The sequence below is a fragment of the Echeneis naucrates genome, chromosome 4, assembly GCF_900963305.1.
Source record: "Echeneis naucrates chromosome 4, fEcheNa1.1, whole genome shotgun sequence".
In the NCBI taxonomy this organism is placed as follows: domain Eukaryota; kingdom Metazoa; phylum Chordata; class Actinopteri; order Carangiformes; family Echeneidae; genus Echeneis; species Echeneis naucrates.
The window spans coordinates 1,946,192-2,005,785 of NC_042514.1; the positions used below are offsets into that span (position 1 = coordinate 1,946,192).

A 59,594-nucleotide genomic window follows, 5' to 3' on the forward strand; every position below is an offset into this window, starting at 1 on the left:
TACCAGTTTTTCATGATTATACGTTGGACAATATAAAGATTTCATGATGTTATTATCATCGTAGTGGTGCACCTCCACAGCCCTGGTCTTCTGTGCTCAACACAAACTCCCACAACGTGCATATCGTTCCATAAGTTTAAGCGCCATAGAACAATTATTCACGTCTAATTTCATTCATGTGCATAAAGCAACAGAGCAACACTGACTTTTCAATCCAGATAATACGATGACATGTTGAAACAGTTTTATAACTAATGAAATGATGATGTTATAACTTGTGTTATAAGTCTCATTAGATTTGATAGCCAAATTTTTATTTCATGCAGAAATGTAAAATATTGGCCAACCTGGATAATTAATTTTACCGGCTCCAGTGTGGAAAAGCTAAAAAATAAAGATACAAACATAAATATGCACATCTCTTCAGATGAGCAGGCATTTCTGTCTTTCAGTCTTTACAAAGGAAAATGTGTTTGTTCTGCTGAATTTGTGTAGAAGGTTGCATCAGTTAATTGCTGCATGAAAGTCAACCTTTGCCCATCAGTGCATTCATCTGATTGTTTGTGTGGATACAGTGTGAGAAAAGGAAATGTTGGATGATGATGTGAATGATAATTTATCACTGGTAAGTTTGTAAAACGATCCTAAATATATGAACACAATTATACCCAAGTCTTAATATAATCATATACTTATTAAGCTTCTGTTTAATTTATCCACTTAGAACATTATTTTTCGTATGGTAAACTAAAATGAGTCAGAGGGAGTGGGAGGAGTTGGAAAACAAAATATCCAACCTAAGATTAATTGTACAAAAACTTTTAAAAGCAAAAAGTACACAGTTCAGGTTTGACAACCACATTACTGATGATACTGCTAATACAAATCTCCCCAGTGTCAGTCATTATTTCAATGTGAACAGTAAACACATTTACTTTTAGGTGTGTAGTTAAATCACTGCTTGGCTTGATCATGTTTTCATGTGTCTGTGTTGTGTTCGACGGTTCAATCAAGGCGTGGATAAAAAAAACAAGAAGAATTCAAGAAAAAAATACATCACATTTTTGAAAATGGAAATAAAAGTGCTTCAATTATATTTTTTTTTTTATCTAATAAGGATCCATAATTACACAAACCATCAGTTCTTAATATGCAGCCTGGAAATGACGCTAAGAACAGCATTGGCTGCAATCATGCCAATCCCACAGTCTCGTAATTATACCAATTTATAAATATATCTAATTAGAGGGGGGTTGAATATCATTGTACGGCTCTGAGCAGTGGAAAAGAGACATATGGACATAGTTGTGCACATTAGGTGTTTCCTATTTAAACCATACTTTTCACCAGACGTGAAAAGACCCCGACGAGAAGAGAAGTCTCAGTTCCACTGATGTCCACTGCTGACATGTGGACGTCCCTTCTCTCCCCAAAAGTCCCGCCTTGGTTTTCACTCTTTTATTAATTCATCAGGTGATCTCTAAACCATGCCAACCATGCAAAGTTAATTAATATAAATACTCAAACGTGTTTCCCTTCATTTAACCGGCATTAGCCATTAGGTCAGGTCATGTATTAAATAATACGAATTGTAAACGCAGTCAGTGCATTAATGTCACTTATTTGCATACGTACTGAATACTATATGTTGTAAGCGCTGATTAAATACATGTATGAGAGTAGGAAATGAACATTAATATATTCCTAATAGTAAGGCAGAGTCAGGCTAGGAAATTTGGAGCCATCAGTTAGCTTGATGTGTGACCCATGAGTGTTATTTTAAAAGGTGAAAACGTCAGGCCTGAAATACAATTACGAAAGTTCCAAGGCCAGAATTCTATTTTGTCGAAAACGTTTGCCGTATTGTGTTTTCTTGCTAAAGCAATTTGCAGTTCAAGAAGGCAGATCAAGTGAGACGTGTTGTTTCTCAAGGTCAAACATCACATGGACAAATCATGTAAACGAAAAAGGCCAAAGCCGCAAACGAAGCGGGTGCCATTTTTCTCCTGCTGCTGTCGGCTTTGATGAATAACCTTTGTGATATGCAAATTCATAGCTGTGAAAAAAAAAGAACCCACAACATGAAAACATCTGCACTGATCCGTAGATTCAAAACTCTACCTATGAATCTTAATAGCTCTTCAAAATAGAGCTGAATGGTAACACACAGTAACCTTGAAGAAGCACTAAAGGATGCCGAGGTTTAAACATAAGGATGAGCCGCCTGTAAATTAGGTAACACTCCAACAGGTTTCTCCTTTGGTTAAGTCATTTCACAAATAGAAAAGGTCCTTTTAGATGATGATGAAAGGAAATTCTGACTCTGATGTTCAATCTTAGTTGATTACAAACTGCAGGTAGCCAACACACACTGGTCTGGAGCTAACCAGTACTGTAGTGATGAAAGCAAAAACACACATTTAGGTGCTAAACATCGCCCTGTCTTTGTCGCTCCACAGCAGCTCATCCACTAAAGTAATTTAGTCGTGGTTGGCTATTCCCAAATAACACCAATCAGCCTCACACTTGCTCATTTATTGAAACTAAGAAGGGCATTGGCTTTGCTTCTTTTACAGCTACGGATGATGTTCTGTTGGAATTAAGTCTGAAAATCAATAAAGACTCGAGTCGAGCGTTCACTCTGAAGAAGAATTAATACATCTGCTTAATCACCACACATGAGGGATGAGGGATGGAAGAGCTGTGGACTGAGGATGAAGACTTGAATGATAAAAGGTGACATACATTGTGAGGAAAGCTGACCTGTCCACGTCCTTCACAAGCAGGAAACAGGGCGTCAAAAGGAAAAGCAAAGGAATGAATATGAATGGCTGAAAGAGTTTCTGTGAACAAAAAGGTCCGCTTTGATCTTTTATCCTTGAAATCTCAGGTAAAAATGATGTTCACAATTTTTTAAATTTATGCTGCCGTAGTTACACTGATTACATTATGAGTGTTTCCCAACAAGGTCACATTTTCTGTTAGCATATCCATTTTTTCCTGAGTTTAGCCTCCCAAGTATTCAGGTGTGTTACTGTGACCTTCACTGCGGATTAGTGAGATAAAAGCTGCTCATGAAGATAATATCAGACATACAGCTTTGTGAGAGTAGCTGTAACTTTCTGTTGAACTACCAGCTTGTTCATTTTTGCCTTTCTCTACAGAAAAGACATTTCACATCGTAAAAATCGCTCTCCTTCAGAATTATAACTGAAAGTGTGACGTTTTGTTGAAAAGCCGGCGTGTCCACAGGAGGAGCAGCTGTGAGCCAACAAAACATCAAGACTTTACCGCTCTTCAACCCCACCAGACATTAACAACAGCTGATTAACTCTGTTCTGGCACAAAATACGATGAGGTTGACTGGAGGATTTGATGTTAGTCTGGCTTCAGAGTCGTGGGAATGCAGAGACACATTTTGTGCACTAAATCCTCTAAGTTTGGTTAATGTGCTGACTGCAGAGTAAAAATCCCAAATTCTGCAAATTGGCTCCATTTGAAGAATCCCATCTGCTGTTGGTTGACATCATGTGGTTTTGAAGACTTGACACGAGAGACTGAGACCATAAACTCATTTATTGACCAGTCCATGGTTCACAAATTATGTCTAGTTGTGCTGTGTTTACTGTGTTTGTAAGAAACATATAGACAAACAAAAGCAACACCTTTAAAATCTATCAAATAAAATAAAACCCTCCAAATAAAGCATCAAACCTCCACAAGCCACATGATTGAATTGATAATAGTCCCCAGATGTATGTGCAGTCTACAACTCCATAGCATCACAACAACAAATAACAACAGTTGAGTGTAATTGAGGGTTTGCAGAAGGTACCATAATCACAGAAAACATCAGCCTCTGTTGTTGTGCATGCACATGGAAGAACTAAACGTGCATTGCAAAGAGCCTTTGTGCAACCGACCGCATCAACACAATCAGAGAGAAGTCAGGCGCAACTTTAATGAGAAACTTTTGCTGCAGCGTTTTTACTGAAGGGCTGTTGATTTAAAAGAAAGCATTTTTATACACAATCACGTCTGAGCATGTTGTTGTGTTGCTCTGTTTATATATTGCAGCTTCCTGGTTGGGTGGAGCTGGCCAACCTTCTCTACATTCATCCCGGCCGTCCAGAGGCTCGTCCTTCTCAGCACTGCTCTGTCTTCTCTTTTCATTTTCTGCTCGAACAGCCTTTGTGTGGCAGCAGGGTGCTACAGATAACAGATACTCCACTTCATGCCAGACTACTCAGTGTTTCAATCCCAATAGCTATAAACTCCTTTTCTATTTGTCCTAATTCGTCCTTCACCTGACTTGAACATCTTCCGGTTTTTCAGTCAGATATTTGCTGTTGTGAGTGTTGTCGACTTCAAGAGGGCAGCTTGTGGTCAAAACTTTTCTACACAAAACAGACATCAGATGGAAAAGAATGGAAGTGAATGAAATGTCAAAACGGCAGAAGTTTAGGATCTATAACGCAGATAGCACGGAAACAGATCATAAACTGGTATATTAAAAAGAGCTCCTGGGGAGGTGAGACTCAAATAAAGCGTTGCTTCTGGAGAGCTGCTGTACTCCATCAGATGCAGGTACCAGAAATAGTGCAGGAAACACAACTTTGGCAATTAAGGTAATTATAATTGTCATTTCAGTAATTAAGCTAAGTCTGCTCGTTTCTGTCTCATTAGTCTTTATATGCACACATATGTATGTAGGTTTATCCTGCACAGCATGTAGTTTTTCCGCAGGAGGCTGGTTTGCTGGAAATGGCTCAAAGATTTATGAAAACATAAGCAACCTGAAAATGACACCTGGCTTTCACCAACAAGATAAGAGAGAGAAGTTTCCAGCCCGTTCAAATAAAGACTGTGGTGAAAAGGAAATACTTGTTCTGTGGGAAACAGTCAGCCTTTGAGGAAACAAAACTGAGACAGTTTTTAATGGAGGCCAACAAATCATGTCGTCAAAAGAAGAACAGCGGCCTATAAATGGAACACGGATCCTTAAAAGTCTCCTGATTGCTCTGCAAAGAAATTGTCAGTGTAAAGAAATGATTAAGAATATTGTTCTAACTGACTTATTGTGCATCACAGATTCGCTAAATTTAAAACTTTTATGTAAATGTAGACCTCCTAATAATAGACTAATAGAATAAATTGGCACTGTTCATGTTAAAAAAGTGAAAGTAAGAATATAATGGCCATTGTTCTGATGAAAGCTTGAGAGCCAAAAGGTCGCTGAATTAATTTTCATTCCCATGAGGAAGTAGCTTCACAGACACTGAGAGCTCCAGAGTTGGTGCCTGTCTGGGTCATGTGTTTCTCTTATAAGTATTTTTAGACTGACCAAATTGTTCCACACTCTGAAAGCATTATAGAGTCAAAACATTTTGTGCAGTAATGTCTCCTATCAAGGTGCAGTTGTTGGTTTTGAATGAATCATCTTTTGTCTGATTAGCAGTTTGTTGGAAACTTTGGCTCATACTTGCTTTTATGAAAGCAGTGACAGACTTATTTAAGCCAGTCCTGACTGTGACGAAATACAACAATGTGTCAGTGGAGCCAGAGGTTGTGTTTCTGTCAGCGAATCACTCTTCAAACCAAAAATCGCACGTGGCCAACAGGAAAAACACAAAGAGGTAGAGAAAGAAGAGAAGAAGACAAAAGCAGTTGATCATGAGATGCAGCGATGCAGCTGACACCCAAACAGTCTCCGAGAGACAGACATCACTAATTGGACATTGGGAAAAACCATAAAATATGTCATTTGTTTTTCTTGAAAAAACAAACCAAGCCAAGCTTCAGAAAGTGGAAACTGTAGACATCAGTCCTGATCACTCTGTCAAAGAGTCCAGATATGATTTTAGATCTTTCTCACCATATTCTCACAACATTTTTGCTCTTGGGATTCACCTGCGTTTCACAAATGTGTAAAGAAGAAGAAGGGAAAAGGGGTATTGTACTTTTTACTGTATAAACCCATTGGACCTTTATTAACATTATAAGAACGAATTAAATCAGCATTTTAAGAAAAAAGTTATTACCTTTTCAAACTGTTGATATAAAAGACATATACTGTTGATATAAAAAAACATCAATAAAGATATCTTCAATTGGAATTTAATACTTCAGAGAAAGGAAAAAGAACATATTTTATTCTAATAAATTAAAGACATTAAAGATATTTGTCAATCTGTAGTCCAGAGCACTTTGGCTGCTGAAACATTGTGACCATAGTCATTTAATTTAGCAGCTTTATATTTTCATATTTTACTAGCATTGCCAAAAAGCAGAAATGTATGTTCAATGAACAAATGACTTGCTTGCAATTTTGCCACAGTTTTTCAAAATTATCGAATTACAAAGGAAACTATCAAGCTCTTTTCATTATATCATAAAAATAATGTTATTACTTAGCTGTTTTGGGAGAGCAGTGCCTCCTTCCATTAACCCTAAAACGCAATTGTGTTCAATTTCCTGGAAATATCCAACAATTAACTGTATAATGCAGCATCAAATTTGAACTGGTGAACACAATGAGAAGAAATAGAGATGGCTGACTTCAGTCAGAAAAAACTGAGAGGCAGCAGTGTACAAAGAGTGGAGCAGAATGAAGTTAATGATCATAGAGGTGTTGATGCACTTTTCCTGTTCAATCACAGCCAATGGGAGTGGCCGACAATCAGAAACATTTACCAAGTGAAACACAAAGTGCGTCACACAAAAACACATCGTGCAGTCTGCACCCTAACTCGGACCCCACAGGTGGTGCTGTTCTCTTTAGAGCTCAGGAACTTAGCAGGTTGCCTAAATATACAACAACATTTTGTCGAAGTATAAGTAAAGATACATTTTTAACATGCTGACTCTTCAAAGTCTTTCAAAAATGATTGAAGAAACTAAGAAAAGTTTACATTTTCACTGATGAATTCTCAGGTATGGTATATTTCCATGAATATACTGAGAAGCTCCTCTCAACCTGACATTAAACTTGTCAGCATCAGCACCTTCAGGAACTGGGGAGTCGAGGTTGAGTTAATATTCAGGAACTACAAGTGATTCCTTTGTAATTCCCGGCACAGATGACTTTCACCTTTAAACTGGGAGGTGTTTTGGGTTATCTTGTGAAGATGCAGCATCTATCTGCACAGCTAGTTCAGGCTGACGCACCGCCAACATGAAATGCTGACAGTCTTGATTGAATATTCATCTCATATCTTTTCATCTAGAAGACTTCTGGTCATTAGTAGTAATAGCTTCCAAAAACTGCCACCACGCAGAACAAGCTGTCCTGCAGAGGTAAAACACACAAATTGAAGAAAAAGTTGTCTTTAAGTAGTGTGTCCTGAGCCCCCCTGCACCCTTTTCCAATAGAATGATCTGAACAAAAGGTACCTACATTCATGTAAATGTCCTCTGCGTAATTGTCTGTGTCAGCATCCCACAAACACCTGCATGACATCCTGAAAAAAATTGTAATAAATAAAAACACAAGACAGAGGCTGTGAGACAATAAAACAATACCAGACATGACAACCCAAAAACCTTTGTGACACATGACTACGAATTTTTTACATTAAAATGAACCTTATACTGAAACCAAACATGTTTTTTAAATTTCACTGATTATTTACAAACAATCTATGTAAATGTGAAGAAGTAGAACTGAGCTAATTAAATTACACTGATTGCTAATTATTATCTGATGCAGGGCTATAAGATGCTTCAGCTAGTGCTACTGAAACATTGCTTGAATAATTTTATTTTAAAAACCGTAATTACAGCAATTGATGATTATTACTTCAATAACCCTGTCTGCTCAGTGCCAGTGATATTTTTAACACTGTACATTTAAATACAATGGAGGAAGGATTTATCACATGCCTTTCCCAGAAGGTATAGTGTGACAAGAAATGACATTAGTAATACCAAATAGAGTACCAAATGATCACCCACTTGACTCCCTGTCCCCGTTGTTCCCCAATAGCAACCTGCACAACCAGCTTATATCTGTCAAAGCCCGCTTCTGTAGAGGAAAACAGAGGAAAGGTTGACACAAAGCTAAACCCTACTACACAACATTCAGTGCACAACATCCACTTAAGTTATCATGGATTGCACGAGGCATCAGGATGGAGGAACCGAGCATAGATATAGATCAGGAGGGCCAGAACAGTCCAGGCCTTACAGGCGGGGGAACAGAAGAACAGAACAGAACGCCATGATCATGCAGGGGACAGATGGGCAGTACGTAATCACCCTGTTCAGGGTCTGAGGAACAGGTGAGCAGGTAGGTGTTTGTGTGTGTGTATGTGTAAGGAGGGGGTTCAGCCAAAGCAAAAAGGAAAATCTGAGGACATCTAGTGGGCGAATGGAAACGTAGCATGAGGCAAGCAGGAACAGCAAAATCTAAAGTGTGACAAAAAGCAATATTTTATGAGGAGGACATGGTTTGGGGGGGTATATTTTATCTGTAAACTACATTATTATTCAGCAGGATTCATTTTCTGTACTCCCAGGCACATCAAATATAATGATCATTAAAAGGAATGCTTACTGGAGTATTTGGTTGAGTTGGTTGAAAACATCACTTACTCTTCACTTTGTCCTTAACACAGTCAGCCAAAGAGCGGCAGAGCTCCGGCACCTCCTCACAGTTATACTGCACCCCGGACAGTCTCTCCCTCACTAGCTCACGGATGAACTCCTTCACAACGGCTGGTTTGAACCTGGAAGGTTGAAGAGTGAGCAGAAAGACATGAGATCAACTTCATCCAGCTTTCACTCGATGCAGTAAACACAAACGATCGGAATCAGACCCAGGGGAAGGAAGCAGAAACATGGACATGTATTTGTGCGGATAAACACTCGAACGTGTAAACATCTCTTAAAAATAAGTAATTTGTTGTTTTCATGTTCTGCTGTTTATCCATTCTGGATGCAGAGTTTGCGTTTTGAAATTCACCGTATTCATCGTTAACTCCAACAGCTTTCCTACACTATGGCGATAAATGGAGTAAATTCAAGCTGCAACTGTAAGAAGCTAGCGAGCTAACTGTCGGTAGCGATTGGCTAACGGTTAGCAATTAGCCAAAAGCTAACTCGGACAGTTAAACAAAAGCTAGCTCGTCGGCTAAAAGCTAAAATGTGTTGTTGGGATGATGTCGATCGACTCACTTGTGTTGGTGATTTGGCCGGATGAGGTAAGTGTCTGAAGCCTCCATGGCGAGCTGCGGCTCCGACAGGCTGGCTAGCATCCGACGATGCTAACGAGCTAACGTTTTAAAGCGTTGTGTCCGTTACCATGGCGACAGCTGGTCCAGGTTTCCTGTTTCAAAATAAGAGTACGGAGCTGACAGACATTTGTTTTCAGCTTAGTCTTTGTAAAAATAATAATAATAACAATAAAATACATAAAAAATGTGAAATAAAATAATGAATCTATCTATCCATTTATCTGAACTTATAAACCATTGCCTTTGCCTAAACTTTCTCTGTCTTCTAGTCCACGTGTTTTATCATTGATGTGTGAGAGGAATCAAAAAGTTAACTTCTGCTCTTGAGTCACATTTTTCATTCTCTGACAAGGAAAGACTTGTGTGCTATAGCATTCTTCTAAAATGTCACGTCTGCCTCCCTGATCTCTTTCATTTTACCGCCTTCCTTTAATTCCCTGTGGAGCAGTATTGGCAGGGAGGTATTCAACGACACCTTCCTCATGATTTATTACACATCTGCTTTCAAGCTGAACATGTCACATTTGGTTTCACTTGCCTGACAGGGAGAAGAATGTGCAATGATTTTTGGAGAATATGAAGAAAACTGTGAAGATCAGTATCTGGCTTTGGTCACAGCAGGGACGATGGGAACCTCACATCAATCCAAATCTCCTGACTTTAAGAAAATATGTATGCTATACTGACTTTACATGTTTGACAATTTTGAAGCTAATGGCTGAGCAGGGTGTGAGTCACGAGTTTCAGTTTTTATTATCACTATCTGCATGCCCTTGATTGAAAATTAAATGAATCCAATGATTCTGCCTTCAAACATTAAACCTTAATGTTTGAAGGCTATTACAATGAACTGTGTGTCTCCATCTATTCTTATTCTGCAGAAAATTCAAAGATATTTTTTATTGTACAATGGTATTTGACAGGAAGTACACACAATATCAACAGGTTGAAATGATGAATGTGGCACCAGACACTTTTCACCGGGGCAGTGACCAGGACAGAGAAGCACTGCACTGCACCAGATGTTAATGAAATTATGATATTAATAATTATATGTGGGAGAGAATCCAGATAAAGTAGCTAGTTTATCCACAGGACGTTAACACACTGACATACGTTACTCCGTCGGCTGGGGGATTTATCTGACTGTTTTTATTTTTAGATCGAGGTAACAACTACATACATTTGATAATAAAGCAGGCCTACAAACAGGCATACTTCCTCCTGTCTTTTAACATCAAACTGGAACAATGAACAAAACGGCCTATACCAGATTATAATAACATTATTCTGCAGTATTTACATTATCTAACCAAAATGTGAGTGAAAATAGGAATCATGTGCATTCATGGTGGTATTGCCCCGAGTGAACACACAATGAAACAGGAAAACTCCCCTCAGTTGTATCAGTTGCATTTATAAGTGTGATTGGCATTAATATAATGAGGCTGTGTGTGTGTGTGTGTTTGTGCAGGCTTAGCAACGCACCTGGCTGACACACTTTTTATTTTATTCGAAATTTTAAATGCTATGTACATTTGTACATGTAGGTGTAAATAGAGGACATGAACTTTTCCATGTGAGTCAGGGAAACTCCAGCAGGTGGCAGTATTACAACAGCAGAACTACACTGTAAGTTTCAATTTCTCTGCCAGGCTTTGTCTTTTATTTTTTGGTAAGTGAAAGCTAAATAAACAACCCATCCCAATTCCATGAAATCCACACAAATGAAAACTCCTATTTGAGAGATGCTGTAATAATAAAAGGAATACTGACTGTGGGCAGAGAGACCAAACTGAACTAATTATAAAATATGTATGTACTTATTTTTCTCACAGTTTGACAGTCCAGTGACTCATGCTGTTTTTATTTATCATATTTTCTGCATCTTTGGTCATTGCCTCAAGATTATTTCGCCTGACCTGAAACTGAAAGTAACCTCTAAGTTTCATTGCCTTCTACCTCTCTGTCATCAAGCTGTTGAGTCATTATCTCAACTGTTGCTCTGCTGTTACCATCAGCTGTCAGACTTCTCTACCCTCAACAACAAAAGGCACCAACTGAAAATATGGAGATATCAGAGTGGACAAGAATCTTCCAGAACGAAGGGAAAGGTCTCCTGCATGGAGACAACTGGACACTGATGTTTGATTCCAACATTGTACCTGAGTCCCCAGAATATGGATGGGAAATGTACATCAGGAACACAAGTGCAAGGTCAGTGCAGTGGTGGATTTCTGCTGAAATTACAGACAGAATTTCTACATTCTGATATTAGACAACATCACTTATATCTGCTAACTTAGACCGGGCTTCCAAAAATGAGCAGTAATGCAGGTGCTTAATGTGTTTCTTAGCTGTGTATTGTTCTGATTTGGTTCATAAATATGATGGGGTAAGTAATTAAAGTAGTTTGTCTTTAAGTAGGGCTTTAATTAAACAAAAAGGAAGAACATTATTTGCTAAATTTCCATATTGGTTGTAATATATAATATATGTGTTTAATTATCTGTCCTTTAAAGGTTTGAGTGTCCTGAATGTCTAAGAGGTTGGCCCTCCAACCGCGTGATGGTGGTCTTCCACATGCGCCTGATGAATGGGGCTGGAACTGTCAAAGTGAGGCGTCTACGCCAGAACTGCAAGAACTGCTACGAAGCCCAGATGGCAGATCCCGTCATTGCCTCCGACAACATCAACACCCTCATGAAGAATCTGGTGAAGAAGATCAGAATAAAGTGCTACCATGAAAACCTAGATCAAGGCAATTATAATCACCCCAGGTTTGACGTCAATAGTCCTCATGAGCCTGATCATTGTGAGGGATGCATGACCGGTATCTGTACGAGAGATTGAGCTGAGTGTCCAATTCACTGTTAATTCAGTTTTATTCTTATACTTAAGCTCTACTTGACAGAAGAAACAGCTTTCGCTTCTGCTTCTCTGTGCTATTACAGGATATTGCTTTGCTTCAATTATGCATTATTTAACTGGAATTTTAAACGACATTTAAATTTAAATTGCTTTTAAAAATCTGACCATGTTGTATTTGCCATCAGCTAATATACTGGATACATATATTTATCCAAGTTAAAGTTTCTTTGCTGTCTGAAGACAAAAAGAAATGTGTTGTAAAAGGGTTATTTGTATTTGTATTGTATATTTCATTACTTAAAACACTGTCTCAGGGTTAAATTTGCGTAGAATGCAAAAAACTTAATTAAAATTCATCACAGAACATACGTACTATTCCAAATTAAAAAGAAGCAGAATAAATTTACATTGTGAACTTACGCGCTGCACAGCATAAAATGTAATGTATTGAAATTGGAAAGGACAAAGTGACGTTATATCTATTCTAGTGATATGAATGACATTTTGTCACTGAAGTAAAATAAAGGTGTTGTTAAATTTAAAAAGTCGCCTCATTTTTTGAAAGTCCTTGTTTTTAAAAACATTAAGAACAATTTTAGGCAATTTAAACTGCAGAAAAATTATCTAAAATGTAAATGTTACTTAAATATAGTCCATAAATAAAAGTTTGAAAAAGTATACTCATTAACTTGAAAAGCTGTTGGTGTTAGCTGAGATTTTTCAGTTTGATGCAGTCAGTCTAAGTAAAACTTCACAGCAGGGACGATGGGAACCTCACATCAATCCAAATCTCCTGACTTTAAGAAAATATGTATGCTATACTGACTTTACATGTTTGACAATTTTGAAGCTAATGGCTGAGCAGGGTGTGAGTCACGAGTTTCAGTTTTTATTATCAATATCTGCATGCCCTTGATTGAAAATTAAATGAATCCAATGATTCTGCCTTCAAACATTAAACCTTAATGTTTGAAGGCTATTACAATGAACTGTGTGTCTCCATCTATTCTTATTCTGCAGAAAATTCAAAGATCATGTGTAGCTTACATATTTTTTATTGTACAATGGTATTTGACAGGAAGTACACACAATATCAACAGGTTGAAATGATGAATGTGGCACCAGACACTTTTCACCGGGGCAGTGACCAGGACAGAGAAGCACTGCACTGCACCAGATGTTAATGAAATTATGATATTAATAATTATATGTGGGAGAGAATCCAGATAAAGTAGCTAGTTTATCCACAGGACGTTAACACACTGACATACGTTACTCCGTCGGCTGGGGGATTTATCTGACTGTTTTTATTTTTAGATCGAGGTAACAACTACATACATTTGATAATAAAGCAGGCCTACAAACAGGCATACTTCCTCCTGTCTTTTAACATCAAACTGGAACAATGAAAAAAACGGCCTATGCCAGATTATAATAACATTATTCTGCAGTATTTACATTATCTAACCAAAATGTGAGTGAAAATAGGAATAATGTGCATTCATGGTGGTATTGCCCCGAGTGAACACACAATGAAACAGGAAAACTCCCCTCAGTTGTATCAGTTGCATTTATAAGTGTGATTGGCATTAATATAATGAGGCTGTGTGTGTGTGTGTGTGTGTGTGTGTGTGTGTTTGTGCAGGCTTAGCAACGCACCTGGCTGACACACTTTTTATTTTATTCGAAATTTTAAATGCTATGTACATTTGTACATGTAGGTGTAAATAGAGGACATGAACTTTTCCATGTGAGTCAGGGAAACTCCAGCAGGTGGCAGTATTACAACAGCAGAACTACACTGTAAGTTTCAATTTCTCTGCCAGGCTTTGTCTTTTATTTTTTGGTAAATGAAAGCTAAATAAACAACCCATCCCAATTCCATGAAATCCACACAAATGAAAACTCCTATTTGAGAGATGCTGTAATAATAAAAGGAATACTGACTGTGGGCAGAGAGACCAAACTGAACTAATTATAAAATATGTATGTACTTATTTTTCTCACAGTTTGACAGTCCAGTGACTCATGCTGTTTTTATTTATCATATTTTCTGCATCTTTGGTCATTGCCTCAAGATTATTTCGCCTGACCTGAAACTGAAAGTAACCTCTAAGTTTCATTGCCTTCTACCTCTCTGTCATCAAGCTGTTGAGTCATTATCTCAAACTGTTGCTCTGCTGTTACCATCAGCTGTCAGACTTCTCTACCCTCAACAACAAAAGGCACCAACTGAAAATATGGAGATATCAGAGTGGACAAGAATCTTCCAGAACGAAGGGAAAGGTCTCCTGCATGGAGACAACTGGACACTGATGTTTGATTCCAACATTGTACCTGAGTCCCCAGAATATAGATGGGAAATGTACATCAGGAACACAAGTGCAAGGTCAGTGCAGTGGTGGATTTCTGCTGAAATTACAGACAGAATTTCTACATTCTGATATTAGACAACATCACTTATATCTGCTAACTTAGACCAGGCTTCCAAAAATGAGCAGTAATGCAGGTGCTTAATGTGTTTCTTAGCTGTGTATTGTTCTGATTTGGTTCATAAATATGATGGGGTAAGTAATTAAAGTAGTTTGTCTTTAAGTAGGGGTTTAATTAAACAAAAAGGAAGAACATTATTTGCTAAATTTCCATATTGGTTGTAATATATAATATATGTGTTTAATTATCTGTCCTTTAAAGGTTTGAGTGTCCTGAATGTCTAAGAGGTTGGCCCTCCAACCGCGTGATGGTGGTCTTCCACATGCGCCTGATGAATGGGGCTGGAACTGTCAAAGTGAGGCGTCTACGCCAGAACTGCAAGAACTGCTACGAAGCCCAGATGGCAGATCCCGTCATTGCCTCCGACAACATCAACACCCTCATGAAGAATCTGGTGAAGAAGATCAGAATAAAGTGCTACCATGAAAACCTAGATCAAGGCAATTATAATCACCCCAGGTTTGACGTCAATAGTCCTCATGAGCCTGATCATTGTGAGGGATGCATGACCGGTATCTGTACGAGAGATTGAGCTGAGTGTCCAATTCACTGTTAATTCAGTTTTATTCTTATACTTAAGCTCTACTTGACAGAAGAAACAGCTTTCGCTTCTGCTTCTCTGTGCTATTACAGGATATTGCTTTGCTTCAATTATGCATTATTTAACTGGAATTTTAAACGACATTTAAATTTAAATTGCTTTTAAAAATCTGACCATGTTGTATTTGCCATCAGCTAATATACTGGATACATATATTTATCCAAGTTAAAGTTTCTTTGCTGTCTGAAGACAAAAAGAAATGTGTTGTAAAAGATTAAAAAGGTAAAATAAGAAAACACATAAAACATTTTCTGCAGACCATTTTTTGTGTATACATTGTCAGTACAACAAACCAAAAGTCTAATTTGAAACCTCATGACTAATACAACAGAGAGCTACAGTGTTTGAAAGTTTATTACAGCTGGATACTAAAACAGGAAATTACAAAGTCTTAATTTTTAAATCATTAAGAGTCTTATGCATACACTGATAAAAATGATTTTGTAGTGTAGTACTATTTATTAGGTATATAATATTTACTTTCTGATTATAAGTACTGGTGAGAACTGGAATTGTTTCAGTAAAACTACACAGGTTATTCAGGTAATAAATGAACCGTGTGGGAAGAGTACGTCTGACTGTGTTTTCACATAATATTCACAAGAATTCCACAAGAACGGAGAATTACCGAGCGAGTTTTAGGAGTTGAATCCGCGCATGCGCCTTATGAAGCGCATACAGGACGCATGCGCTGCGTTGTCGATAACAATGGCGGCCAGCTGTCGTGGAGGCAGGAGCGAATAAATCATCCCGAAGGTGAGTCAGTCAGCGTTGTCCGGCACGTTTTCCCGAAAGTGTCGCAATGTCATCACTTGAAAGACTGTCTTGGGGTCAAATTTGCGTAAAATGCTAAAAACGGAATTCTTAAAAAAAAAAAAAATGTCCTGTCACTCATCTGTCGCTGGTGGATGCACTTCCATGTCCTACCGGCGGCGGCAGCAGTGAGCCGAATAGACACCGTCGATAAGAACGACAGAAGAAGACTGTTTGGATGGAAATAAAAACACAGATGGAGGTTTTTGAAGTACACACCGCGCACCCCGCAACAAGAATGCCCGGGTTCGATTCCCGGTATGGCCACCTGATCTTGTCTAAGTTAATTGGTTAATTGGACTAACGCAAGGAACAGCGCCTCCCCCAGGACAGAGGGTGAGAGAGAGCTGGGGCCCCTGCGGAGACCGGACCAGACCAGGAGCAAAGAGCATGGAGACAGAAGACATTTAAAAGGTCACGGTGGATTTGATATTCCCACCAAAGTTGTGGAACATATGTTTCATTGTTTTATCGTTGTGTTTCTGCTTAAATGCGTGGAAGCTTAAAAGTTTTCAGTTATAACTGAAGAAATTGTATATTTCATTACTTAAAACACTGTCTCAGGGTTAAATTTGCGTAGAATGCAAAAAACTTAATTAAAATTCATCACAGAACATACGTACTATTCCAAATGAAAAAGAAGCAGAATAAATTTACATTGTGAACTTACGCGCTGCACAGCATAAAATGTAATGTATTGAAATTGGAAAGGACAAAGTGACGTTATATCTATTCTAGTGATATGAATGACATTTTGTCACTGAAGTAAAATAAAGGTGTTGTTAAATTTAAAAAGTCGCCTCATTTTTTGAAAGTCCTTGTTTTTAAAAACATTAAGAACAATTTTAGGCAATTTAAACTGCAGAAAAATTATCTAAAATGTAAATGTTACTTAAATATAGTCCATAAATAAAAGTTTGAAAAAGTATACTCATTAACTTGAAAAGCTGTTGGTGTTAGCTGAGATTTTTCAGTTTGATGCAGTCAGTCTAAGTAAAACTTAAGGAGAGATCATCAGTCGATTACCTGAGGTTCGCTAGTACAACAAACTTATATCTGTAAGTAAAGCGTACTTGATGATCGCCCTTGTAGAATTTACTTACAGTTTGTAAGTGTAAAAACTTTCCCCAAGTTAGTAACACTCCAAATTGTTTTCAGTGTATAATGCTGGAATAAATGAGAAAATGAAAACTGCACCTGAACCTTGAACATAAACATTAGCTTCTTCCTGTGTTGGCACAGAGAGACATCAATGAGGCAACAACACAATGACAACACAATGACTCCAGAAGATTCAAGCATCATGAGTTGGGGCAATGTTGTGCAAGCAGGTTGATTTTTTTTTTTTTTTTTTTTTTTTTCTGTAATTTTAACAACATGAAAAATAGCTGGCTGGAAGGAGGCAGCGTCTGACACCAGAGGACTCCTGTTTCTCACAAAGCGGCCATCGTTTATTTGCATCAGACCACCAGGTGTGACAGCGATGCCACCGCGGTCAGTCTGGCCCGTCACTGAGTCACGCTCTGCCGCAGCAAACATTTAGTGTGGTTTCACTAGATTTTGCATGAAACCACGTTCAGGGAGCGAGGTGCCTCACGGTGTTTTCCATTTCCCACATCATTTGCCGGTGTCAGAATGTATATCTTGGCCACTGTAAGGATGAATTCAGTCTTGGAAGAGTTCGTCTCCCAGGTAAGATTCCTTCACTTCGGCAGACTCTTCTGTTCATACAAAGGAAGGAAAATGTTCACATAAAGAAATGTGATGTTTATCTTTTGCACCTCATGCAGGCATGTAATTCTGGAGAAACGTGAAGGTTTAAGTCCTGACATCATGGAATCCAAAGACACAACACTGAAGGTAAGTCAATGTCCTTTAAAATACTCTGTATGTTCTTAGGTCTTAATTCAGAATCTTAATGCGTCAGCAGTTATGAAGAAGAAATCCATAAATCTGTTGGAATCGTTTCTATGATTTAGTTTTCAATCTGTTTTTATTCCAGTGGCTGTCAGTCGTGCCTGCTCTGGCTATGATCTTCATTCTAATACCAGGTAAACCATTCAGTTCTATAACGCACAATATGTGTTAAATATGAACATTATGTGTCTACAAGCTGATTGAATTCCTTAGACATCCTCAGAGTTAGAAAAGTAAAAACTACTCCAAATCTATTTATAGTTATCTGCATAGTTTTTTTTGTTTTTTTATTAGAAATATATAAATGTTAACAGAATGGACTAATGTTTGGACCCCTCCACCAGCTCCCTGCAGCACCTTCACGTTGAACTGCTCCGAGCCGAGCCAGCCGGCCCTGCTGGACGCTCTGGGTCCGGTCTTCAGCCTGAATGCTCTCCGACCCGTCGTGAACATCTCAACCGTCACCAACATCAGCATGGCCTTCATTTTGTATGGAATACTAGGAGTGGTACGTTATCTCCCAAACAACAACTATCAGCTGTAACATTCATTATAGGGAATCTTAAAAAGAGATTACTACTGCTGAAGAATAAAACCGCTTCTCCACATGCTGAATAGTTTCACATCTTAGAATTGTTCCTCTTGTTTTTGTTTTCCAGGATGAAAAATCTCAGCTCTTGGAAACGTATCTGTGGCTGAACTTTGTAAGTACTCCAACGATTCCCCTCCATTCCTCAGGAAGGGGCGGGAAAACCAAACACTGACACCCGTTCTGTTGTTTCAGTGGTGGTACAATCAGTTTGTCAGCTGGGACCCAAGTCAGTGCGGCACCAACAAGATTTCCCTCCCCGGAAAGAAATTTTGGCTGCCAGATATTGTTATCAATGAGTTGTGAGTTTATGAGTGCCTCATATCAGACCATTTATATACACAGTCATTTTTTAAAATATGTTTTGCATCAATATCAGATGTAATCGAGCACAGAGTCGTTTTTTTTATCGCTCCTCTGCTTTTTATCTCTTCAGTATGGATGAAAATACAGCTCCGTCCGTCCCATATCTGTACGTGTACAGTGATGGTAAAATACTCTATGCTCTACCGGCCAAAGTCGTGAGCTCCTGTAACCTCGATATCTACACCTTCCCCTTCGACATACAGAACTGCACTCTGACTTTCAACTCATACCTCCACGTTGGTGAGACACTTCACTGTATTTTCATTTCCATTCTTTCATGCATAAATGGGCTGAATGGGCTGCATGCATGTGTTAAAGTCTGGAGAGAAGCTGTAGGCCCTCATTACAGCAAACAATAAAAATTCCTGCACATCTAAGGAGTTTAGCATTTATATAGATGAGCGAAACGGTCAGCATGACAGCCGTCCTGACCGGCTAACTGAAAACTGAATGGAAAAAATTCTCGCAGTGACAAGCCATGCTTTTTTATTTTATTTTATTTATTTATTTTTTAACATTATATCTGTTCTTCTCTCTCAGTGAGAGACATACAGATTTTCCAGAGCAAATCTTCAGAATTAATCACCCAGCAATCCAAGAGAGTGATGACCACCATGGGGGAGTGGGAGCTGCTGGAAATCACCTCCAACAAACTCACCTACAAAACCGCAAACGGCGATGGCATAGATGAGCTCGCATTCCATGTGTGTTCATTGTCCTGTCTGTTGAGTATTTATTTAGTTTGACATTTGATCTGTCCAAAATATTTATCTTACATAATTTCAACATATTCGAACGAATGAATGTTTCACAGCAGGTACTTAAGAAACACTTCTGACAGACAACATTGAAGGATTGTACAGAAATAAAATGTTCCTGAGGCTGCTGTATAAGCTTTAAACAAATACAGAAAGAGTCTGTTTTTTTTTTTTTTTTCAACACACATTCTGCCACAAACCTGAAGTGTGGCAAACGTCTGAACCCACCAACATTTCTTCTGCTCACGTTACTCCAGAATTATAGAGATGATATTAAATTGAATGAATTTATGCTTTCTTCCAATGATGGCACTAAAATCCATGTTGTACTCAATATTTAAATTCTCTGTCTTCAGTATTTTTCTGGCTGTTTGGGAGAGAAAACATGAACAGACCTGATGAAGTCTGTTTTTGTTTCTGCAGATCAGAGTGAGGCGTCGGGCCACCCTGTATGTGGTCAACCTGCTGATCCCCAGCTGCTTCCTCATCACCGTCGACATGTTCAGCTTCCTGCTGCCCCCCCAGAGCGTGGACCGGTCCTCCTTCAAGATGACCCTGATCCTGGGCTACACCGTCTTCCTGCTCATCATGAACGACCTGCTGCCCATCACTGGGAACACCATCCCTCTCATAAGTCAGTGCTGTCCACATAAAACTGTAGACTTTTACTGACAGAATAAGAGTTTGTTTAAATCTGATCTGTGCAGCTTTCACCTACAAACGTCCATGTTGTCTCTGAGTCTGTGAAGCGAAGCTAATGCTAAAGAACTTTATTTTGGAATTTTATCTACAGTCCACTCTAAAAGGAAGTCAGATTAATAATTAAATTATTTTAATCAGAGCAGGTCAGATCCTCCTCCACCAAATCTTATTTTCTTTTGGTTTTGGAAAAATATAATGCTAAATTTGAAAAACTCACAAACCAACGAGGGACGTCCTGACTTGGTCTGACTCCACTGAATCTTCTCTTTTGGCACTAAAATATAAAATCTAATGCTGATTGAGAGAAATAAGACTAAGTACTGGTGATCACCTGTACAAATGTAGAACATCCGTGTCTCTGAACAAATGATGTGTGATGTGCATCAAAACTGGGTTAGGTTTATCCTACACATAAAATTGTGAGCATGTGGTGTTGAGCCATGTCTAATTTCCATGATATTTCTCAGACGTTAAAGATGTTTTTGATCAGCGTTGGCGGCTAATTAAGTGTCATCATTGAGCGGTTTTGTTCTCACTTCACTCTCTCTGTTGTGTGTCTGTGTCAGACGTGTTCTTTTCCATCTGCCTGGCTCTGATGGTGGCCAGTCTGCTGGAGACCATCCTCATCACCAACCTGCTGTGCGCCTCAAAGGATTTCTCCCCCATGCCCCACTGGGTTCGTGTCTTCGTTCTCCAAATCCTCGGCTGCCTCATGTGCCTGCAGTCCAAGCCCAAAGGTTCAGGTATTCAGTTCATTTGTACTTTTCCACTAAATAAATTCAAAATAGAAGAAATAAAGATATGCAAGATCACATCATCAGCATGACCATTTATACTAAAAGGTCAATCTAGAATAAAAAATGTCAGATAAAAAAACAAAGAAATGTTTCATCTTTAGAAATCGACATGGGGCAAAGGTCTGCTTCAAAGTCTACAGCCGTCAAAGTGTTTCCAGAGGAGAGGGGCCCGGTGGTGGAGGACAAGACTCTGCAGGAGCTGAGGAACCTGGGCAGGGATCTCCAGGCCCTCCGTCTCCACGTGGAGCAGCAGGATGGGGGAAGCAAAAGCTCGGAGGAGTGGATCCAGGTGGGTTTGATCATAGACCGCCTGCTGTTCGGCCTCTACATCATCTTCATATCAGTCAGCTTCGTTACCATCATCATTATTTGGGTCAACTCGTACAATCAGTAAACAGCAGCTGTCTGCTTTGCGTTTTTAGATTTTCTTGGAGCAAATGCATTTCTGCTGACTAGAACTTACTGTAATTCTAAAGTTAACCACTATTAGACGTTAAATTAGCTTCTCTATAATAATGAAATGTAGTTTTAGAGGTTTGTGTTTTATTGTGTAATTTCAAAATCACTGTATGCTAAATAAAATTACTTGGAAAAATATCTTTCCGTTTTGATTGACATTTATTTCAAACAGAATAATCGTGTTCCAATTATTTTTAATTAAATATTGTCGGTCAGTGTTGAAATTGCCAATATAAAGGATGTTCACACTGCAGAGAGATATAAACTAAACTAAGAGATGACATTATTATAATCCAAGAATCAATCAAAGAAATGAAAAACTTTAATGATCTAATGAAACAAACCTCTTAACAAAAGGAAGTAAATATGCAGAAATATAAGAAATGTATTACCTTTATCGCATTGGCAAAGGAGCAAGGATACAGCAACGGATCAGCCGTAACATTATGACCACTAACAGGTGACCTGAACAACCTTCATCACCTGGTTGCCGTGGATACCTGTCAGTGGGCGGGGCCTATCAAACAGCAGGTGAACGTTTAGTTCTGAAGTTGATGTTTAAGAACCGAACTGTGACGCTCCTGGTCTGCTAGAAGTACAAGTGAACCAGAGACGAGTCAAGTCACGGTTCAGGTCTCCATGGAAACAGTGTCTAATGTCAGTGGCCTCTTTCAGCAAGATAACGCTCCCCGTCTCACTGCAACAACATTCAGGAGCTCTGAGGAACAACAACTGGGCTCCAGATCCCCCAGATCTTAATCCAGTCCAGCATCTGTGGGACGAACTGGACCAGCAAGTCCAGATCCACGGAGGCTCCACCTCACAACTTCCAGAACATAAAGGATCTGCTGCTAACGTCTCAGCTTCTGAGCTTCGGGGTCAGCGGGTGGTCATAATGTTACAGTTGATCAATGTGGAATCAAACAAACTCATTTGAAAACTGCACGTTTCTGATTGGCTGTTCTAAGAAGTGTGTGGACATCAAATCACAGGATGGCTGCAGGGATTGTTGAGGTGACATAATGAGATGAAAGCAAAGTGTAGTCTAAAATAGTCTAAAATATCCCTGAAGGCTTCTGAAGTTGGACACATACTTCATACGTCTGGCATGACAGCGTGTTTGGTAAAAAAAAAGGCAGTTTCTACACTTTAAAATTAGCATTTTATCCTGAAGATTCACAATCTGTTAAAATTATACAGAAACTGGATTTGATTATCTGATTAAGTAGGATGGAAAAATCTCTGACGTCACATTTAAGGGATCTGCTTTACAAAAAAAAAACAAAAAAAAAAAAAAACAATTCACTTTAATGTCGGAAACCGTCAACACACGTTGCTGTTTAAGCTTTTAATTTATTTCTGGATATTAATGGCTTCAAAAAGGTTCAGGTTAGCTGTAGCTCTGAGCTTAACTTGAAGTTTATTTTTTTTATTTTTCTTTTGCTTCCTAAATCTGTAAACACTACTTTACAGGACAGCTCTCACCAGCAGCACACCACTCACACTAACATCCACTTTTGGCCCGATGTTAATGTTTTTAGCGCCGCCTGCCGAAAGTCAAGCCTTCTAAGCTTCTATTCATCTTCATCTCTCTGCTCTTGCACGGTGAGTCAGGTCTCTTTCCCCTGTGGTGCCGTTTAAGGAGCCCTGCTCTGTGCGGGTTAATGAAGTTATAATAAGATGCATTACATCATTTACACTTTTTGATTTCAGTTGTCATTTGCTGTGCAGCCGCTGTGAGCTTTCCTTTGACAGTGATGATGATCTGTATCGTCTGTGCTCTGCAGCGAGGTGCGACTCCTTCCTGCAGAACTGCTCTAAACCGGACACCCCCTCCCTGCTGGAGGCACTCCAACCCGTTTTCAGGCTGAAATCCATCCGACCTGTCATGAACTGGTCGATTCCCACCAACGTCAGCATTGGGTTCACCGTGTTCGGCATTTTGGGGGTGGTAAGGGAAAAAATATTTCGTATTCAGTCAAGTTCAGCCACCTCTAAAGTCAAAGCCTAAATATTTAAATCCTCCAATGAAAGTTCATTCTATTTCAGGATGAAAAGGCCCAAATCTTGACGACGTTTATCTGGCAGTCGTTGGTAAGTATTTGATCAAAACACAGAGGATACTGCTGTTAGTCGGCAGATTCATTCTGTAAATTTGTCAGCTGAAATCTGTCTGATTCATGTTGCAGGTATGGAAGAATGAGCTTGTGAGCTGGGACCCAGAGCAGTGCGGAGCGTCGTGGATTACACTCCCGAGAAAACTGCTCTGGGTACCAGACGTGGTCATCAATGAATTGTAAGTAAGAGTGTGAAACCGTGAACAAAACAAGAGCAAAGCAAACTGCAAAACACTGACTCTGGGATCAAAGCTGAAGAGCCTCAAACCTGCATTCTATCCATTTTTCTCCCCTGGTTGTAAAATGAGGTCATATTGCATTGAAGTCTATAGGAAAAACATCCCTGCTTCTCTGTTAATTTATTAGCTGAGCAAGCATTTTCCCAATAAGTTTATGATCTCAGTCTCAGAGTGATGAATCTGTATAAACAGGAAATGTGTGAGTGGTCAGATTTTCTGCCTGATCCTGCAGTATGGACAAGAACAACGCTCCGTTCACCCCGTACTGCTACCTCCACTCTGACGGCACCGTTTTGGACGGACATCCTGTCAGAGTCGTCAGCTCCTGCAGACTCGACATCTACATCTTCCCCTTCGACGTGCAGAACTGCAGCTTCAGCTTCAACTCCTACCTCCACCGCAGTAAGAGGACTGACCCGGCATTTTATTTATGGTGAAAAGGTCCTAATTGTTAAATATCTCCCTTTCAGTTTCTTCTATGCAAATTGACCACCCTTTATCGACGGAAGAAATATTTGAACAATCCAAACAAGTCATGACCACCATGGGAGAGTGGGAACTGGTAGGAGTTGGAGTGCAGAAATTTGTTTTTCCAGCTGCAGACGGTGAAGACTACGAAGAGCTGCGCTTCTACGTAAGGACATGTTTTTTACTTCATTGTTTTATTTCATTTAAAACACCAAATATGTGAAATAACAGTTGAGCTGCTGGCTGGCGGTGGTTAGAGCCGCTGTGGTGTCACAAATTAAATCTTCCACATGGTGTTGATTTGTGCTGCAGATCAGAGTGAGGCGTCGGGCCACCCTGTATGTGGTCAACCTGCTGATCCCCAGCTGCTTCCTCATCACCGTCGACATGTTCAGCTTCCTGCTGCCCCCCCAGAGCGTGGACCGGTCCTCCTTCAAGATGACCCTGATCCTGGGCTACACCGTCTTCCTGCTCATCATGAACGACCTGCTGCCCGTCACCGGAGACACCATCCCTCTCATAAGTCAGTAAATAGTTTGTGAAAAACATAAATGAAGATTGTTGTCTAGACTTCACTTTACAAAAAAATTAATTCGTTAAAAATGCCTAAAAAAGTTAGTTTCAAGTCCTCAATAGTCCGTGATGCACATTTTTTAAATGATGCCCTCAGAAATAGAGCAGAAAGCAGGGGATGAATTGGGGGGCGGGGCTATAGTGTGATTGACAGACTGTACTGTCCACTCAGGATAGAGCACAGAGCAGGTCAGCTCCACCCCTCACTCCTTCTCCAAATATGGCTTCTTTATGTTTAAAAAAGAATAAATGTGTGAAACAATACGTGAATAAAAGTGGATATATGGAAGACTTTCTTATTGTCCACATTTTTTATTCATGCTAAATAACTGGTGGAGACCAAAATTAGAGATAAAAAGAGGATAAAACTCAGATTTAATCATCAGGAGGGGAAAAAAAAACAATTCTAATTCTATTTGGCTGATTCTTCATCATAGTTTGGACTGACCCACATCATGTTGATGTTTACCATCCCAGATGTTTTCCTGTCTCTGTGCCTGGTCATGATGGTGGCCAGTCTACTGGAGACCATCGTCATCACCAACCTGCTGCGTGGCTCCGCCCACTACCCTCCGGTCCCCTGCTGGATCAGAGTGCTTGTTCTTCATATCCTGGGCCGCCTGGTGCGCTTTCCTCCGAAGCCCAGAGATCCTCAAGACAGCACAGTCATCCGAAACCCTGCAGCCCAAGGTGGGAGGGGTTTTCCACAGAAAATCAGGTAATCACAGAAGTAATGATGCAATCGTGCATTTACGGCTCTTCCATCTCTGCAGCAGAGATGAAAGTGTCCTCTCTGGTGGAAGAGGACCGCGGAGCTCCAGAGCTGAAGGAGCTGAGGCGCCTGAGCAGAGACCTCCAGGCCCTTCGCCTTGAGCTGGAGCAGCAGAGCTCGGAGGAGTGGATCCAGGTGGGCCTGATCATAGACCGCCTGCTGTTCGGCCTCTACATCGTCTTCATCTCAGTCAGCTTCGTTACCATCATCATCATCTGGGTGTGGTCACACAACATGGCCTGATTCAGCTTTTTAGTCTGTTTTTGTTTTTGTTCCCTCACATGTATCTTCACATGATGTTTATATCGAGGAAAACCTAAAGGCTCTTTAAATTCCTCACACAACTCCTCAGTTTACTGCTTTAACTGTCTTTGAATTCTTGATATCTTTCAGGCTCTCAAACCAAAATCTGCTAATTTCCTCCAATTTTTCTTCCCATTTAATAAACAACTGTTTGTGTTTGAAGTCCACTTTGACTCTATAAATGGTCCGTCATCATGTCCTTAATTATTTGTGCTGTAGAGACGACATGACAGCCGCAGTGGATGGTTGGAACGTATATATATGTGGAATTTTTAGACATACAGAAAACGTCAACGCTTCTTTGAATTGAAAACATCCATTTTGAGAATAATGAAAGAAGTTTGGAAAAGTCTTTTGTCTTTTTCTTTGTCTGATAAAACAAACTCCTCGTGGATGACCACGTGATCTTGGCAGTGGTGCTAACACGTCTCTGCAGAAACATCACAATGCAGCGGTGTAAAGAAAACATCCTCGTTGTGTGGCACAGATGTTTTGACAAACTGGACAGTCAAATGATCCTGGTATAAAGTGAAGTCAATCAGAGAGGAGACGGGGCGTTTGTTTTCCTGGAACTTATGAAGACGCAGAAAAAATGAAGATGAAGTTTGTTGCAGATGTCTCGATAAAACATGCTTATAAAGGGTCATTTTTCAGAAATGGATTCTGGATTTTAAAATAGCGTCCACGTTCTCATTTGAATTCAGGAAGCTTGTCATCCTGGTTCAACACTCGGCCAAATATAACAGATCCTACCTCCCAGAGGGGAGGCGTTGAAAAATAAAACGGGTGAGCGGTTACTGGAGGTGTGAAACAACAGCTCCTCTGCTCTCTGCCGCTTCTTCAATAGGAGTCACTGGGTTTTATTTTCTGAACATTACTGGATCTTAAAGAAATCATCTTCCATTATGTTCAATTTCCTCATTTTGTTGCCAGATAATCACATTTTCTTACATGTGAGGAATCTGTAAACGTCAGTCAGAGTGAGCTTTGCTCAGACTGCTGACATTTTCTTTTATGCTATGGAAAGTAAAGATGGCTGGAATTTCCCAGAAACTTTGTAAAAAAACAACGTAAAGCCAACAGCTGAGTTGTGAAACTGAATCTCAGGTTTCTAAAACAACATCAGATGTTTTAACACCTGAGAGTGGAACAGATCTGAACTCCCAAAGGTGACGTGTGGAACAATCTGCACATCTCACAGGTTTATGAATCTAATTCTGTTTATGAACTCCTTAAATCCATTTATCCTAAAATATGACTTTTTATCTGGACCTCCATTAACTTCCACCAAGCGGCCTTAAGTCTTCCTGGAAGTTGAAAATAAGAAAGCTTCATTTCTTCATGTTTGTGTGTGAAGCCTCGTTTTTTCTGGTTTGTTCAGATGTTCGATGTGAACTCGTCTCATTTAGGTCCAAAATGGTTCCCGGGTCCTTTTTTGTTTTTCTTTCAGGTTCTCTTCAGGGTTTGAACTCGGCTGCTGAGTTCATAGTTGGTCCAAATCTCCAGAGACTTCAGTGCTCATGGCCAGCTTCTGACGTGAAGCTATAAAAACGCAGCAGGCTGCCGGCAGCAGCTCTCTTCGCTCCGGTCGGCGTTCGTGGAGGAAACATCCAACATGAATATCAGTGTGATCTCAGGCTTCCTGCTGATGTCAGGTAAGGCCACCTGATTTTACTGTGTCCTATTTTACAAAGCAGCTCTTTTACTGATTTTATCTATTTTAAATTGTGATTACTGTTTGGCTTCATTTCATCTGATAATATCATGATTAGAAATCAATACATTTGTTATGATAGTTTTATGTCTCTCAGCTTGATTAAAGTGTTATTACCCCCTAACTGCCCCCCCGTCAGTGTCTCTGTGTCTCAGCAGACTGTCCTGTAAAGAAGGGCACAGCGGTCCGACCCACGAGTCCGTGCAGGCGGTCTTTGACCTCCGACCCTTCAGACCGGCGGTGAACCTCAGTAATCCGACCGTCACCAACATCTCCTTCACGCTGTACGCCGTCCTGGGTGTGGTGAGTTCATCACCAACGACAAACAGGAAGTCCAAACACCTGACTGTCGTCACCGCGCTCATTTCTGTGATTTCAGAATGAGAAGACTCAGATTCTCTCCACGTTCCTTTGGCTGAGGCTGGTGAGAAATTCGATGATTCCACAAGCTTACAGGTGAGAAAAGGACTGATTGTGTTTTCACCACAGTACTGGAACCACGAGTTCCTGGTCTGGGACCCGGACGAGTGCGACGGCGTCAGCAGGATTTCCCTCCCTGTGAAGGAACTCTGGTCTCCAGACATTATCGTGTACGAGTTGTAAGTTATTTTATACCTTCTGTAGTGAGACGGACAGGAGCAGAGACACGACAGCTCAAATTCAGTCAGAAACAACTTGGAATAGATCATCTGGATTTTTTTAAGCCACGTTTGGAATAAATCTGAAATTCCATTAAAACCTTTTCAGTCTAACTATTTTTCTCGATTTGTGATTTTACCTGATTGTTTTCTGATACCATCTCCACATGTCTTTTTGTCCTCGCCCCGCTGGGACGGCCCAGCGTGGATGATGACGTCTCCCAGGCTTGTCCATATGTTTACGTCAACCACACGGGACACATCCGCTGGGACAGGATGCTGCGGCTTGTCTCCGCCTGCAACCTGAAGATCTTCAGTTTCCCTTTCGACGTGCAGAACTGCACCTTCACGTTCGGCTCCTATATGCACACGAGTGAGACAAGAACACCAAAATATGACAGAATAATAGAACGGTGTCGGTGAGATTTAATTTCTCTGGATCGTGTCTCTTCCAGTCAGGGATGTGAGAGTCAGTCCTGCGCTGAACTTCAAGGAAATGTCCGTGAACTCAAAGCGTTACCTGGCGGCCAGCGGTGAGTGGGAACTGGTGGACATACTGGGAGAGACGTCCATCCTCCAGTTTGGGATCGACGAGTGGGACATCATCACTTTCTGGGTGATTGCTTCCTCCTCGTCCAACACTGTAAACAAAATCACAACAAATATCAAGCTTTTCATTGTTTGTTTTTCTACGGCCTCATAAGTAACGTCTGACTCTGACTGCATTCCCCAAAAGGTCAACTCTTCTTTTAAGGTGGTATTTTTAGAATAGAACTGTAAGAAGTGATGAGCTGAGACGTGACAGGAGTAAACTTGACCCACCTGAGGTGAGTTTCACCCTCATCTGTAGCTGTCGGGTCACAATTTTATTTTTACATGGTCGCAGGAAGTGCTGAAACAGAAAGAAACATTTTCAAACATTAAAACAATCCAACAAACTGGACGTTTGATGAGAACATCATGTTTCTTCACGGTTCCAAACCTGACCTGTCGTCCATCAGGTGGTCATCAAGCGGCGGCCGGTGCTGTACGTGGTGAACCTGCTCATCCCCAGCTCCTTCCTCATGCTCATCGACATCCTGTCCTTCTACCTGCCCCCCCACAGCGTGGACCGGGCCTCCTTCAAGATGACCCTGATCCTGGGCTACACCGTCTTCCTGCTCATCATGAACGACCTGCTGCCCAGCACGGCCAACGGCACGCCCATCATAGGTCAGAGGTGGAGCCGTCGACTTAACTGGAGAAACTGTCAAACTGCCTGAAGTTCCAGCTGGTTGTCACTTCATCCCAAACCGAGACACTCCTCTTTAAACTCTCTGTCTGTCTGTCCAGGTATCTATTTCTCGGTGTGTCTGGCCCTCATGGTCATCAGTCTGCTGGAGACGGTCATCATCACCAACGTCCTGCACCACAGCTCCATGAAGTACCAGGAGATCCCCGGCTGGGTGAGGGTGGTCATCCTCAAACACATCGCCAACCTCATCTGCTACAGCTGGCCAGAGGACGTCCGGCCGCCGTCTGCGCTGCAGAAGGGCAGACCTGGAGGCTCCAGCAGCCCGCAGGCGGTCCAACCAGGAGATGAGACGCAGAGCCAGCATCCAGCCAGCAGAGGTACAGAACACTCCTGCTTCAGTCATCATGCACCGTGTTAAATTATAACAAGCTCCGAGTTCACATTATGTTACCAGTTTTTAATCAGATCAGTTGCTGGAAATGAGCACTGTAATGTTTCTCCCTGAAGTGTTTGAATCCTGCACTAAGTAAACGCATGAGTTAGAACTGGGCCTGAGTTTGACCAGCAGCTGTTTGTCCTGAAGGTTCGGCGTCGGTGCCTGAACTGCAGCAGATCTGTCAGTACCTGGCCGACCTTCGTGCTCACCTGACCTCCCTTCAGAAAGAGAGCGAGCTGCAGGAGCAGTGGTGCCACGTCGGATACATCCTCGACTTCCTGCTCTTCCGCATCTACCTGCTGCTCATCACCTGCTACGCCTTGGTCATCATCTGCATGTGGTGCATCTGGATCAGCCAGACCTAATGGACTAAACGTGGAAAGCATCAACATTTATCAGCTATTGTCTCTGTCATATTTAAAGTTTTTGTTCTGGGTTCCATTTTGGAAGGAAATCCATCATAAACTACTGTTGTTTTAATAAAGTAAAGCAACATTCAACATCGTCAACAAAAAGAATATTTTTACCATCCAGCTACTTTTCTGTTGTCTGTAGTTTATTTAGTTCAACATTAAAAGGCTAAAAATAAAATAATAAAAGTTCCTGACAGATACAAATACATCAGTCTGACTACAATTTATTGCTAACAGTGACAATACCTTCAATGGTAAAATGCTGAAGTGTTATTTTTGGGAAAACTGTTTTAATTGAATAGATAAATGAATAAATAAAACATTTACTCAGTAGATTTTTGCACACAGGCTCGTCCCAACACTAATAAAGCAGCAGCCCTGTTGGTCTATGAGTTTTAATTTGGTTTGGAAGTCTGAAAAAGTCTAAACCAGGATCGTCCTCAGCTGGTTCACCTGAGTGGAGTCCATCAGGGATCGATTCTGGGACCCCTATTGTTTTAATTCATCGTTATACTGGGCTTAATGGAGAGCATTCAAATAAGAATAAATCTTTTTGAGCTTGACCTACTCCACGTCCACATCAGCGTCAGTGTTTGTTTGCAGAGTTAAAGTTCTCAGTTAAACAGAAACCAGTTGGCACAATGGCAGACGAGAAGAGACGACACCCCAGGAAGGAAACTTACACAAGAAGGCCATCCACCTGTGTTTGATTTGGCCCCACCCAGCTGTCACGAGTTCGAACAAATGCATGTAACACAAATCCACCTGAGGATGAGTGGAAAACCTGCTGAACAATTCACCTCCTCATTATTTAAAGACTTATCAGCAGACTGGATCTCTGCATGAGAGATGAAGAATACTCCAGAGTCAATATTAGCATTTCATCTGTAATTGGCAAAATTTAAGTTACTCCCACAGGCCAGTTTCTCTGCAGCCTCAAAATCACCGACACACGAAGAATAAAGACTCAACCGAGCCCACAATGGGAACGTCTGATGAGCCCTTGTTCCTCCTCTTCTGTTTCCTGCTGCTTCACAGTAAGACCAAAAATAATATTAGTTTTTAAAAAAAAGATCAGGTTTAGTTTATGCAGCTTTACAATAATTTGAATTATAAAATACAGATTTAAGGGTCATTAGTTTTTTAGCAGCTGCATCTGTTGTTGTTTTTATTCATTCATTAAAAACAAATGAAGGAATCTATCTGTTTATGTAAGAACCTTAAAGTTTAGATGATTTATCAGGCGGTCATGTCAAATGAATAAATGATTTAGACAAACAAGTTACACAGTATCTCCTAAAAAGGCTTCCAATACACCTGAATTGCTTATTTAGTGTTTCAGAATTATTTTATAATTTAATTCAGTCATGAAGAAAACAATGGATGTTGTTTTTATCCTTTTATACATACTAATCTAATTACTGTAATTCATTTTTATGAGATATTAATAAGAATAGCTTTTGCATTTCGAAGATGGAAAAACTGGATCAGTATTTTGTTACTGATCAAACCATTTAAATATGACCTTTTTTGGAAGAGATTGAAAACAGTATTTTTTCATTTTTAATTGTGCGACTTCAGTTTTTTGGTTTTTGTTTTTTATTTATTTATTTATTTATTTTTGATCCCAGGTTTTGGAGGAACCTTCAACTGCAGCAGCCCGACTCCTGAATTGCTCTTTAACGAGCTGGAGCTGAATTTATTCCCTAAAAAACTGATCCGTCCTGCAAAAAACTTTTCGGCACCAACTGAAATTTTCATCTCCATCACCGTCGTGGGAATTATTGGAGTAGTGAGTCTGAAATTATGGCTGCATGGAAGCACGAATAATGTTTTCAAACAGGCCTGAAACTGTTACAGGCTGTTTGGATTAATAATTCAAAGAACATAAAATATGTTTCTTCTTTAGGATGCTCAGTCTCAAACCCTGTCAACAGTTTTATGGCTAGTCCTGGTAGGTTTGAAACATATTCAACAAACAATTCTGGTTCTGCCATTAAACCAAAGGGATATTTCATGATTTAAGGTGCATAAATCTATTGGATTAAAATGCAGGAGTGGGACATCGAGGGGCTGAGCTGGGATGAGAAGGAATGTGGGACAGGAAGAGTCTCTCTGCCCCGAGAAAAGCTCTGGGTTCCCGACATCTTCATCGCTGAGCTGTGAGTTCAAACCGTGTTGTTGTTGTTGTTGTTTTTTTTAAACTGATAATTGTGGATTTGGGTAAAATCTTGAAAAGTAAGCAGTCAGAGATCTAAACCCTTAAAATCCATCCTCTGTCGAAGAAGTTACTGCATTTAAATTTAAGCAAAAACAACATAACCAACTTGCTTCATTCAGGAATCAGTAAAAACGTATTTTTTTTCACACAGCATGGATCAGAACGACTCTCCTGAGACTCCCTACGTCTATTTAGACCACACAGGCCATGTTTTGGATGATAAACCCATCAGTGTGATCAGTTCCTGCAGATTAGAAATCTACAGTTTCCCCTTCGACATTCAGAACTGCACTCTGACCTTCGGATCGTATCTGCACTTCGGTGAGTTTTCCCCAAACAGGAAAAACATCCGAAAGAGTCTGACCTCTAACTTAAAAAGTTAAAAAGTTAAAAGAAAGTTAAAAGAAAACATCATTATTCATCAAGTAAAGATAAAACATAAAACAATTATCTGTGAAGACGACTCTCATTCAGGTCATTTGACTAATTCAGGCTTTCAGCAGATTTTCAGACTAAACATCTCCCAACTGTTCCAAACATAAAGAGAAGCATCTGTTTGGAAATATTAAAGGTCCAACATGTCGTACAGACACTCAAACCACACTGCCTTTAAGAAATAATTAACATTTTAAACTTTCCACAGATCAGATTCTGTCGTTTTCACCATCCAATGACTCCCAATAAACCTGTTCGTTGATATTCCAGCTACAGACATTAAGGTATATGACAGCAGCACAGCAGAGGAGATCCTGCAGGAGTCCAGAGATGTTCTGAGGACCAACGGGGAGTGGGAGCTGGTGGGCATCGGCGTCAATGAGACGGCCCTGATTCTGACTGTGGGAGATTACTCTGAAATCCAGTACTCTGTAAGACCTTCTCAATATCTTCATCTTCCTCTCATCAGAAACAGATGGGAAAGACAGATGTTTGTGCTTTTTGTGGACAATTGTCAGTGTAGCTTGTAAAAAAATATGATAAAAATTATAATAATTAAAAAAAATAAATAAAAGGTGTGGGGCCGAGATTAGATCCCTTGGGGAACGCCAAAAGTGTTGTTACTTTTTACTTCTGTCTCATCTTCAGATCATTTTGAGACGCAGGCCGACCCTGTATGTGGTCAACCTGCTGATCCCCAGCTGCTTCCTGGTCACTCTGGACCTCTTCAGCTTCCTGCTGCCCCCCCAGAGCGTGGACCGGTCCTCCTTCAAGATGACCCTGATCCTGGGCTACACCGTCTTCCTGCTCATCATGAACGACCTGCTGCCCGTCACCGGGGAGAATACGCCGCTCATCAGTCAGTGACAAACTGCACTCCTCACCATTCAGTATATTTCTGGAAAGAAACTGTTAAAAAAATGGACCAGGAAGTCAAATATACGTTTTTAAAACTGGATTCAATAGAACTGATTTTTTTTTTTCTGAAACAATGCTAAATTTCACGCCTGTCAAATGTCAGTTGAGTTGTTGCTCACTGGATTTTGGGCTAACCAAGCTTCCTGTTCGTTTAGGGACGTAAACAGGAACCTTTGGCAGAATTAATGGAATTTAAAAATGTTCCTGAGTTGTCCATGAACTTTTCCTGTTCGCAGTAAAAACAGATTTAAAGAAAACCATCACAGAGATATCAAAGCAAAGTCAAAAGTTGGTGATTCTCAAGTTAAATCTGGAACATCAATGGCAGTTTCAGGAAACACAAAAGTAAAACACACTTTGTGTTCAGAGTAGACAAAGTTCTCACTCAGAGTGAGTTTTCTGTCACCAAAAATGAGCCAACTGTGGTAGAAACCAACTGTTAAACTTCATTTCTCTGGACTCCAACAACGTTGTGCAGCTTAAAGGGTTAATTAAAAAAATATGATTTCTCTCAAAGAAAACTGGTCAAATTTCTGAAATAAAGATGTCCATGATGATCTCATGATCTTCATTAGGAGGTCAGATCTGTGAAGTTTTGGTGAAACACCAGTTTGCTGTTGCTGCTGCTCCCTGCAGATGTCTTCTTCTGCGTCAGCCTCGCTCTGATGGTGGCCAGCCTTCTGGAGACGGTCCTCATCACCAACATCCAGTTCAGTAAGACCAGTGCGCCGCCTCACTGGCTCAGCGTCTTCGTGCTGCGATATCTGGCTGTCATCGTTTGTCTCCCTTCAAAGAAGAGCAACCGGACCACGGTCTTCCTCAACTCCAATAACAGAGGTGAATTCTCATCATTATTATTTTTATCGTTAACTGGAACACCAGAAGAATTAGATTGAAGCTGAAGTGTGTGATTTGTTGGCCGTCCTCCTGTTTCAGCAACTGACGGCAAGATCTCCATCTACAATATTCACGGCATCTCCAAAGAGCAGACTCCAGGGAAGTCCCCGTCGGCCCCCCAGGAGCCGGCCCTGGAGGAACTGAGGAAGCTGAGCAGAGACGTGACGGCCATCAGGCTGCAGATGGACAAACACTTCCAGGGCAGCTTCAGCTCGCAGGAATGGCACCGGATCGGGACCGTCATCGACCGGCTGCTCTTCGGCATCTACATCATCTTCATCTCCGTCAGCTTCATCATCATCGTGGCCATCTGGATCTGGAACAACTCTTATGCTCATTGATTCGGACCAGTGAGCAGAAGAGTTTATTAGAACAGCTTCTTCTCTGCAGATCGTCTGAAGGAGAAAAGTTTGTCCTCAAATCTGAAAGAGAAGCTGAAAGTCTAAAATGGGAGACAAAATCTGCCCCGAAACAGGCAAGGGTGAAATTTATAACGCACAAATAACGCACCAATACTTCAGATTTAGTTCAGCAGATCACATATACAACAGGAATAATCACAAAATTAAAGAATGAAGGGTTATGAACCAGTAAAATGTGAATTATGTTTAATCACAAACATCAATCTGCCCAAAAAACGTGGAGACGTTTAATTGAATCATCGTCACCGTGAGAGATGAAGAGTTCAGACTTTATCTGCTGGAGATCTTCGATAGTTTTCAATAGCTACAGGCGATAAAAACAGGCCAGTTACTTTTTTATCTTTTATTTTCTGTCATTTAAATTCTGGTGCGATTTATTTTAATGACACAATTTAAACTTTCAACAGCAAATTAAAGCAAACATTTGGTAAATATTTAGAGTAAAAATCCCTAAACAACAAACGTATCGATATTGACGGAGGAGGTTGATCGTCTACGGACTTTATTTGACTTCATCTAATTGTTAGAAGAGCCATTAAACATTAAAACTTCCTGATGTTGTTGGTCAGACAGAACCACTAGATGGAGACAGTTGACTCTGTTACATTTAAAAACTGAAGTCATGGCTTTATTTTTTCTTTCCACTGTTGGAAAATACATTTGATGAACTTTATGGTATTCCTTCCTTAAAATAATATTCCTCTTTTTACATCTCCAGTGATCTTATTTATCAGGATATTTTAATGCTTATACTTCTGTTACGGTAGTATTTCCTCTTCTTCTGTTCTTTAATAAAGATTTGTGAGGAGCTCAGTTATTTTTGTGTTTTCAGAACAAATAGGGCTGTGTTTTGTGTTTCTCCTCATTTTACTGGAGATAATGAAGTGGAGAGTTTTCTATCTGTCGGAATATTTTGGGATTTTTCACTGTTGTTAAAAATCCTGACAATGAACCAACAGCTAGATTATCTCATTGATCTTTTATCTGAAATGCACAGTCTATTAATGTTTTTAAAAAATGATGTGAAAATGTTTGTAACTGAGTTAAATCTATTTGGGTTTTGAACTGAATCTCTACACAGTCTTGTCTAATATATCAAAATAAAGTAAAGAATAACTTTTAAAAAGTAATTTTAGTTGGTAAAGAGCTTATTAACTGATTATTAAAGTGATGATTATTGATTAAGAATTGCTAATTGTTAAAATTTAGCTTCCATTCAAAAGAAACCCGTAAACACACAAAGACAAAGGTCCTTGTGAACAGTCTAGCCAGTCTTTAATCGTCAACATAATTACAGAACGAAGGCAAATGAACACAAATCATAATAATAATAATAATATTTAACATTTTTAAATCATGGACATTTTAATCTGTAGTGCACTTTAAAGCTCCGCACAGCTCCGAGATAAAGGCAGACAGTCTGTGAGCTGGCGGGAGGGGGCCGGTTAAACGGGGTCAACGGGGTTAACGGTCACTTCGTTCAGGACCTGAAGGTCTCTTTATTGATCTCAATGGTGACTCACGAGCTCGTTTTCATCCCAGAATAACAACTTACAGTGAAGCCTGCTGAGATGAAAACGTCCAGCTGGCTGATCTAATTAAAGCTTTATGTTCATAAAATTTATCCTCATCTTTCTTTTGCACTTCAGGGATTCCCAACTTTTGGACCGGGACCCCCAAAACGGTCCAAAGAAACTCTGAAGGGCCGCGAATATTATTTCAAATTAAGCCCATTACTCTTTTTTGAAAGAGGGACATGAGACAAAGTCAAAGGAGGAAAGGCTAAATATTACTTTGAAGGTGGGGGGGGGGGGCAAGCCAAAGACATTAGGACCTCAGTGTTAGACCGGTAAGATCTGTGGGGGGAGAAAATCTCCTCTTAAATACAAGAAGGTGAAGCTCTAAGGACGAGCATCTGAACACCCCCGTCCCACACAGTGACCCCCCCCCGTCCCACCCTGAACCGACCTCCACCCCTCCAACACAAACACAGGATCAGTGCAATTAACTGGACTCTCTATTCATCCAAAACCTACAATGTTAGAAAACAGGCAAGTGCTGGTTGGGCTGGTGCAAACTGCTGGACAGACAGACACACAGACACACACACACACACACACACACACACACACACACACAGACAGACACACACACACACACACACACACAGACAGACACACAGACACACACACACACAGACACACACACACAAAGCAGCACAATATAAGGAACGTTTTTAGTTTCATTAAAAAAAACATTTGCAGCACTGATTCTGAAACCTCAGTCTCAAGTCTCCAATGAAACTCCAGTCTCAATTCGTTGGTCCCAGAAAAATCACTCGTGACTAAAACAGCTTAAAACATGACGGTAAAGATCAGGGAGGAGGTTAATTTAAGGTATTCAGTGTTTTCAAATTCAAATTAAAACGAAACAAGATAAAGGGCAGAATTCTTCAATATCTGCACTGAAAAAAATCAATCAAATAATAAAACAGCTCTAAAGTTTCACCATTTCATTTAAAAAAAAAAAACAAAAAACAAACACCATTTAATTTATTTTAGGTCACAAAAATAAAGTTCAGCTAAGCCAGTAGCCAATAAAAGCACCAGAGTCGAAGCAGTTGCCAGAAGCAGCAATTGTTGGAAGGAGAAATAAATGTCGACCCCGGGAAGAACAAACGCTCCTTTCTTCTGATCCGTAAATGTCATATACATCGATTCTAAACCACAGCAGAGCAAAGTGCCACAAAGTTTACACGTAACGGGGACAGAGCTGGAGGCGAAGGTCGCTGTAAGGCAACTGGTTGTCGCTTTCACGCACAAAAACTATTATTTTCCCCCCAAACAACCTTTGTGGACTGTGAATGAAGACGGATTCTAAAATATGATTTCTCTGCAGTCAGAATTTCTGAATCAGTTGTCGCTGAAATAAATTTAATTTGAAGTCATCACTGTAGGAGCTGATGGTGAGTTTTAGATGCTGTTTGTGTTTTTTTAAAGCCGTCTCTGAGCTGACGAGGGAGATGAGATTTTCCTGTTTAAGCGGCTCTTGGGTTTGGTTTGTCACCCAGGAGGCCTGCGGGAGGACTGGAACAGACAGAGAGGTGGTCCTTCACTACAATCATGGTCGTGTTGTGCTCTTCGTTTTCTTTTTTGAGTTTCCTCTGTTACCGGCGCTAAGTCCCGCCTCCCTCGTCCTCCTGTTCCTCCATGTTTTTGCGTGCCATCCTCTCTCTGCGCTCCGCCAGCCGCTGACATCGAGGGCAGGCTTTGCCGGCACGGAAGCAGCCGCGGTGGTAACAAGCGTGACACTCTGGAGGGAAAGACAAAAAAAAAAAAAAAAAAAGGTCAGTGACACAAACCAGACAAACCAGTTTACAACAAAGACTCCAAACACAACAGCCAATCAGCATCAGACCTGAGGGAGGACGGGAGGAGAGGCAGGTATAAAAGGAGCAGGAGGGGAACACAGAAAGGCAGAAGAAGGGAGGAGGCAGGTAGGAAGACAGATTATCATACAGGGAAACACACACACACACACACACACCCTAAACCTGCTCAGACACATCTGAGCTTCACAACTCTCAACTCATTTCTCCAAACTCCTGTCTGAAATCATTTGGTCTCTAAATGTGATTAAAAACAAGAAACTCCATGAAATGACGAGCCGTTCAATTCAAAAATACCATTTATTTCATGTTCACGTTAAGATGGAGTCTCAATTAAAGCAAGCTATTAAAAGGCAAAAATGTACACATCCATCTGTTTGAATCAGACAATTCTACTTCAACAAAAACCTGAATATGAACAAAATGTGTTAAAGACAATCACAGAGGCAGCCAGACAACAGAAACATTCTCTCCTCTGAGTCGACATTCAAAGAAAACTGATCTCAAAGATAAAACAGAGCAATCAGCTCAAAGTCTGCCACAGTGGGACGAAAGCTTCTCTAATCTTCACTAGATTTAAAAAGACAAGTCTCATAAATAACTGAAATTCACGACCAAAGGAAGCTCAAATGTAAACGTTCATGTGTGAAAACAAAACCTGTCGTCTCTCAGGTCTAATTTGAGGCCAAGACAAGAAGAAAGCAGAAATCAGAAGCACTGCACCAGAAAACCTGAAGAGACACCCGTCACCAAACAAGCTGCCGAAACGTTTTCCCTCCACCAACTGAGCAAAACCACAACACACCAACACAAACAGAGCCAGGAGCTCGACGACGAGAGGGGGGAGAGAGAGGGAGGAAAGAGGAGAGAGAGGGAGGAAAGAGAGGAGGAAAGAGGAGAGAAAAGAGAGTAGAGAGGGAGGGAAGAGGAGAGAGGGGGGAGAGAGAGGGAGGAAAGAGGAGAGAGAGGGAGGAAAGAGGAGAGAAAAGAGGGAGGAAAGAGAGTAGAGAGGGAGGAAAGAGAGGAGGAAAGAGGAGAGAAAAGAGAGTAGAGAGGGAGGGAAGAGGAGAGAGGGGGGAGAGAGAGGGAGGAAAGAGGAGAGAAAAGAGAGTAGAGAGGGAGGAAAGAGAGGAGGAAAGAGGAGAGAGGGAGGGAAGAGGAGAGAAAAGAGAGGAGAGAGGGAGGAAAGAGGGAGGAAAGAGGGGAGAGGGAGGAAAGAGAGGAGAGAGGGAGGAAAGAGAGTAGAGAGGGAGGAAAGAGGGGAGAGAGGGGGGAAAGAGGAGAGAAAAGAGAGGAGAGAGGGAGGAGAGAGGGAGGAAAGAGGAGAGAAAAGAGTAGAGAGGGAGGAAAGAGGGAGGAAAGAGGGAGGAAAGAGGGGAGAGGAAGGAAAGAGAGGAGGAGAGAGGGAGGAAAGAGGGGAGAGAGGGGGAGAGAGGGAGGAAAGAGGAGAGAAAAGAGTAGAGAGGGAGGAAAGAGGGGAGAGAGGGGGGAAAGAGGAGAGAAAAGAGAGGAGAGAGGAAGAAGAGGAAGGAAAGAAAGGAAAGAGGGGAGAGACGGAGGAAAGAGGGAGGTAAGGTCGGATTGAAGAGGGATACAGACTGATACTAAGAAATCTGCTTGGCATGATGGGAAATGAACAGATATCGTTTTTTTGAGGTCAGTGAGCAGATTTCAGATTTCAGTTGAAGGATTCAGCATCACTGCAGACGACAAAAGACAAAAACTAAACCAAGCACACAAGAAGAGCTGGAACCAAAATAAAAAACAACAGCAGAAAGAGTCGCCTTCAGCAAACTCTTCCAATAATCAGTCGTCCATTTTACCCGTCATGATTTGAATGTCTCACTTTTTATCTCCCTCACTCTTGACCCCCCCCCGTCAGTACAGTTATCAGTACCGGTGGTGTCTGCGTTGTCGCCCCCCTCCCTCCCTTCTTTCTTCCTCCTTCCCGTCTTTACTCTCTTTGCTGTGCGAGTTTTGCGGCTTCTCCAGTTATTCTGAACAGAGACTGTCGACTGTTCCTCCTCAGGGCCATGCCCACGCCCCACTTTGTCCTCCTCCCCCTCCTCCCCCTCCTCCCCCACCTCCCCCACCTCCCCCACCTCCCCCACCTCCCCCCTGCTCTTCCCTCGGGAGAAAACGCCCAACAGCTGATGATGTTTGAACTTGTTTTGTTTCAGGTTTTTCTCCCTTTTTTCTGATTCGGCTGTTTCACCTGCCTCCATTTTACCTTTTTCTTCTTTCTCCTCACTGTCCTTGACCTCCCACACGGCCTTCCCTCGGTCTCTGTTTCCTGCTGGTTTCTCCTCCTTTACCTCAGACCCTCTTCTCAGTGCCCCCCCCACCTTCCAACGCCCCTTCCTGCCTTGCCCTATTTCATCCAAACTCTCCCTGCTGCTGCAAGTCTCGCTGTCACTGTCTCCTTTCGAGATGCTTTTTTTCAGTCTGTCTATTTGAAGGACTTTTAAGAAGTTGACCTTTTCTCTTTTTGTGTGTCCGTCTCTTCCTTCCTTTCTCTTCGTTCTCTCTTTGTCCCCCCCCTCGTCATTTCCTTCCTGGTCTCTCTCGTCCTCCCTCTCTGTCTCATCCTCCCCCCCACTGTCTTTGCTCCTGGAGAAAACTTTAACCAACTTTGCGGGAGCGAAAGCTTGAAAAATTCCTCCTCTTTCCTCTTTCTCTTCCGTTGTCTCCTCCATCTCCCCCCCTTTCTCCCCCTCGTCCTGGTCCGCCTCCCGCTCTAAATCTTCCTCCCCTCCCTCCCCCTCCCTCCTGTCTCGGGAGAGGGCCCTCGCCAGCCTACGGGGGTGGGAGATCCTCCAGTCTCTCCAGGTAAGTGGAATGAGGGGGCGGGGGGCGGGGGCTCTGGAGCCGCCCAGCAGAGAAGGCTCACCTTCACAGCGCTGGCACTTGTCCAGCTGGAAGGGGAAGATGATGTCTTTGTCGTTGCCGCAGAACTCGCAGACAAAACCCTTCGCCTGGCACAGCTGGGGGGGGCGATGAGACGAATAAAAGGAAGATTAAGATCAAATATGAGGGTTTAATTGTTTTTTTTAAATCATCTTAAACTCTGCCTGTTACAGGAAGAAGGCGGTTCTCACCACACAGTTGTTCACGTGCGCAGTGCCGAGTTTCAACAAATCTTTCATCTGTGGAGCCAGTTCGCCGTTACGGACGGCAGTGAGGTCGTTTAGGGAGAAGAGGTGAAGGTCCTCGGTCAGGTGACCAGGAAGCCTGTCGAACTGGTCCAGCACTCTGACGGACACACACACACACACACACACACACACACGGAGTGTCAGTCTGTGTGATGTTAAAGCTACTGTGTAAATCCACAAAAACAAGGAGATGTCTTACTCTCTCGCAAATCGACAGGTCTTGAAGAGATTTTTCATGTGAAACAGCTTCAGCCTCAAAACCTGAAAACACAAAAGCAAACAAACAAAAAGTCTGAGTCACAGTAACTTAGCTACAGTAAAACCCATTTCCTGTTGCCTTCATGGCGTCGGAGGTTTCACTTCTTCAGTGATTCTGTCTGGTCAACAGGCTGATAACAGGCTGAGACGTTTAGCTGAAGAACTTCATAAACTGTGACTCACGAAGCTACGTGTCACAAAACGGTAAAACTCTGTAAAACACAGTTGTACCATTGTGTTTGACTTAAGATGAGCTAACTTAATATTGAAAATCACATGTAGATCTCCTCAGCAGCTCGAGGGTCACAGGAGATTTTAACAAATTCACAAATTCACTCCCCTAAAAGCAATTCAGTCTTTTTTTTTTAAGCATCATCTTGATGGATAATTGTTAAAGTGGTGAATGGTGCACAGTGAGTGCTTAAATGAAAAGATTAGATTTAATCTTGGTACTCATGAAGTGTTTGCCATTTCAGCAACAAAAATTTAGCAGCCATCCCCTTTTCCTGTGCTGCTCACCCTCACAGCTTCCAGAGCTTTGATCTTCTTGTAAAGCCCGCTGTTGATGTCGTTGGGGTTGAACAGCGGGTCTCCGGCGATCTTGCTCAGCAGGTCGCGGGCGAAGTTGCTGACATAGTACTTGCTGAAGTCCCACTTCCTCAGCACTCGGCCTGGAACGACCGCCTGGGCGTTCTCGTGACAGCACTGACAGAAATAACGGCCGAGGTATTCGCAGTAACGAAGGCGCTTGATATAGTCTGATGTAGAGTTCGGGCCGGGCAAAAAAAAAAAAAACACAAGAAAGGCAGAGGTAAGAATCTGAAGGGGCGGCTTTGTTTGAACACAAAAAAGGAAATTACCAACAAATCACTAAACCACTCTGCTTCTCTCTCTTGGTCAAGGCAGACTCTGAGTCTGGCTCTGCTCAAAATTTCCTCAACATGGGTCTTGGTGGGAGCTGTTGAGTCTGTAAATAATTCAATATAGAGCAGGTCTGCACTGCCTCATTTGGAAAGAGCTTTAAAATAAATTCTGTTGTGAACTGGACCTCACTTGTTTTTGGGGAATTCTAAAAAAAAAAAATGTAAAGTTTGTATAGAAAGTAATTTGTCGATGCTGTTTGAAAGGAACCATTTCCAGAAAATCTGACGTTCAGGTTAAACATTCGATCTGTGGGATTGCTGGACTCACCTGGGTCGACGCGGTTGCCACAGCCAGCGCAGCGGTAGTTCTGTTTGGCCACAATTATCTTCCTCCTGATTGATGAAAAAAACATGATGGTTTTATGCGATAGGCCCTCCCACAAAGTTCTAAGTGTAACTATTTAACCACAACTCACTTGGGGGCGGGGTGAATGTTGAAGATGATCTGTGGACGCGGCGGCGCCCACTCGAGGTTACCTCGGACCCGAATCCTCAGTTTGTAGATGTCGGCGTGTTCGCCGTCATCAGGTGAGATGGGCAGAGAGTTGGGGATGGGCAGCAGCTGAGAGACAAAATAACAAATGTAGAAAAAGTGAGCTCAGTTTCGTCCTGCTGACTTTCTGCATCCTTCAGTGTGGAAGCAAAACGTCCAACCTTCTGTGGAGCGTCGTGCTCTGGGACCAGCCAGTCGAGCTCTGAGGCCGCAGGAAGCTGCATGCCGTCAAACTGCCTGAGTAAACCCATGGCCACTGACTCAGCAGAGTTCGACTGCAGGAAGGATGGCGAGCTGAAAACACAAAGGAATTCAGGAATTCAGTTTGAATTCAGGTGAAGCGTCAACGCTGATTTCCTGAACTGATGCAGTGAAGATTCAATTCTATTTTAATTGCAGCATCGATTTTTCCATTGACATGAATGAGATTAATTCGAATTAACTTTGTAAAATTAACCTTTAATCTGGTGCAAATATTTTATGTCAGCAGCTGAAGAGAAAAGCTGCAGATTGCTCTCATGGTTTTATTCATAACTATCATATCGCGTTGAGAATTTTTTTTTATTCCCAATCAATATTAAAAGCAGCTGATTATCTGAATGAAAGTCCCTGTGGAAGTCTGTAGTATTTACTCAGCCGGTTTATCTGTCAGTATGTCAAAATACAAACTATTCAGATTCTGAAAAATAAAAAGTATGAAGCAGTGGTTCACTCTGCATAATATGTGGCAACAGACTAGCAAATGAGGCAACGATCCCTTAGTCTTTATTTGTTTCTATGCCAGGCTGTGAAAATATTATTTTACATGAAACCGGTCTGTGCTGTAAAAACGTTTGGGGGCTGCTGGTAGAAAGCTTTAAGTGGGCGTTGCTTACATGGACTCTGAGCTGAGAAAAGACCTGGTGCTGGAGCTCATACTGCGCTTTATGTCTGCATCTGGAGGACACAAGAAAAGTAAAATAACAGACCTGAAGGCAGAGGAGCAGAGAACAGACCACAAGGATGAGAAACAACTTTTATCCACCAGCCACTGAGACAGAAAATCCTAATTTTGTGACATTTAAAGCAAAGAGGAGTTGTCAAATGACGGATGGATCATTTGGCTTGGATGAAAAAAGACCAGCATCTGGCTGGTGGATGTGGTTTGAGTCTCATCACGGGCAAAACGGCACTATTTGCTACAGCTAAGCTGTGTTTAACACTTTGAGAGGGCATGAATAAAAATGTGACTGAATGAAACACAAATCCAGGGAGTCAATTTACCTACTTGAAAGAAATTCCCAAAAAACACCAAAATCACATCTGATTAAGTTCAGGCTTCTTTTAAATGTACTTTAGCCAGTAGCATGCAGGAAAGGCAGAGTAGCAGATAAAACGAAGACAGGAAGCGGAAGAGACTTGGCAGAACAGAAGAATGACTGTGTGAATTGTTCTTCTGTCCATCAGAGGAGCGAGGTTGGATAACCAAGTTAGTCACCAGCAGGAATCAACACATGATAAAAGTAAGATTTTGTGACATAGGCATCAATTAATCTGATTGGCTCAAACAGAGTGAACATCATCTGACCACATAGTAAATTATCTGAATGTGTGGTCATAATGTTATGGCTCAGTGGTCTATTTTTTAAAAGTCTAATTACAGTCACATTCATAGCGACTTTCAGAAAACACAACCAGCTCTGGGTTGACGTTAAACTTTAAAAAGAAATAACAGGGTGAAAGGATGGAAGTGACAGCAATCACACCTCAGCCCTCCCTCTCTGGAGACAATGAATCATGGGGTGGATAGCGGATGGTCGGGTGGATAAATGAGCCTGTAGTTAGAGAAAGTCGCCACTTAACAACTTGTTATCCAACTCATCTCCCCAACTGAACACCCTTAAACTCAGCGCAACAGTCTTCCTCCTGCACCACCAAAACTCTGGAGCAACACGAACCAAGACAAAAAGCTGAGCACACAATAGAGTGAGAAGGCAGCTGGGTCCACTCCAAACTGAAAGCAGTTCTCCACCATGGATGACAGAGAATTGGGCAGCACAGCAGCTTCTGCGAACCTTTCAACCACTGAACAGTATAATTATCATTATTGTTATCATAGGAATGACGAAGTAACTAATTACATGACCAGCAGGCAGTGTAAATGTTTGCAATCTGAGTAGTTCTTATTTCCAACTGTGAGAAGTTTGGAGGAGACGCGAGTATCCTGAAAAATCAGCTCGAACATTAGCTTAACTTTTTGTTTGTTATTGTTGTTTTTTTTTTTTTTTTCAGTCCTTCTGATGATTTCTGTCCAAAATTGTGTAGTTGTTTTACTTTACAGCTGCGTGATGATTTTCAATCAAACCCTGCTGAGATATTGTGAAAAATATTTCATGTGAGTTTCTTGCAGTTTTCTGGCTCTGTTACAGCCGTGGGTTGGCTGCATGCCTTCATAGGAGCACCAACAGGAGCGAAAAGCTGCCAGGATGAGGACTTAAACACAATTAGATTGATGTCTCTTTACAAGCTGAAACTCATGAAAAATATATGCTCCCCTTAAAGTTTAGGGTTGATCTAAGACTGTGCAGATAGCCGTTTGGACAGAATCCATCAGTCGGACAAAACAAAGCCATAAACTGCTGTAAATGTCGGTTTGGAGCGAAACCATCAGCTTCCTGTCGGAGGAGCGCCGCCTAAGAAAACAGCCTGAATGTATCTGTGGAGCCTCGCCGGCCCGTCCAGCCTGCAGATACCTGAGAAGAGGGAGGCGAGTGACAGCGAGAGGCCGTTCTGAGACACCGCCAGCAGGGACTGACCCTCACAGCCATCTGAGAGACAGAAACTACAACTCAGCACAACCATCACCACACACACGCACACATTTTTAACACCACCACCAAGCCCTGTGTCTGTGTAGAGCTGACTGCGCTGACACCGTAACACGCCGAAGTCATGCAGTTACGCAGCTCGGAGATGGCTACATTCAGACTGCAGTAGTGAGAAGTGTAGATACACAGAAACACAGTGAAACACAAGCACAGATCAACCCCCACGACCTGTGTTAACAGAACCGAAGCATGACATGTTCAGATTCTTCTGCATGTTAGTGATTAGTCCCAGAAACAGGCAAAGTGACTGCCTGGAGTTCAGAGGAAACTTTCCAGCATCCCACAAAATAATTAACTCCATGACTGTAACTGTTTAATGAGGGCAGACTTTGTTCTCTGTGTTTACAGGCCACAGTAAAAAAGTAAAAAGATCTGTTTGGTGAGGAGCGTGAAGTCAATGAGCGGATGACCTTATGAATTATGACTGTGAGAGAAACAAACTCATTCACACTGACATATAATGAATTCACGTGCTTTTTTGATTCAAAATATATATTCTTAAATATATAATTAGCTAATATTTTGGTTGGAATTTGCAGCCGTAGTCTGTTTGTGATCAAGTACAGCTAAACAAAGTTCTCAAGGTTTTATTGCTATAGTATGATGGACGTCCCCTGGAGCTTCACCGTTCCCTCTGTCTACCTCTCAGTTCACACTCCTCCACCTCCTCAGCTGAGCCGGAGTCTGACAGGCCTTGGTAGGAGTCCTGAGAGCTCCTCCTGGATCCTCCACTGTCTGTGGAATGAAAAACTGAAGGAGAGGAAGGAGAACAGAGACAGAGAAATCAAGAGTCCGGCTAATTCATTAAGCCAGAAACATGTTGATCTCGTTGAGCAGTCAATTTGCTTTCATCAAGACATCAAGAGCATTTCCAACATAACATGTCTAAATATATCATCTGGACTTGTAGCCTGTCTGTCATGTGGGGAACACCTTGTTATTTTCTCTGTAGGTAAATGCACCCATAGTTACTGTCACACCCAATGTGTTACTTTCAAAAGATCCCTCAAAGAGTCTGTTGATCGAGAGTCATGCATATAAACAGGAAACTCCAACCTCGGCCCACTTGGGAGGCTGACTTACGGTGCTGGGAGGTCGAGCAGGGCGGCAGGCGGCTGCGACGGATCTGTTGCCTTCGCAGGCGGATCTTCTGCTTGAGCTGCTGAATCTCAGAGTCACTGTCTCCCTCCTCCTCACCCTCCTCCTCACGGCGCCGCAGGTTGTACTTCATCAGCTCAATGGCTGCAATAAGGGACTCAGAAATGCTGAAATGAGCATTCTCCTACAGGACACAGACCAAAAAAAAACAAAACAAAAAAACAACAACATTATTTCACAGAGGATTTGCAGAATGTGACTTTTTCATTCCTTCCAATCAAACCTGAATTTATTAAGCTTTGTAAATCAAAGTTGACCAGCTGCCTGATGAGATGTGAATGTGAAATGTGAAACGGACCTTTTCCAGGTCAGCACAGCTGCCGAAGTCCTGCTCTGACAAGTAGCTGATGAGGCTCTGACCCTCCGACGGCTTCCTGAACATCCCATCAGACACAGTGTCGTACTGGGACCCCTCTGAAACGCACAAACCAAAACACAACCAAACACTGTCACTATTTTATTGCAAAGTTATTCAACATTCAAATTTTAATTGAATCTGTTTTAGCTTTCAAATTGAATGTTCAGGTTTTACATTTTTAAAAAAATCTTCAAATTCACCAAAAATAGTCTTACACAGGAGACAAATATCTGTGTATCTTAATAATAAGCTTAATAATAAATGTTTTGATCAGTTAGATATTGTTACTGAACCAGTTCACACACTTTCTTCATCCACAAACAGGAAATAAATGTCTTTTTTGTTCCCACATTCGTATCATTTCCTGTACAGCTTCCTCCTGTATTTTCCTGTACAGTTTTCAGTTGACCTAAATTGGTTTAACCTTGAAACAATCAATAGATAAGAACAAAAGACTTTCTATTTACAACTGCAATGATTGATCTTGGTTTCTGATTAAAATATCCCATCCTTGCTTTAAGGGCAATTACAGGAAGATTCACATCATACAATAACTCCAAAATGCGTAAAAAAAGTCAAAGAGTAGCGACAACCAATTAATTCTAAAACAAAGTGTCAGAGAAACGTGTGAACAAAATATCAGAAAACTCACGGGACTCCATGTAGAGGGAACTGGGGGTGCTGGAGTCACTGCACGGGTTTGAGAAAGGGCTGTAGTCCTTCATACAGCAGCTGTCAACTACAGATTCTGAGAGACAAACAGCCCATGTTAACAACCGCTTATCCCCTGAAAGCCAATAAAATCGATAGTGAATTCTTAAAAAGTGATGGGAACATGGTTTAACATTCATAAACGGAGCAAGGAAGGCCACTGTGGAAACACTGCTTTGATTGTATCATCGTTTTGTGTCAAACTATCAGCAAAATCTGTGCAGATGGTTCATTTTATGGTCTGTGAGGGTTTCCTTTTTAATCAGATCAGCCATGCATTGACTTAGCTAAAAAATTACAAAGGAAAGCCCATTATTATGAATGATTAAATGTGAAATTATATTCAATTATAATGTACAGCTATATATGTAAATATAGATAACTCCTGATCTAATGAAGCTTTAACATGCACATTAACTTATAACACAATTAAACACGTTATTAAAGTTTATCAATGACAGTCATTACAGCGTACAGTGCACATGAACATGATCATAACAATGCAAGTGATCATTCATGGCTTTGTCCTGAATGAAACCAACAACAACAAACAAAAGAGTAAAAAAAAAAAAACCTCAACGGCAGAAAAACATGTTTTATGAAGCTGAAGACTGAAAGCTGAAAATGAGAGGGATGGAGAGTTTTCAACACCATGCAGAGAAAAATTAAAAAGGGAAGGGTGGGAGGGGTCAAGAGATGGAGGACAGTGAAACTGCACCGCCAACCTGCTACAGGATCTTCTATTATTATGGTGATTTTTCGGTGGCCCCCTCCTTAGCACGAGAGAGAGAGAGAGAAATGGAGCAGAGAGAGAGACAGTTACCTCAAACCAAGAAGGGAAACAGTGAGCAGAGAAAGGAAAGATGTTAATCCACGAGCAGCTCCTGATCGTACACACACCGTACAGTAAGGACATCAGATTCTGACATTATCACCCAGAAATAAAAAAATTATTATAATCAATGCAGCTGCTTTTCATACACACTTAGATTTGAAAAGAAACTCAAGCGGTGACCCCCCCGTAATCACCACTTGTTTTGTTTTTTTAAACCAGAGGAAGACACAATTGGAGGAGAAGGTGGAGCTGAGTAGGATTGTGGTGTTTCCTCCAGGTTGACTTACCGTTCCTGAGTTTCTGATTGACCCCTGTGTCAGAAAAGGAGCGGGTGTGCCCTCTGGCTCCGCGGCCCGGCCCCCTCTGGCCCTCTGAGAAAGACGAGCGTCTGGGTGGGGGCAGGGCCTGGCAGCTCCGTTCCAGAGACTGGTCCGTGTTCTCGCCCTGGTCGCTGCTGTGGGTGGAGCTCTGGGACTCTCTGCGACCTCGTTGCCCCAGGTTACCGATAGCCAGGTACTCCGGACCATCATCGTAGTCGCCACCATCACCAGAGTCTCCGGTCTCTGGCTGGGGGGAGTTGGGCGTTGGAGACTCAGTTAGGGAGATGATAGGGACAGACACGGGGGAGCCAGGAGATGGAGACACGCCCGACTCGCTCTCCCCTGGTCTGGACACACAGACCCAGGGAGGCCCCAGGCCGCCGGATGAGGAGGTAGAGTCTGCGACACAACACGGAGATGAAGTTGACACCAGTCAGATCTGATTAAGTTTTTATTTTTATCCTATTCATATTACAGTTTTTTCCTTTTGGGTTATACAGATGAAAAGAACTATTCAAATTTTAAAATGCGCTTAAAAAATGGTTTGATGTTGGTTTTATCCGTTTGTTTGATTTTTTTTATAAACACATTATTCAACAACTGGGCCGTCTTCACCAACAATCAGGTCTCTGTGATTCAGTCAGTCAGTCTATTCAGTTAAAACTAGTGCACTCATAGATCTGCTGACTCCGCCCCTCTATCCATTATTAATGATTGCAGAAGAGTGACTATTTTCTCTTTAACTGCTTTCACTTCACCACTCTGGTCCTCTTTGGTGAGATTGTTTACTGAAAATAACTTTGTGGGATTTACTCAGCCAATCTCTTTTCCTAAAAGTGACCACAAAACCAGATGTGGTGAAATAGGGGAACAAACCGAGTTCAAAATTTGAAAGCTCATAACCTGAAACATTAAAGTGAACATCTCTTTAGTCTCACTTAAATTATAAAGACTAATTAATAGCCTTAAAATTAAAATCCAGCCTCTCCTCACTTGTGCTGCTGCTGATTAGGGATCCAAGTGCTGTGGTGGTCCTGCATTTATGGCTGCTGGTGACCGCTTCTCGCAGAGAGCAGTTGGAGGTGGTGAGTCTGCGGTTTAGAGTCTCTCCTCGTGGAGCTGAGTCCCGATTCCTGCAGGGTCCGACGGCCCCCGGCAACACACACAGGCTCTGGCTCTTCAGCAGACCCAGACACAGAAGGCCCTTCAGAGGGGACAGCTGGAGGGTGATAAAAGGAATTCTATTTAAAACAACTGTTAATTTAAAGCTGTCATCAGCAGGACTCATGGCAAAGAAAGAAATACATTTAAAAAAGACAAGAAAGAAAAAATTAAGCAGAGACATTAATTATCAAGGCATTTAAATAATTTCTGCAAACTCACCCCGACTGTGTCCACTTGGGCCAGCAGTTTGGGGTTGTTCTGTTCCACAGCTTCCAGACACTGAAACATGGCAGTGACGTGCGGCTCGCTCAGCAGAAAGGCCTCATCTGAGCATCAAAGGAGACAACGAGAGGAGAGGAGATAAGATAGGAAGGGCAACAAACAGAGTCAAGAGAAAGTGAAAGAGGAAAGTTTGTACGCAAGGACAGGGGGGGATGTGAAGGGAAACTGATTTTAGCCATTTCTTACTCGTTCCAGAAAATGGATAGCTCACCGTTATAATATTTCCGGGTGTGTCCCAGATGTTTGAGCAGAGGTTTGAGCTGAGCCGACAACATGTGAACCTGTAAGCTGTGAAGCAGCCAGCGTTCTGCCTTGTAGCTTTCACTGGTGCTCTGCATCCCGCTGCTCAGGACCGGCTCCAGGTGACTGAACTGAGAGAGCAGGACAGTTTAAGAAACAAAAGTAATAACTTTTAACTTGGAACTTGTGGTATCTTGTTTCGTTTTTCTTGTCCAGCCTGTTAGTTCAACTGCACCAGTATCACGGGCTCTTCAATGGATTTACTGACTGTTGTCAATGAAAACAAACAAACAACAAAAAAATCTCTTCCTCTGTTTACTATAAATATACTGTTGCTTGCGTGCAGTCTGTTTGACAGTCCAAAGTACGTCACAGGAAGGTGCTTATTATCATTTTTAATGTTCCATTCAATCCAAGAAACGCAGCAGGGATGATAACGCTGAAAATTCCTCACTGCAGGAATTTATCAACATTTATCTTCCAGTATTCTCTCCACCTGTGTGTACAGTAATTCTTTTTACTATTTAGTTTTCTCTGAAACACCCCGGCTGATTGAGTGAGAGTGGGATGATTGAAGGAGACACATATCAGCACAGTAGCAGGAGAGAGCAGGCCAGTTATCAACAAATCGTCACATGATGATTGAATCACGTCTGAGTCAGCTGAAGCCTGTCTGGGTGTTAAAAGGCGTAAATAGGATAAACAGAGTGATGACACCTGGGGTCATCTTGGTTGGGGAGTAATCTGTATGTCTTCGCTCTGCAGGCAGTTGATTGATGAACATGGAACGCCTGAGGCACCCGGCGTGTCCCAGGTTTTATAAATCCTGGCTGTAATCTCACTCTCACTGCCGACTGTACTGACAACCAAGCTAAAGTCTTTCAAACCGATTTTGGTAACATTAGAGGGGATTTATCTGTTCAAAACAACAGACAATCCAGGAAGCGCAGTGACTTTTCGTCAAACTAACAGTGTAAAGTAGGAACTACTGCTTGTTTGTTTTTTTTGCCCTGCAGGCTGATCGCTTGTCAAACTCAGGAACAAGTACATCGGAACACAAATTATTAGCTACAAGGGAATTTTGCTCTGGTCACATATACTTGTAGCTTCAACAAAAGAAAAAGAAATACCCCCATAGGACAAAACATTATTTAAATCAAAGCAGCTAGTTATTCCCCCTCAAAAGAGTTTCACAGGAACTGAAACATAATGAAGAGAATAAATGTGGTCACCTAGAAATTCCCATCAGTGTATTAATCTTTGAAAGAAACCACACAACAAGATGACTCACGATAGATATAAATAAATAAGATATACATGGAAAGATAATAATAATAAGTAAAAAGGCAGGCCACACGGTTGTGACATTTTAAAAACAGGAATTGAAATAAGTGTTTCCCCCTCAGGACCAACACCAGTTGCCCCAGTTTTGATGTGAAGCCTGATCACCGATGTAACAGTGACATTTCAGCCATTACTTCGTTTATTGGGAATCTGCTCATGATTATTCATTTATTTAAGTGTGATCAGGATCTAAAGGCTCAGAGTCAGACCACCTTAGATCCATATGTAAAGATTGGAGCTGGAAAGTTTAAGGTGCATTAAGGCACGTGTTCACATGAACTGGTCTTTGTTCCAAACTGTGTGCCAACTGAATGCTGCTCAGCTTGTAGCTGGTAGCGACTGTACCTGCTCTACGTGCGAGGCGAGGTGAGGGCTGATGAAGCGAACGCACCACACAAACGGCCAGTAGTCTCTCTGCTTGTAGTACACCTGTAACACAAAACCAGCAACCCAGATGCACAGAAAGCAGCGTCAATAAGAGCAGTAATGTGGAAATTAATACTGAGTGGAAACTGAGCAACTTTCAGGCTACATTATCTCTTCAGACAATGATTTAACAAAAGATTTTTTCTCAGCAGTTTCCCAGAAGCCGTCACGTCATTACATCGACAAAAAAAACCAAAAAAACAGCTAAGTGTCACTCTACATTTCTCCGTTCGTTGGCTCACTTGTGTTTTCACACTCACATGGAAAACACCTAAACAGACTTTCAGATATTTAGTTCTAGCTGCCGCTGTCATAGATAGCATCTGTGTTGGTAGATGACAGAGATGATGCAGTCAAAGACTTTCATGTAGACAGCAAATGAATTTTCAGAATTTCTCCCAGTATCAGAAAGCAGATCTTATCAATACGACAGTATTTACAAACATAACATTTTATTCCTATCAATGACGTCCTGCACTTTACTTCCAAGTTATCAGCTCAAGACAATTTTAATCCATATATTTTGCTCGGCCACAACAGGAGTTATCTCCAGGTCTTTTCCTCACTTGGTGACACTGACGAGGAAAAACCTTATTTTCAGAGGCAGAAACCTCGAGCAGAGCCAGCCTCGGGCTGGATGGCCATCTGCCCCGACCGGTTCAGCAATGTGTCACAGGTGCATTATGGGTAACCTGGAAACACGGAGCCAGCCGATGCTGCAGTGCGTTGGGACAGATTTTTATCAGATTTATAGGTGAAAGGCTGACAAACACTTTGACCTGCAAATCTATCAAGGACACCAGTAATTTACTGTTGTACAAATAACAGCAAATAACTCCAAAAAAGGAATATGGGGTCGGTCAGCTCTCCTGACCTGCTCATTCTTCAGTCCATGGCTGAGAATGTTGTTCATGTCCTTGTGGAGACGCTGCAGACCGCCGTAGCGTGACCACACGTTGGGGTTGTTGGTGGACAGGAGACCCTCAACGGTGGTCTTCAGACTGGACAGCAGCTTCCAGTGTTCCCTCCTGAGAGGAAAACAAGGCAGCAGGAAGATTAGGGATGAGGAACAGGGGTAAATAAGTGCTTATGTTAGCAGTGAATCATTAACCGCGACACATTTTCCCAAAATGAAAACTGCTTCTTCAGCAGATAGGGAGGAAAAAGTGAATGTATTGTCACGTTATTCTTACGTGCACAGAGAGATAAATGTTGGTGTAAATCCCCATAACATGAAGTCTGAAGTCCAGGATGTCACATTTATTTTAGAAAGCTGAAGACTCTGATACTAAACTCAAACAGATCAGATCTACATGTCTAATAAGCCATAAAATCCTGGCTCGTATCTGGGAGTTCCTCTTTTTCACCTTAAGTCAACAGGAATAGCAAGAGAGGGCATACTTTAACCGGCCACGCCATTCAGCAAGTTCTTAAATGCATCATAAAGATCTGACATCAGCACAAACGTATGGCCTTAAGGGCCAACTCTGAATCCAGGACACGTGTCTCCGTCCTGTTATCTTTTCAGGACGGAGACACCAACAACCGGTGCATTTCTGAAAACAGCAGCAGAATCACGAGTTCATAACATTCTTCACATAATGTCGAGAGTTACACATTTCTGCAGCAACAGCCATCTGTGTGTGTCAGAGGTCACCCTTTCACTGAAAACAAAGAGGATCAGATACAGATCATCATGTTCTCTGCTCACCCACTTAATGCTAATTCACAGTCATTTAACTCTAATTCCCAAAACAACATGAATATAGGAGATTATGTTGGAGGATAAAAGATGGTGAAAGGAGACAGCTTCACTTTCTCTGATCCATAAATAATTTGTTCTCTGTTAAAGTGAAACAAACACGTCAACTACACATTCATTTAAAGCAGATCCAAAGCTGCAGCTCAGTTAGTGAATAATTTAAAGCCAAATAAAAGCCGACTTCATGGAACTGCAGCTGAACTGACAGAAAGTAAATCTCCGCTTCGTTTGACAGCTAGCCACTTAGCCGTTAGCGCTACCTTGCTAACCACTGTTAGCTAAGCAGCGGGTTTATATGTTGCAAATAAAAATTTTAAAATGGAATAAAATTGTTTTTGACCCCGAAATAAAAACCTCCACAACAGCGCTGGGTTGTTACGGACTCCACCTGTCACACCTTTCGGGTGTGACAGGCTGAGCCGTGTCGTCCTGACGGCGTTATCTCCGAGCTGTCAACAGCCCGGACATGCTAGCTTGTCTTCGGCTTAGCATCGCTGCTAGCGTCGGGCAGCTAGCCGACGTTTTTGAAGTCTCTTGTCTCTGGAACTAAATTCTTCTCTTTACATTTTCTAAGGGTCGTTTTTGAATTAAATAAAGATCTGATTTTATGTGAGATGGATTGTTTCACCTTTTTTGTTGTGTCACCGCGGCTCCACCTGACTCCAGCTAGCTTAGCCTAGCCTAGCTTAGCCTAGCCTAGCCTCCCCACGGCCGGCTGTCACTCACCGGCGCTCCTCCGCCTCTCCGTCCGCCGACGACTCCATGTCCTCCGGGAGGAACCGGGCTCCGTACAGCGCCGCCAGCTCTTCGGAGATATTGCCTCTTACTTTTGTCGGGAAAACTGATTTTTGTGTTTTTCTGTTGTGTGTGTGTGTGTGTGTGTCTGCTGTCGGAGGGAGAGTCACCCGGACCTCCGCTCCTCCGCCGCCACGCCTTGCCCCATCCCCGGCCCCGAGCCGAGCAGAGCCGCCGATCAACACGGAGCAGGCCGCCTGACTGCGCTCATCCTCCGGTGGGCGGAGGAGTCGCCCTCCGCTCGGCCCACTTTTAACAACAACAATAATAAAAAGAAACACAAAACTCAACAGCACACACACGTTTCCCTCTAAAGTGGACCCTGAGCAATAATAAACATCAGAATAAACTTTGGTCAGTGCTTCCACCTGCTGGCCCTGTTATTATTATTATTATTATTATTATTATTATTATTATTATTATTATTATTATTATTATTATTATTATTATTATTATTATTGTTGTTGTTGTTGTTAATATTATTAAACAAACAGTCTAGTAGCCAAAGTTAAATAGAATCACCTTAAAATAAATGGGCAGGTATTTTCAAGGTGTGGTAATCTAACTGAAAGATTTTATTGAAATGTAATTGTATGTGGATATATATTTTGTAAATATATATCAGATTTTTTTCCAAACATGGTTCTTGACTTTACATTTATTCATTTTGAGCTCACCCTGTTGTTACCAGACTTTAACATCACAGAATGGATGGTCAATAATTGTCTGAAGAGTTGAAATGACCATTAAATACGAGCTCTGCAGCTTTGTGTGTCTAACTAAAATCCATCCGTCGCTCTGAACGGTCTTTTTCAGGGCAGATTCTTTGAGAAATCTTAATTCTGGGTAAGATTTTTGGGGAAATCTACAGCACATTAATATTTTATTGAATGTAACAGATTAAAATTTCTTTCTGTGAGTTTTAAAATGCCTTAATTAGTCAAATCTGGTGGGTTCCATTATTGTGCTACATCCAGAAGTGTTGTGTCTGCTGCAGCTGTGGAGCCACATGAGGGCACCGAAACCCTGAAGTGTGTGTTGTTGTCTCCACCAACACAAAGTCACATGATTCAGGATCATCACTTGATGGCAGTGGTGAGTCAACACAGTTTTAACAGACAGGTCATACAGTGATCTGGAGGAGTGGCTGCAGATGACTGAATGGTGAGTAATTGTCCTCTCATAATAAACACACGCACACACACACACACACACACACACACATACACACATACACACACACACACACACACACACACACACACATACACACACACACGCACACACACACACACACACACACACACACACACACACACACACACACATACACACACATACACACACACACATTGTGGTCAGTTCCTGCAAAGCATAAATCTCCACTGAGGTTACACAACACTTCCTTCCCCTCTCTGGCTTGATATTTTCTGCCACAGATAATCTGTGATCTTTTTCCTTTCTTCTCTGGAAATATTTAAGATTCTGAAATCATGACAAAACTCTCCAGAATTCATTTCACAACAACATTAAAGCGTTAAAGGAAGAACTCCGATGCTTTACTGAGGAGCACAGATGTGTTGGGGGGCAGCAGGTGCTCAGCTCTGCTTACAGCTGAAAGTAATAATGTGATCAAGTAAAATTGGTTTGATTATACCCCAAAATGAAAGTAATTAAAATGCACAAGTGTAAAATATAAAAGTGTTATTTATTTAGTTTTGTGTTATTTTATGATATAATTATTAAATTGTTGTTATTTGTCTGTTTAGATTTTGGCTTCTGTGTAGTATTAATATAATTTTTTCAGCAAAAATGTGCAATTAAGAAAAAAGTTTAAATATAATTGTAGTTTTAGTGTGTAAAAGGTATTTATTGCTCTTAAATGTTGTGAGGAAAGTAAAAAGTAGTAACAAATGTAAATCCTCAGTGTAGATAAATGTACGCAGGTCCATCCCACAGCTGTGAGAGAGTCATACGTTCTGCATGAATCAGAATGCGTCAGGACAACCGGATAATCACGTTATAGGGATGTTTTTGTTTTTTATCTTTTTGTATACATCCTTCATTCATGATTGTGAGCTGTCAGGTGACGTACAGGACACTCCCTGTTTGTACCACAGCTGTGGACAAGCTGCAGCATGAACACGAACAATGAGCAGCAAGTAGGTCAAATGTAAAACCTGTCAGTGATGCCAAGGCCGGATCATCTGGTTTGATATTTCTACAACAACGTTCCAGTTGGAGCTTGAATCTGCCTCCATGGTTGGATCTTTGATGTCGTGCCTCCGTGCAGAAGTCATTATTATTATTATTCTCATATTCATGAAAACTACATGGATTCAGAATATTGAGAGAAAAAAGCCAACCCTCGCACAGAGCCAGGAGGAATTTGTGTCTTCTGAAACCTCTTTTCTGTTCATGTCACACAATACGACACAATATGTCATTGTTGCCATTTCATTTTTGTCTGGATAACAAATAACAGTAACTTTGTAAAAAAAAAAAGGGGGGACACTGGATTCACATGGTGGCACCTGTGAGTATTTGAGTATTTCAGCTCTGGCAGGTCGGAACGTTCTCCTCATGACCGTGGGGTGGGGAGGGGGGGTTCTCATATGGTCCCCAATCCAAAGGCCTGTTGGCCGGAGTGGTTGGTTAGCTGCAGCCCCTGGATGGATAAAAGCGTAGAAGATGGACGGAGGAACGTTCAGTCCGGAAGCTGAAGCAGAAAAAATGATCAAGCATGAGAACGTGACCTAACTGCAGTTCTGAGGGATGATCCTGTTCTGCAGGGGTCTGGACCAACACATAGTCTAAAGAAGGTCAAGGGTCAAGGCTCGTCGGTGTGTATGGGGTTGTGCAGCCATTTCGCAGGTGGTTAGTGATGTTTTGGCTGATTGGTTTATATTTTATTGTCTTTACTTTGCTGATTATTTCCTTCACGTTACTTCGTCTCTCACTGCTGACTTCACTGTGCGCAGGATATTTGTGGTGAAACTCAACACTTCAGGCTCCTGCTGCTGTCAGTGAAGCATAAGTTATGATTGTGATTAGGTTTTTAATTTCTTTCAGTTGAAAAGTATGTACAATAGTCATGGTTTGAAAGGATGGAACAACAAAAGCTTGTCCCAAATGTGATGAGTCAGCTGGCACCTGCAGACAGAAACACAATGTAGTAAAACTGATTTGGTTTCCAAACCGCAGCAACGTGTTGGATGAATGTAAGGCGTTATCGTTTTACCTGATCCATTAAAAAAAAAAAAACTCTTCTTGATTACTATCATTAATTGAATTAATCACAGACAGTAAAAGTGTCATTTTCCTGGCCTACTCAGACACACATCATCTCCAACGATCCTTTACCTGTTAGCACTTTATTAAGATTTAAATTCAGATAGCCTGACAGATATTCATCTTATCTTTATGGTTGTTTTATTGTGTGATTGTGTCTTCTTGTATATTATGTCGTACGCACGTTTTATTTATTATTGCCAATCAAATTTCCCTTTGAGGGATGATAAAGACTGACGTGGAACTTAAACTCGAGGTGTGAAATCCAGTTTTTGGATGCAGGAGATGAAACTTTGTAAGCCTGCCTGGACCTGTTGCTGTTGGACCTTCTCCTCAGAAACAGATGTTATCAGATTGCTGATAATCATGCCACAGTTCGGAGGATTTGTGTCATCTTTCCACACAAGCATGATAAGAAAAGTTAG

General features: G+C 41.4%; 7 protein-coding genes across 10 annotated transcripts; 5 read left to right on the plus strand and 2 right to left on the minus strand.

Moving 5' to 3' along the window:
- Nucleotides 1–5,965: 5,965 nt before the first annotated feature.
- Nucleotides 5,966–9,290, minus strand: dynlt2b (dynein light chain Tctex-type 2B). The gene is made up of 5 exons (XM_029500643.1): nt 9,175–9,290; nt 8,593–8,726; nt 7,954–8,023; nt 7,397–7,460; nt 5,966–7,288 (listed from the first exon to the last, which is right to left on the minus strand). Exons 1-5 carry the CDS (start codon nt 9,252–9,254, stop codon nt 7,241–7,243), a joined length of 396 nt encoding a protein of 131 aa, XP_029356503.1. The 5' UTR covers nt 9,255–9,290; the 3' UTR covers nt 5,966–7,240.
- A 1,974-nt stretch (nt 9,291–11,264) lies between these two features.
- On the plus strand, nt 11,265–12,569 carry LOC115042484 (receptor-transporting protein 3-like). The gene is made up of 2 exons (XM_029500745.1): nt 11,265–11,450; nt 11,756–12,569. The coding sequence occupies exons 1-2, from the start codon at nt 11,302–11,304 to the stop codon at nt 12,084–12,086; spliced, it is 480 nt and encodes a 159-aa protein (XP_029356605.1). The 5' UTR covers nt 11,265–11,301; the 3' UTR covers nt 12,087–12,569.
- Nucleotides 12,570–14,307: 1,738 nt separating this feature from the next.
- Nucleotides 14,308–15,429, plus strand: LOC115042532 (receptor-transporting protein 3-like). Its single transcript, XM_029500809.1, has 2 exons — nt 14,308–14,493; nt 14,799–15,429. The coding sequence occupies exons 1-2, from the start codon at nt 14,345–14,347 to the stop codon at nt 15,127–15,129; spliced, it is 480 nt and encodes a 159-aa protein (XP_029356669.1). The 5' UTR covers nt 14,308–14,344; the 3' UTR covers nt 15,130–15,429.
- A 2,261-nt stretch (nt 15,430–17,690) lies between these two features.
- Nucleotides 17,691–27,705, plus strand: LOC115042621 (5-hydroxytryptamine receptor 3A-like). Of its 3 annotated transcripts, XM_029500981.1 has the most exons (21): nt 17,691–17,703; nt 17,802–17,871; nt 18,014–18,062; nt 18,273–18,436; nt 18,588–18,632; nt 18,713–18,819; nt 18,954–19,123; nt 19,424–19,587; nt 20,065–20,275; nt 20,910–21,086; nt 21,242–21,429; nt 23,141–23,204; nt 23,387–23,550; nt 23,649–23,693; nt 23,789–23,895; nt 24,188–24,357; nt 24,426–24,589; nt 24,736–24,946; nt 25,474–25,686; nt 25,770–25,903; nt 27,522–27,705. In XM_029500981.1, exons 2-21 carry the CDS (start codon nt 17,845–17,847, stop codon nt 27,537–27,539), a joined length of 2,592 nt encoding a protein of 863 aa, XP_029356841.1. In that variant the 5' UTR covers nt 17,691–17,703; nt 17,802–17,844; the 3' UTR covers nt 27,540–27,705. The 3 variants fall into 3 exon arrangements, with proteins under 3 accessions (XP_029356841.1, XP_029356839.1, XP_029356840.1); XM_029500979.1 differs by lacking the exon at nt 27,522–27,705 and having other exon boundaries at nt 25,770–27,015; XM_029500980.1 differs by lacking the exon at nt 27,522–27,705 and having other exon boundaries at nt 25,773–27,015.
- Nucleotides 27,620–30,703, plus strand: LOC115042032 (5-hydroxytryptamine receptor 3A-like; the record flags this gene model as incomplete). Its single annotated transcript, XM_029500030.1, has 9 exons — nt 27,620–27,726; nt 27,944–28,088; nt 28,165–28,209; nt 28,275–28,384; nt 28,627–28,796; nt 28,879–29,039; nt 29,425–29,635; nt 29,756–30,034; nt 30,241–30,703. Coding segments are annotated over 9 exons (1,446 nt in total), but the record flags the coding sequence as incomplete, so codon positions are not given.
- A 689-nt stretch (nt 30,704–31,392) lies between these two features.
- Nucleotides 31,393–36,765, plus strand: LOC115042622 (5-hydroxytryptamine receptor 3C-like). Its single transcript, XM_029500983.1, has 9 exons — nt 31,393–31,543; nt 32,138–32,298; nt 32,416–32,460; nt 32,562–32,668; nt 32,879–33,048; nt 33,433–33,593; nt 33,811–34,021; nt 34,717–34,917; nt 35,017–36,765. The coding sequence occupies exons 1-9, from the start codon at nt 31,489–31,491 to the stop codon at nt 35,316–35,318; spliced, it is 1,413 nt and encodes a 470-aa protein (XP_029356843.1). The 5' UTR covers nt 31,393–31,488; the 3' UTR covers nt 35,319–36,765.
- Nucleotides 36,652–56,177, minus strand: rubcn (rubicon autophagy regulator). 2 transcript variants are annotated; one of them, XM_029500977.1, is made up of 21 exons: nt 55,810–56,177; nt 54,196–54,349; nt 53,241–53,324; nt 51,523–51,682; nt 51,249–51,355; nt 50,859–51,084; nt 49,833–50,264; nt 48,652–48,747; nt 47,940–48,055; nt 47,567–47,765; nt 47,126–47,233; nt 46,349–46,423; nt 44,492–44,552; nt 43,778–43,910; nt 43,540–43,685; nt 43,392–43,456; nt 42,720–42,958; nt 42,142–42,203; nt 41,886–42,039; nt 41,678–41,771; nt 36,652–38,711 (listed from the first exon to the last, which is right to left on the minus strand). In XM_029500977.1, exons 1-21 carry the CDS (start codon nt 55,845–55,847, stop codon nt 38,575–38,577), a joined length of 2,886 nt encoding a protein of 961 aa, XP_029356837.1. In that variant the 5' UTR covers nt 55,848–56,177; the 3' UTR covers nt 36,652–38,574. The 2 variants fall into 2 exon arrangements, with proteins under 2 accessions (XP_029356837.1, XP_029356838.1); XM_029500978.1 differs by lacking the exon at nt 46,349–46,423 and having other exon boundaries at nt 55,810–56,175.
- Nucleotides 56,178–59,594: the final 3,417 nt, after the last annotated feature.

Excerpts from the sequence above, each read along its gene's own strand:
- dynlt2b (XM_029500643.1), bottom strand. The coding sequence starts at position 9,254 with ATGCTAGCCAGCCTGTCGGAGCCGCAGCTCGCCATGGAGGCTTCAGAC. Across the intron at positions 7,461-7,953 it reads CAACGGGGACAGGGAGTCAA|GATGTCATGCAGGTGTTTGT; the intron begins GTGGGTGATCAT and ends AATTTTTTTCAG. Across the intron at positions 7,289-7,396 it reads CAGAGGACATTTACATGAAT|GACAGCTTGTTCTGCGTGGT; the intron begins GTAGGTACCTTT and ends TTACCTCTGCAG.
- LOC115042484 (XM_029500745.1), top strand. The coding sequence starts at position 11,302 with ATGGAGATATCAGAGTGGACAAGAATCTTCCAGAACGAAGGGAAAGGT. Across the intron at positions 11,451-11,755 it reads ATCAGGAACACAAGTGCAAG|GTTTGAGTGTCCTGAATGTC; the intron begins GTCAGTGCAGTG and ends TGTCCTTTAAAG.
- LOC115042532 (XM_029500809.1), top strand. The coding sequence starts at position 14,345 with ATGGAGATATCAGAGTGGACAAGAATCTTCCAGAACGAAGGGAAAGGT. Across the intron at positions 14,494-14,798 it reads ATCAGGAACACAAGTGCAAG|GTTTGAGTGTCCTGAATGTC; the intron begins GTCAGTGCAGTG and ends TGTCCTTTAAAG.
- LOC115042621 (XM_029500979.1), top strand. The coding sequence starts at position 17,845 with ATGGAATCCAAAGACACAACACTGAAG. Across the intron at positions 17,872-18,013 it reads CCAAAGACACAACACTGAAG|TGGCTGTCAGTCGTGCCTGC; the intron begins GTAAGTCAATGT and ends TTTTTATTCCAG. Across the intron at positions 18,063-18,272 it reads GATCTTCATTCTAATACCAG|CTCCCTGCAGCACCTTCACG; the intron begins GTAAACCATTCA and ends CCCCTCCACCAG.
- LOC115042622 (XM_029500983.1), top strand. The coding sequence starts at position 31,489 with ATGGGAACGTCTGATGAGCCCTTGTTCCTCCTCTTCTGTTTCCTGCTG. Across the intron at positions 32,669-32,878 it reads GACATCTTCATCGCTGAGCT|CATGGATCAGAACGACTCTC; the intron begins GTGAGTTCAAAC and ends TTTTTCACACAG. Across the intron at positions 34,918-35,016 it reads CCTCAACTCCAATAACAGAG|CAACTGACGGCAAGATCTCC; the intron begins GTGAATTCTCAT and ends CTCCTGTTTCAG.
- rubcn (XM_029500977.1), bottom strand. The coding sequence starts at position 55,847 with ATGGAGTCGTCGGCGGACGGAGAGGCGGAGGAGCGCCG. Across the intron at positions 46,424-47,125 it reads GGAGGAGTGTGAACTGAGAG|ATGGCTGTGAGGGTCAGTCC; the intron begins GTAGACAGAGGG and ends TCTGTCTCTCAG. Across the intron at positions 43,457-43,539 it reads AACATTCACCCCGCCCCCAA|GAGGAAGATAATTGTGGCCA; the intron begins GTGAGTTGTGGT and ends TTCATCAATCAG.